The following is a 61,934-nucleotide window of genomic DNA, read 5'->3' as shown; positions in this document are numbered from 1 at the left end:
AATTTTCTAATAACACACATGAGTACATTAAAGCTAATCAGCGGAATTATGTATTATTTTTATATTTTAGATTTTTTTTTTTTACTTTTTCAAATAATATTTTTTTCATTTACATAGGTACAAGCATAATCTAGCAGAAGCATGCACTGCTACTTAAAAAAAGATAAGCAAAATTACTCTTTTTAGAGAGGGAGAAAAATATGAACCTTGTAACTGTTCATACAAGTTGATGTAGGTTAAACGGATGTTAACAATACACCCACTCATTTCTTTTACACAGACAAATCTTATTCTCTTTACTTCTACAAACACAAGGAAAATCCCCTTTCTCTCCCTTGCAAGTCATGTGTGATGTGAACTGATTACAACATGTGAATACTCGAGAAGTACAAGCCAAATTAAATAATTGAGCGCACATTAGTGCACTTCCGCGTAATGTTAACTTCCGTTTAGAGTTTCGTGTGCTGGTTTTTTTTGGTTGATTTCCTTGTTAGAACAATATTTTTTATATATCAGCATATTGTGTTGTGTGGTTTTCTATGTGAAGTTTAAGTTTAGTTTAATACATTTACACGTTGTTTGGTTTTAAGAGTAGTTCAAAGCAGAAAAGGCTGAAATTTATGGGGATATGGAATGCTTTGATATAACTAACTACTACTAACTAACTAACTAACTAACTAACTAACTAACTAACTAACTAACTACTAACTAACTAACTAACTAACTAACTACTACTAACTACTAACTAACTAACTAACTAACTACTAACTACTAACTAACTAACTAACTAACTAACTAACTAACTAACTAACTAACTAACGAACTAACTAACTAACTAACTAACTAACTAACTAACTACTAACTAACTAACTAACTAACTAACTAACTAACTAACTAACTAACTAACTACTAACTAACTAACTAACTAACTAACTAACTAACTAACTAACTAACTAACTAACTAACTAACTACTAACTAACTAACTAACTAACTAACTAACTAACTACTAACTAACTAACTAACTAACTAACTAACTAACTACTAACTAACTAACTAACTAACTACTAACTAACTAACTAACTAACTAACTAACTAACTAACAACTAACTAACTAACTACTAACTAACTAACTACTAACTAACTAACTAACTAACTAACTAACTAACTAACTAACTAACTAACTAACTAACTAACTAACTAACTACTACTACTAACTAACTAACTAACTAACTAACTAACTACTAACTAACTAACTAACTAACTAACTAACTAACTAACTAACTAACTACTAACTAACTAACTAACTAACTAACTAACTAACTACTAACTAACTAACTAACTAACTAACTAACTAACTAACTAACTAACTAACTAACTAACTAACTAACTAACTAACTAACTAACTAACTACTAACTAACCTAACTAACTAACTAACTAACTAACTAACTAACTAACTAACTAACTAACTAACTAACTAACTACTACTAACTAACTACTAACTAACTAACTAACTAACTAACTACTAACTAACTAACTAACTAACTAACACTAACTAACTAACTAACTAACTAACTACTAACTAACTAACTAACTACTAACTAACTAACTACTAACTAACTAACTAACTAACTAACTAACTAACTAACTAACTAACTAACTAACTAACTAACTAACTAACTAACTAACTAACTAACTAACTAACTAACTAACTAACTAACTAACTAACTAACTAACTAACTAACTAACCTAACTAACTAACTAACTAACTAACTACTACTAACTAACTAACTAACTAACTAACTAACTAACTAACTAACTAACTAACTAACTAACTAACTAACTAACTAACTAACTAACTAACTAACTAACTAACTAACTACTAACTAACTAACTAACTAACTACTAACTAACTAACTAACTAACTAACTAACTAACTAACTAACTAACTAACTAACTAACTAACTAACTAACTAACTAACTAACTAACTAACTAACTAACTAACTAACTAACTAACTAACTAACTAACTAACTACTAACTACTAACTAACTACTAACTAACTAACTAACTAACTAACTAACTAACTAACTAACTAACTAACTACTAACTAACTAACTAACTAACTAACTACTAACTAACTAACTAACTAACTAACTAACTACTAACTAACTACTAACTAACTAACTAACTAACTAACTAACTAACTAACTAACTAACTAACTAACTAACTAACTAACTAACTAACTAACTAACTAACTAACTAACTAACTACTAACTACTAACTAACTAACTAACTAACTAACTAACTAACTAACTAACTAACTAACTAACTAACTAACTAACTAACTAACTAACTACTAACTAACTAACTAACTAACTAACTAACTAACTAACTAACTAACTAACTAACTAACTAACTAACTAACTAACTAACTAACTACTAACTAACTAACTACTAACTAACTAACTAACTAACTAACTAACTAACTAACTAACTAACTAACTAACTAACTAACTAACTAACTAACTAACTAACTAACTAACTAACTAACTAACTAACTAACTAACTAACTAACTAACTAACTAACTAACTACTAACTAACTAACTAACTAACTAACTAACTAACTAACTAACTAACTAACTACTAACTAACTAACTAACTACTAACTAACTAACTAACTAACTAACTAACTAACTAACTAACTAACTAACTAACTAACTAACTAACTAACTAACTAACTAACTACTACTAACTAACTAACTACTAACTAACTAACTAACTAACTACTAACTAACTAACTAACTAACTAACTAACTAACTAACTAACTAACTAACTAACTACTAACTACTAACTAACTAACTAACTAACTACTAACTAACTAACTAACTAACTAATAACTAACTAACTAAAGCTACATACTAATAACTAAACTAACTAACTAACTAACTACTAACTAACTAACGAACAACTACTAACGACTAACTACTAAGCTAACTAACTAACTAACTAACTTACGAACTAACTAACTAACTTTTGTCCTACCTAGCTAGCTAGCTAGACAAAAGTGCACTTTTTTAGAGGACCGAGCTGTGTTGAATCTTAATCAGAATCACACTACGTTTTAAAGATATCGTGTCAATGAAGATTGAAAAAACCCCCGGATTCTGGCTATATTTAAGACATTACAATAGTATGAAGACATCTTTAATTGGACGGAAAGTCCAATCTGTTGACCTCCTTATGAGAAATTGTGACATATAAGGTTGTCAAAAAATAAATTCAAAATATTGTTAAGAATTCGGTTTTTCTTGATTAATGGTAATTTCATGCTTTAGGTTAAAATATTTCGAACATAAGGGAAACCTTTAGTTTAAAGTCGTCTCGTTCAACGTTCTAGTGACTTAATTATATATGTTTTCGTGCTGTTATAAAGTCTGAAATTTTTTCAAAAACGGAGTATTTTCAATCTTAAGAACACGATATCTCGAAGTAATTAATAATGATTTTGAGGCTTTATTCGGATTCAGTGCAGCTCAATCTTTGACAAAAGTATAAAGATCTGTGGGTTAAAAATTTTGTTGGCCTTTATTACCAATGCTTCAGAATTGCTTTAAATTATCTTTACTTGCTCAAAATCCTAACTTTTCTTTAAAATTTCCCTTTAAATAATTATATATCAATCGATAAAATTATCTTGTTAATTATCAAGTTCTATGTAACACAATTTCAATTCAGGATTTTAATCGGTTTAACATTATTTTATACGGAACAATACAAAACGTGTGTTTGTATATTTATAATGTATATACGTATGTATGTGCGTATATCATTAATATTATTGTTAATTATGATAAGATATACTCAATGAAATTTTGTACATACAATCGTGTAATTAAAACGAAATACTTAATCATTTACAAATGTTCAAAGTAAACAATTTAAGTTAATTAACTAAAGATTTACTTATTTATTTCATTAAAAGTATTCGTCAATCAATTAGAGACATTTAAAGAGGATTTTAATAAGGGACAATCATTTTAATTTGGTGTTATTGCAAAAAAGCCAAGAAAGTTTTGTTAATCTTTGTTATTAAGAATTTAGGAAAATATTTGCACGTTTTAAGATATTTAATAAATTGAATATTTGTAATGAATAGAAATGAAAAATATGTAATGAAAATTTAATTTATTTAACACTGAAAATGTTCTTTATAAATATCCCCTTCACCTTCATGACGTATACTTATGTATGAGTTTGTTATTCCGCTTTATAATATAAAGTATTTAAGGACTGGAACCTTATAGATATATCAGCTATCGCTGAGTCTATTATGATTTTGACATAAAGGTTAGTTTTGCCGAATTTCACCGAAATTCGAATTCGACGTTCAAGCATTTTCAGAGAGGGACTATGTAGGAGGCCTAGGGTCAAATAATGGCGGATCATTAGTATCATAAACTTATATAAAACTTGTGCCTATTTTGAAGAGGGATATTAATATATTTGGTATAACTATATAAATAAAATCCCACTTTACGATTTCTGAAGATTCTAGATCTAGTACACAGAGGGAAAATGAAATATAAACGCCTGGTACCAAATTGATACCAAAGAATTTATAATTTTTCAGTAACATCTGTTGTCAAAGTATATACATACGTACGATAACACTATGTAACGTTGACAACACAACGTTGTCAACATTGCAACAATTCGTTGTCGAAATCTAAATTTTATACACATCCGTTGTCTAAATGTTAACAAACGTTTTAAGCTCAGTATTGACAACGGATTGTTTGTCAATAGTGAACGTTTGTTAACGGATGTGTATAAAATTTAGATTTCGACAACGAATTGTTGCAATGTTGTCAATATTACATAGTGTTGTCGTACGTATGTATATACTTTTGACAACGGATGGTATTGAAAAATTATAAACAGTTTGGTGTCAATTTGGTACCAGGCGTGTATAATTCTTTTTCCCTCTGTGCAGTTTCCTAGATATACAAATTTTTGTATTTAATTTATATGGGAGGTGCTTAACACTTATTGAAATTCCGTCTATTTTTCTCATGTTCACATAAATGACAAAGTTTTTCGTGCAAAATTGTAAGATTCAAGCTCTAATAGTTTCCCAGATAAACGAATTTTTTATTTTAATTAAGATTGGAGGTGCCATGTCCCTACTTCTAGTCCAACAATTTATTACCGAAATATTCACATTTTTGTTTTTAATTCATATCGGAGGTGTCAAGACCCTCTAATGAAATTCCACTCATAGTTCTAATAGTTCCCCAGATAAAGGAATTTTAGTATCTAATCCATACGGGAAGGGCCACGCCCTCTTTTTATAATCCGCCTTTTTATACCCTCCACCACCATCAGTGGTGATAGAGGGTATAAATAACTTTGTCATTCCGTGTGTAACACCAAGAAATATTCATCTGAGACCCAACAAAGTATATTTATTCTGGGTCCTTATCAAATTCTGAGTCGATTTAGCTATGTCCGTCTGTCCGTCTGTCTGTGTAAAACACGCTCACGATAAAACGAAGCAATAGAGCTTAACCAAATTTACCCAAAATGTTCTTCATTTTCCTAAGTTCTTTGGTATTGCAAATGGGCAAAATCGGTTCACACCGGAAAAAGTTATGAATCAAAATTTAAAACAACCTCAGAAAAAAATAAGCATTTTTTACACATTCTGATATAATTTTCTCGAAAACTATGCAAGATAATTCCATGGAAATCACCATACATTAGTTTCTGCACAAGATCTTGATATCCGCTGAAAATTGCCAGAATCGGTCCACAATTTCATATACCTCCCATACAAAAGTACATATTCCCAGAAAATGGGTTTTTTGTTAATAACTTCCGCCACAATGTCGATATCTTCACAAAATTTTACAAGTCAAAATCTTATGTCATTAGAATTCTTTCAGAGGAAAAATTTTATGGATCGGTCCATAATTGGACATAGCTCCCATACAAGGTCCCCTCCCGAAAATCACTTAAACGCGCATAACTCATTACTAAATTAAGATATCCATATAAAATTTGGTATAAGTATTGCCCATATGCATAGAAATATTACTGTGAAAGTTTTTTCCGATCGGTCCATAATTGGTCATAGCTCCCATACAAGGTCCCCTCCCGAAAATCACTTAAACGCGCATAACTCAGTACTAAATTAAGATATCCATATACAATTTGGTATAAGTATTGCCCATATGCATAGAAATATTATTGTGAAATTTTTTTCCGATCGGTCCATAATTGGTCATAGCTCCCATACAAGGTCCCCTCCCGAAAATCACTTAAACGCGCATAACTCATTACTAAATTAAGATATCCATATAAAATTTGGTACAAGTATTGCCCATATGCATAAAAATATTACTGTGAAATTTTTTTCCGATCGGTCCATAATTGGTCATAGCTCCCATACAAGGTCCCCTCCCGAAAATCACTTAAACGCGCATAACTCATTACTAAATTAAGATATCCATATAAAATTTGGTACAAGTATTGCCCATATGCATAAAAATATTACTGTGAAATTTTTTTCCGATCGGTCCATAATTGGTCATAGCTCCCATACAAGGTCCCCTCCCGAAAATCACTTACACGCGCATAACTCATTACTAAATTAAGATATCCATATAAAATTTGGTATAAGTATTGCCCATATGCATAGAAATGTTACTGTGAAAATTTTTTTCGATCGGTCCATAATTGGTCATAGCTCCCATACAAGGTCCCCTCCCGAAAATCACTTAAACGCGCATAACTCATTACTTAATTAAGATACCCATATGGTACAAATATTACTCATATGCACAGAAATATTACAGATAATTTTTTTTCCGATCGGTCCATAATTGGTCATAGCTCCCATACAAGTTCCCCTCCCGAAAATCACTTAAACGCACATAACTCATTACTAAATTAAGATATCCATATAAAGTTTGGCAGAAATATTGCTCATATACAGAGAAATATTACTGTTAAATTGTTTTCCTATCGATCCATAATTGATCAAAGCTCCCATACAAGGTCCCTTTCAGAAAAACACTTAAAGGCACATAACTCATTACCAAATAATGATATAAATAAATACTATTTTTGTTCATAAATACTATTTTGTAATGCAAAAAGCACTTAATGTTATTTCAAAAATTTTTCACGATCGGTCTATATTTGGTCATATCTCTCATACTAGGTCCTGCCCCTAAAAGCGCTTTAACCGTATTTAACTATTTGCATTATCAATTTGTGTAGAACAAAATTATATATAGGTATGTATTTTTAAAATCCTTAAATCTTTCACACACATGCATACATGCAAATACGAGATATCGCTAAAGCATATCTTAGGGCGCTATACAAATTTAAATGAAAGTGGCGTTTCTAATGTTCAATAAATCTTGGAATTGTAGTAGATTTAAGCTGTTTAAATCTTGGGATTTTTCTATTTAAGACATGAGAAAACTTATTTCTACAAATATTTTATTAATTAGAAATGTATTAATACAAAAGTTGCTGGTGGAGGGTATTTAAGATTCGGCTCAGCCGAATATAGCACTCTAACTTGTTTTTACTAAATATTCAGGTTGTTAAAAAAGTGATGACTCTAGTTGACATGTTTTGCCAGATATACTAATTTAAGTTTTTTTATGTGATAGCTGCCACGCTTACTATAAATAGGATGCTCATTTTATGCTAACATATTTATATGGATGTCAAATATGTCCGTACATAATTTGATTGTTCTGGCTGTTGCAGTTTCTGAGATATGCCACTTTTAGTACTTATTGTGCATGAGAGCGTGGCACCTAGACCACTTGAAATTTTAACTATCATATATAGTTCCTACCAGACATATAAAGACACTATAAAATGTTCAGAAAAATATGTTCAACGTTTTAGCAGTCTATAAAGTCTGATCAAGCACACATTCGCCCAATTTATGGAGTCTGGTTGTATGGGGGCTAGGTGAAATAATGGACCGATATCAATCAAAATCAATACGGATCGTCCTTAGGGTCAAAAGTAGTACGTGTACGAAATTTCTACTTATACATATATCTACAAAGTTTTACATGGACAGACAAACATACAGACAAACAGACAGACAAACAGACAGACAGACAAACAGACAGACAAACAGACAGACAAACAGAGAGACTAACAAACAGACAAACAGACAGACAGAGAGACAAATAAACAGACAAACAAACAAAAGACAGACGGACATGGCTTAATCGACTCAAACATTTATTATGAACCAATTGGTGGTGTAGGGTATAAAAATGATAATTTTTGTTGTTATATAGTAAAGCATAGTGAAACCATTTCACCATTATCCACAAATTACAATACTAATTGAATATTTTCCCTAACTAACAAATAACGAAAAACAATTATGCCATAAAAAAAACATTAAACTAGAGCATAAACGTTATAACAATAACGTTTAAAGTTTATAGACATACTCATAAAGTAACATTTTTATGCTCATATAAACTAAAGGATGAAACTAAGAGAGAGAAAGAGAGAGAGAGCTTTTATATTGGCCAAGAGAAAGGGATATTTACACTTTTTTGGGGAAGCAAAGTATAACAGTTTATTAAGCTAATAATTTCCCTGTATTAAGGGGTAATTGAGGGAAATATTCAGAAATAACATAAAGAGAAGGCAGAAAGCTGCAAGTAGGCAAAAAGGACACGTTTTAAAGGGACTGTTTGAAAAGAAAAACAAACAATTGTTTTGTTTGTTAAGTGGTTTTTGGAAGAATTACTTTTGTTTAAAAAAATACTGACAGCAGTTTTATAAGATATTTTAAAAGATAACAAGTTTCTTTAAAGGATATGATTTTAAAGTTTAGGCTGAAGTTTTTTGCTTATAATTTATGTTTTAAGATTGTAATATATAAAAATTTTTATATAATTTATTAAAATGTTTATGACCTAACCATTGTATATATGGTTTAACCATAAAGTATGTTAAAATAACAAAAAATTTCGTTATTTTAAACAACACAAAGAAACACAACACATTTACGCAGAAAAAGAGCAAAAAGTCGAAAACAGCTTTTTGTCTCTTGAGACAAAAACTTGAATAAAAAACAAAAATTATATACAAAACAACTGCAAGTAATAAGGATATGACCTACGCAATAATACTAATGTAAAAACAAACAACAACAAAACCCAAGTCCTTTTTGAATGAAATTGTGTAAAGAGCAAGAGCATAAGGATATAAAGAAGAGAAATAAGTTTTTGTTAAATTGTAAACAAGAGTTCAAGTTAAAAAGCTTTTTAACGTTATTAACGTTATAAACTAAAGAAATCGTTAGATTTGTTCAATAACAACAATTCGTAAGGATTCGTTTTTTTGGCCAAATGTCAATGTGTGTGAGAGTTTTTGCAAGCAAAACCAGGTAAAATTGTAGGAGAGTAAAAAGCTTTTCAGTCGTTTAACGATATTCGGGCCGTACGGTTGTTAAGCTAAATACAAACGGGAACGTATATATTAAAAGAAACTTTAAGAATAGGGATAATAAATAAGCAACTGCAATAATTTAATTTAAAGCTATAATATAAACGGAAAATAAATCTAAACATAAATAAAATTATATAAATAATAAACCTTTGAAAAGGAAATGAAAAAATTATTGAAAAATTTTCTCTTCTAACCATTAAAAGGGCTTTAAAAACTAAATAATTGCCTGCGGTTTTTCAGAGTATAAATATTATTGTGGGCTACATGCTGGGTTCCTACATTTATGTGGGTGTATAAGTAAAAAAAAACCAAGTTAAATGAGTGCGTGTATATAGTATGTTCAGGTGTGTGTGTGTGTGTGCCTAAGGATGAGTGTGTGAACTGTGGCACAACTTGTATTTGATGTGTTTTTTGGCTTTTTAAAACATTTTGACAAATACAAATGCATAAATTATGAATGAAACTACCGTTAAGTGCGTGACAACTTATAATTTGTTATACAAAAACAAAATCCTACAACCACAATAATAACAATAACAAATCGAAATATAACAAAAACAGCAATCAAATTTAAATGTTTACAACATTAAACAAAATACCAATACAACAACAATAATATAATTATAAAAACCAAACTAAAATAACAAAATTAAATAAAATCCCTTCAATACAATAACAAATTCCCATAAATAAATCTATTTGGAAAATTTCCTTAAAATAATATATAAAAATAAATCATATTAAAAACAAAGTGTATTTATAAAAACAATAAATTTTGTTAAACAAAAGATTAAATGAAATATTTATAAAGAAAACAAAACAAACACGTGCTGTTTTTCTTAGCGATGGCACCCCTTTTTTTGTGTAACAAATTTGCCATTAATCATCATAATTCGTTCATTTATCTTAATAATTTTAACTTGAAAAACCATTGATTACATGAACGTTTAAAACAATATAGTGTGTGCGGTTTTATAAAACTTTAGTTAAACGTTGTTTATTATTTTGTTTTGTTTCAATTGCTCTCATTTTTTCGCTGGTTTTTGTGTTTAACAACTGAAACCAACTGTTTGGCATATTTATTGTTCTCGGTTTTAGGTGAACGTTTCTGTGTTTCCTATTTTAACCAACCTTAATGGCTAATGGCTTTTGAAGGATTGCAAAAATAAATGATTAATTATGGTAAATAGAAATTTATGTCATTATTATATTTAACAAATATTTTTTGTTTAAATTTAATGCAATAATTTTGTTCATGTTTTCTATTACAATTTTTCTTTCGAAATATCATTAGAACTATCATAAATTCCCTATCAGGACAAAATTTTGTTCAAATCAATTTTGAGTGCCCAAAAATCAAACCAAAATATTAACCTTTAACTACGAACGTTGGGGTAATTTTGACACCTGACTTACATTATTTTAATTTACTCACATCACGATGAAATTCAGCATAAATAATTTTTATATAAACATAAATCCTTCCACCAAATTTTGCAAAGATCGGACAAAATTTAGTTCAAATCAATTTAGAGTTCCCAAAAATCAAACCAAAAGATTAACCTTTAACTACGAATGTTGGGGTAATTTTGACACCTGACTTACATTATTTTAATTTACTCACATCACGATGAAATTCAGCAAAAAACCTTTTATATAAAAATAAATCCTTCCACAAAATTTTGCGAGGATCGGCTCATATTTAACCCTATCCCCCATATAAAGCATACTTCACTATATCAGTTTTTGAACTATTTTGTATTAAGATAAAGATCAATAACGTCGTCAAGTAATAACGACAAACAAAGTTGTATTTTACTCATGAATAGACATGGGTTTCTAATCGATTAATAAATAGTGCGGTTCCTATATAAAATACTTTGAAAAAACATATCTAAGCTTGTAAAACGATGCAAAACTAAAATCAAAATTTTAAAATATTTCTCATCATATATGTTATTTTAAAGGCCTCAGTTTCTACTTTCTAAATCTGTTGAGAAACTTTAAATCGATTTAGATTTAACTAAGTTAACTCTTTCACGTATACGGGACACCGGTGTCCCAAGATTTTTTTAAAATTTTCTCGATTTTGAGCGTAATTTTGAGTTTAAAGCTACAGTAAATGGTTATTTCCAAAGAAAAATAAGTTATTTTTTAGAATTTGATGTCACTTCATGCTAAAAAGGATAAAATCCTGTAATATCCTTTGAAAACACTTTTTCCATTTTTCATCTAAAATTATCAATATTCGTCAAAATAACATGTGTGGTGAAGTCATATCCATAACATGTCCAACGGTTTAGTTTTGTGCGTGAAAGGATTAAAGACTTATAAGTTCTGAAAGATACGAAAAACTGTGTTTCAACCCGAATCTCAAGATTTTGTAGGTGTTTAGCAAATTTCAAAAAAACAGATTCTTGTGATACTCGGATCCGCCTTTTAGAAAAATAATATCACTTCCCAGGTATTTATTTTTGTCGCATAGTGTAAGTTAAGGTTAAATGGTACGGTATTTTCTTGTCCGATTTCTCAAATATATAAAAATTACGTTGAAATATACTCAATTACGAATGTGCAAATCCTGTTCTAACATATTAAAAATTTTGACTTAAATTAATTTCGTATAAGAAACACAATGGTTAAGAAACTTTAATTTTTGTAAAGCTATTGGATATATCGCAATGAACTTTCACATATTTGGAACTGAGATGTTTTCGAGTTGATTGACAGTTATAGTTGATTGAGGGCGGAATCAATTTATGATCCGAATGAGCTGAAATTTAAAATATAACTACTTCTTCACAGTTCGATTTTTGTGTTTTATAAATTATATTAAAGATAATATTCCTTGGAATATGCTAATATTTTTATAACCAGAAATATTCATCTAATACCCAACAAGGTACATATGTATATTCTGGGTCCTTATCAAATTCTGAGTCGATCTAGCTATATTCGTCTGTCCGTATGTCTGTGTAAAACACTCTCACGGTAAAACAAAGCAATAGAATTTAACCAAATTCACCCAAAATGTTCTTAATTTTCCTAAGTTGTTTGGTATTGAAAGTGAGTAAAATCGGTTCACATCGGGAAAAGTTATGAATCAAAATTTAAAACAACCTCGAAAAAAATAAGCATTTTTTACACATTCTGATGTTATTATCTCGAAAACTATGCAAGATAATTCCACGAAAATCATCATACGTTCGTTTCTGCACAAAAGCTTGATTCCTCCTGAAAATTGCCGGAATCGCTCCACAATTTCATATACCTCCCATACATAAGTACATATTCATGGAAAATAGGTTTTTTGTTAATAACTTCCGTCACAATGTCGATATCTTCACAAAATTTTACAAATTAAAATCTTATGTCAATAGAATTCATTCAGAGAAAAAATTTCTGGATCGGTTCATAATTGGACATAGCTCCCATACAAGGTCCCCTCCCGAAAATCACTTAAACACACATAATTCATTACCAAATTAAGATATCTACATAAAATTTGGTACAAGTATTGCTATCATATACCGAAATATTACTATGAATTTTTTTTCCGATCGGTCCAAAATTGGTCATAGCTCCCATACAAGGTCCCCTTCCGAAAATCACTTAACCGCGATTAACTCATTACTCATAATTAAGATAACCATACAAGATTTGGCACAAATATTTCTTTTATATGCAGAAATGTTTCCGTAGATGTTTTATCCGGATCGGACCATATTTGGTCGTAGCTCACATACAAGGTCCCCTTCAGAAAAACACTTAAACGCACATAACTCATTACCAAATAATGATATCCATACAAAATTTTGTCAGAAATATAACTTTTTTCTAATTTAAAATTAGTATTATAAAATTTATTCAGATCGATCCATATTTTACTTTTATATACAGAAATGTAGCTAGAACATTTTTTTACGATCGGTCTACAATTGGTCAGATGTTCCATACTAGGTCACTTCTCGAAAATCACTTTAACCGTATTTAACTAGTTGTGATATCTTTTATAAAATTATTATAAACATTTTGTGTACAACTATATGTATATGTATTTGTATGTCCTTACACCTTTAACACATATACAAATTATTAATTATCGCTAAAGCATATTTTAGGGCGCCATAAAAGTATTAAAGAAAATGGTGTTTGTAATGTTCAATATATCTTGAATTTATAGTATGATTTAAGCTATTTAAACTTATTTCTATAAATATTTGATCAATTAAAAAAGTATTTATATATAAGTAGCTGGTGGAGGGTATTTAAGATTCGGCTCAGCCGAATATAGCACTCTAATTTGTTCCTTACTAATTATGCTAAGGGGAAGCTATGTGCCAATTTTTAGTATTTATCTCAAATTCCCCAAATTGCTAATTTTTTGCCTATATATAAGCCCAAACGGCTGTACCTAGAATCATGAAATTTTGACAGTAGATGTGTTTTTGGTTATATAGATCCACTAAGGAGGGATTTGTTTAAATTTGTACATTTAGGGGTAAAAAAGGGAAAAAGCGGGTAAAACCGGTTTTCTTAATTATCTTTCCTAATATTAGTGATACAAAAAAATAATTTAAATGCACATGTATCTACTCTTAAAATAAGCATATGGGTGTCTGGTACTTATTTGAAATTCGTACATTTAAGGGGTGAAAATGTGTAACAAAGGTGATTTTGGTACCATTTTTGGCCGTTTAGAACTTTTTAACTAATAAACAAAATAACATTTTTGTAAATATTTTGAATATATCTCCCAAAATTAAGAGACAACTGTTTCGTACTTTTTTTAAATTCAGCCCTTTTTGGGTGTAAAAGGGAGAAAACTGTATTTTTGGTACTTTTTTAGCACATTAAGAAAACTTTTTCGATTTATTGAAGTATTCCTATTAAATTACGGACTAACTCTGTAATATTTATTGAAATAAAATGTTTGCTATTTCACTGGGGAAAAAAGTACCAAAAGGGGGAAAAACGGGAAATTTAATTTTATTCAAACTTTTTGAGCCAATTTTTATAAAGTTTGAAAAAGTAGTTTATTTACTCACACAATATAAGATATTGGTATATTATTTTGGAATTCGAGTACTGGAACCAAATTCGAATAATTGTTTGGTACTTTTTGAAAGCACAATTTTTCTGGAACAAATGAATGCAAATTTGAATCGTTTGAATTTTATCTGTGATATATAAGATTTAAATACGGAAAATTTTGTAAACTTAATTCTCAAAAAGTATATTTCTAAGCGAAAAGGGGAAAAATTGTACTATTTTTATTAATACTTGCCACTAAGGTAGAGAACTTTTTAGTACTTTTTATCTCATAAATGGTACTTTTTGAATTTTCTAAAATATTCAACCTAGGAACATAAATTTAAACATACATGGTCTTGACTGAATAATATTCTGTAAGTGGGTACTCTTTGGTAATTTTCCATTCTTCAAATGGTACCTTTTGGTTTCTCTATAATGGTTAACCGGAACACATCCTTATTAAATGAGAATTTATTGATAGAGATTATTGTACTTTTTCGCTTTTCCGATTGAACATAGAAATATAAAATTTTAAATATAGGGAACTTAGTGAATGAGAATCTACAGAAAGGGACTTTTGGTACTTTTTCATTCATCAAATAATATTTTTTGAATTGTTTATAATATTGAACACAGAAACATAAATTGATTAAATAGGAGGTATTTTATAGTACTTTTTTCAAATAGTAATTTCGAAAATTTCTATAATGTGGAAGCTAAACGAATGAAACTAAAAATAAAAAATTCTTCCTGAATGCGAATTTATTCACGTGATATTGAACGTAAAAAACTGAAACAGTAAGATTTTTTCTAAATCAGTTTTAATTTTTTATAAAAGAAGTGGTTAGTGTTCTAGTCTGGTAGACCGGAGGTGGTGGGTTCGATTCCCACCTGAGGCTCGGGTTAAGGAGCGCACAACAGGCCCGATAGAGGCCTAGGTGTATTTCTTCGGATTTGATGTATATACATCCTCTTTTCAAACTAACTAACTAACTAACAAACTAACTAACTAACTAACTAACTAACTAACTAACTAACCTAACTAACTAACTACTAACTAACTAACTAACTAACTAACTAACTAACTAACTAACTAACTAACTAACTAACTACTAACTAACTAACTAACTAACTAACTAACTAACTAACTAACTAACTACTAACTAACTAACTAACTAACTAACTAACTAACTAACTAACTAACTAACTACTAACTAACTAACTAACTAACTAACTAACTACTAACTAACTAACTAACTAACTAACTAACTAACTAACTAACTAACTAACTAACTAACTACTAACTAACTAACTAACTAACTAACTAACTACTAACTAACTAACTAACTAACTAACTAACTAACTACTAACTAACTAACTAACTAACTAACTAACTAACTAACTAACTAACTAACTAACTAACTAACTAACTAACTACTAACTAACTAACTAACTACTAACTACTAACTAACTAACTAACTAACTAACTAACTAACTAACTAACTAACTAACTAACTAACTAACTAACTAACTAACTAACTAACTAACTAACTAACTAACTAACTAACTAACTAACTAACTAACTAACTAACTAACTAACTAACTAACTAACTAACTAACTAACTAACTAACTACTAACTAACTAACTAACTAACTAACTAACTAACTAACTAACTACTAACTAACTAACTAACTAACTAACTAACTAACTACTAACTAACTAACTAACTAACTAACTAACTAACTAACTAACTAACTAACTAACTAACTAACTAACTAACTAACTAACTAACTAACTAACTAACTAACTAACTAACTAACTAACTAACTAACTAACTAACTAACTACTAACTAACTAACTAACTAACTAACTAACTAACTAACTAACTAACTAACTAACTAAATAACTAACTACTAACTAACTAACTAACTAACAAACAAACTAACAAAATTTTGTATGTATTTAATTTTGTTAGGGTAGCGAAGCACCCAGGGTATGCTAGTAAATCGTTAAAATATCAAGGTATTAGATGAATTCAATAAAAATTAATAAGCTATTTCATAAGAAATGCTTTCTCTATGATATAACATATTTGCCTTTATGGAGCATATTAGGGTTAATGTCAATGTTACTTCAATTAGACAAATATTTGGGGTAGAAAAGCTATTGGGTGATTTGTGTTAATTCTGATATTTCGTCCTCTGCGAAGAACTATACATTAGAACAAGAGTACTTTATCACAAAGCTTTCTTTAGAAGTTCAAATATTACTAAAATATTTACAAATATAACAGTACAAAATCTTAAAATAAACACCCGTCTTAAAACTGTGTATATCAAGTAATTTAATCATTAGAATTTTTAAATTAACAACACCCACCCATTTTTAACTAAAGTTTCCTGTACATAATTTCCTCTAAAGTTTCCATTTCTTTCGTTTTTTACTGATTAAATTTTTGTATAAATATTAAATAACATTATTAACAGTTTCGTAGAAAATAAATATTTATTTATAAATTGAACTTTATTGCAACATTTTAACAAGAACCCTACAAAAAAAAAGTCATATAAAAGATATTAATAAAAAAAGAAACAACTTCCCTAAGGACACTAAGCTAAACACACCATAATAAAGTCCCTTTTGTATAATTTGTTGTATAAGGGAGAGCAAAAAAAAATGCAAAACAAAAATAGAAACTAGGAAGAGGCGTAATGAATTTAAAAACTTATAAAAAGAAAGAAAACTTTAGTTTAAAGTAAAATCAACAAATGGTAATATTTTTATGTATTTTTTTGTTTTTTTTTCAGGAACTTGTACTTGAAATTAATACATATTGTTTAATGAAAAAATAGCTGTATTGATGTTGCTTTATTTTAGGAAATTATAGCCTAGTAGAACATTTTTTTCATTATTTCTACACTTTTTCCTTCATAATTTTTCTATACAAATTAAAGGTTCTGCTTGTAAATACATGGAACAAATTTATGGGACGTTCTATGAACATGCAGTAAAAAACTAAATAATACAAATTTCCAGTTTTTTTCTACATAAGTCTGCTTTTGTATGTATAAATTTGTAATATGGAAATAGAAAAGTACATAATTACAGTTATTACTAAAAATGAAAATGAATTTATTATAACGTAAATTTAGTTTTTGTTTTCTTTCTTTTCGTTTCTGGCTATTTTGGGTAATTTTGTTTGTCAGACTAGAAAATAAAACGGTGTAACTATGTACCCATAAAAATATTAGTAAAACATAAAAAAAAACAAGAACAATTTAGTAAATACTTACTAAATTGAAGACTAATATTTGTACTAAGTGTAAGTGAAAGTATTTTTAGTATTACACACACAAGAGTGTTATATTAGGCTGTACCAAACTTTGTATACTCTTCACCATTGCACAGTGGTTTAGAAACACCTCACTCCAAACACATGTTTTGAGCTGAGGTGTTTATGAGTTTTTGGCAGTTGTTGGTGATCGAAAGCGGAATGGGGTCAAGTGGGTAGCCCCTTCAATTTGATCACAAAATTCTAAATAAATTATCTTGTCCCTATAAAAAGTTAGATGCATCCAAAATTGCAACATGTAAAAAGGACCGCATTTCCTAGATTTTTTTTCCAAATATACATTCTTTTATAGAATAAATTTTTCTGCAGGAAAGAGAACTTAATGTACAAATATGTAAAATAAAATTTTGCTTAGTTTAGCGAACACTTGGTCAATTTTGAAACAAATATTTTGATTTGAATAAAAAATTGTAAAAACGAAATTATTTTATAAAGACTTGAATCTATATATTCCAAAATTTTGTTTCTATATCTTTATCCATTCGAATTTTACATTAATGCAAATTTAAATATTTTTAATTTTAAAAAAATCTCTATATTATGATTTTTTTTAGTTTTTCGTAAATGGTGCTCAGTGGTATACAAAAAAAAAAAACAAGTAAGAGTGTTATATTCGGCTGTGCCGAATCTCATATACCCACCATCGAACCGTATGCCATAAAAGGAATGCTCCCCTAACATCACGATCACTCATCAAATTAACTGATCGTTTTTCATAAAATTTTGTAGACCGATTTTGGTTCATATAAACATGTTTACATCGAATAGCATCACTGTACTCGCATTTTTATGTCAGTAATTAGCGCTAAAGTAATTCTTTCGAGGCAGGCTTATATGGGCGGGTAGGGTAAGTTACCGAAACTTTTCGCATGAAATTCTATAAAACTTTCTTATATCAAATTTCATAACTGTAGAGTGTACATGTATTTTTAAGCCAGAAAACGTTAAAGTAACATTCTGAAGGGGACCTAATATGGGGGATAGGGTCAATTATGGATCGATCCACATAAAATTGGGTAGAGAGGTTTCGGCTTGAAAGTTACTTACTTGTCAAATTTCATCGCTATTTCGACGCGTTAAAGTCATTTTCTGATGGGGATCTTATATGGGGGTAGGGTTAATTATGGACCGATCCATATAAAATGTGGTAGAGAGATTTTTGATAGCAAGACACTTACTTATGTAAAATTTCATCGCTATACTTCCACATAAAATTCGGTGGAGAGATTTTGGTTCATAAGAGATTTGCTGATGTCAAATTTCATTGCTGTAATCGTATTTTGAAGCCAGTAATGAGCGTTAAAGTAATTTTCTGAAGGAGACCTTATATGGGGGATAGGGTCAATTATGGACCGATCCACATAAAACTTGTTACAGAAGTTTTGGCTTCAAAGTAACTTACTTGTATCAAATTTCATCGCTATACTCGTATTTGTATGAGCGTTATAGTAATTTTATGGAGGGGACCGATTGGTGGTAGGGTCAATTATGGACCGATCCACACAAAATTTGTTGAAAAGGTTTTGGCTCCTAAGATCCTTACTTATGTCAAATTTCATCGCTATGGTCGAATTTGTAAGCGAGTAATGAGCGTTAAAGTCATTTTCTGAAGGGGATCTTATATGGGGGGTAGGGTTAATTATGGACCGATCCTCATAAAATTTGGCAGGGAGTTTTTGGCTCATATAACACTTATTTATATTGAATTTTATTGCTATAGTTAAACTTTTAAATCATATATGTCCGTTAAGTCTGTTTTCGGGGGTCCACTTGTATGGGGGCTATCCGAAAACGTGGACCAATACCAAACAAACCTTACCTATGGAAAATATTTCTGGAAAATTTCAACCTTCTAGCACATACCGTTCGGACTCTATCGTGTTTTCAAAAGACAGACAGTCGGATGGACGGACGGACATGGCTAGATCGTCTAAGAATTTAATAAGGACCCAGAATATATATACTTTTGTGGGTCTATGACGAATATTTCGATGTGTTACAAACGGAATGACAAAATCATTATACCCCCCATCTTTTTTGATGGTGGGTTTAAAAATTCAAAATTTTTTATATCGAGGGAACAAGGTCCATTCAAACAAATGCCTATTTTTTATATAAAATTAAACTTTAGGTCAAAAATTCACAAATCGCAAAGTCGACATCAAAATTTAGGAGCCATCCACCTTGATATGTTAAATATTTCCTCCTTAGTTTTACATGTGAAAAGGACAAGGTAGACATTTTATATATCAATGGATTGGAAATTAAGTCTAGTTTTCAGAAATTTTTTAGCAATTCAGAAATTCACTCAAATCAGACTAATCAATACAGAATTATTCCAGAGTAAATATCAATTAATATTTATACATTAATAATTAGTAATTGGAGTCCTTTTAACGGACACCCCATTGGGTGGGTGGTTTCAAAAAACGATTCCCCTTTAACTAGAAATGCATTAAGGATTAAAAAAAAAAAAATAAAATTGTTTACATTTACATATATTTTTCTAACCTAATTTTTCATGTTTTTCAAAAATAAAGGATATAAAATTACAAATTGAAAGTGGCTATTAAAGGTATTTCGTTGCTTTAGATTTTCTTATCCTTTTAATACATCTTAACCACTCAAGTGGAAATTTTCTTACACACCAAATTCAATGTTGACGCATTCTTTTACATACAAAAAAATCAAATACATTCTCACATTACCACTACAAGTATTTGTAAGCAAGTGTATATGAAAAAAAAAAATTTAAGAATTTCTATATGTTTATTTCGGGTTTATTTTTTTCAGTAAATATTTAGTATAAAAAGTATTTTCTTGAGGCTGTCTGTGTATTGAAGTAAAAAAAATAAATAAATATATAAAGGAAATAAAACCATAAAAAATAAACGTTATGTATGTTGTGCGCCATTAAAGGTCTGGCTAAAAAAACTGAAAAAAAAAACACAAACGACAAAAACAACAATAACGAAATAAGTCAACGTTCTGTTAAAGTGTTGAACAAGAAAGTTAAATGTAAGCATTTGACATTTTAAGAGCGATGGGTTCGTTCAGATACGCTAATAGAAACATTTGCTTTATGACTATATACTATACTTACCTAAAAAATATATAGTTGTATGTAAGCAGTGGTTTTCCCAGGATATCATGTACCCCTATAAGACAGATTTTTTTAAATTGTTAACTATTTCGTTATCTAATTTGTTTGCGATCTTTGTCATAATGAGAGTCTTTCTTCAACCATGACTTCTACTCACACATATATATACATATGTATGTTTTTCTCTTTTTAATTTCGGCATAAGCAACTGATTTTTTTCACAAGTGAGATATAGCCTCTGTGTACCGCAGGGTATGTACATATCCTTGAATCTGGTTTTGTTTGTAAATATTTATTCTATATATCTACTTGTTTGTATATTTGTCAAACTAGGTTTTGCGTTTATAATTCTCATACTATTTGTACTCGCACTTATTATATTTATTTCCACTTTCATTGCTGCCTAAAAATAAATATATATAAAAAATAAGTCGGGGAAAAAACAGATTCTTAACAAAAGAACAACAAATAAATTGAAAGAAATGAACAATTTCTTAAAACCCCTTTTATTATGACGACAACAACAACAACAGAAATATAAACTGAAAAACAACAACAGCAAAAGCCACAATTGTAGGGTGTAATAATATATTTATTGGACTGCCATCTAAAATGTTTAAGTTAAAATTATACTATAGAATAGACCTTAGACTAGACAATAGACTAGACTATAGACTAGACTATAGATTAGACTATAGACTAGATTATTAGATTAGACTAGACTATAGACTATAGACTAGACTATAGACTAGACTATAGACTAGATTATAGACTAGACTATAGACTAGACTAGACTATAGACTAGACTATAGACTAGACTATAGACTAGACTATAGACTAGACTATAGACTAGACTATAGACTACTATATAGACTATAGACTAGACTATAGACTAGACTATAGACTAGACTATAGACTAGACTATAGACTAGACTATAGACTAGACTATAGACTAGACTATAGACTAGACTATAGACTAGACTATAGACTAGACTATAGACTAGACTATAGACTAGACTATAGACTAGACTATAGACTAGACTATAGACTAGACTATAGACTAGACTATAGACTAGACTATAGACTAGACTATAGACTAGACTATAGACTAGACTATAGACTAGACTATAGACTAGACTATAGACTAGACTATAGACTAGACTATAGACTAGACTATAGACTAGACTATAGACTAGACTATAGACTAGACTATAGACTAGACTATAGACTAGACTATAGACTAGACTATAGACTGGACTATAGACTAGACTATAGACTAGACTATAGACTAGACTATAGACTAGACTTGGAGACTAATGGACTAGACATGAGGCTAGGAAAACTTAATGTAACTATTAGACGAATCTATAGACTAGACTTATGACAGACTAGACTGACTATAGACTAGACTATAGACTAGACCTATAGACTAGACTATAGACTAGACTATAGACTAGACGATAGACTAGACTATAGACCTAGACTTACTAGACTATAGACTATACGAAGACTAGACTATGAGACTAGACTATAGACTAACTATAGACTAAACTATAGACTAGACTATATACTAGAACTATTGAACTAGACTAGACTAGGACTATCGACTAGACTATTAGACTAGACTATAGACTAGACTATAGACGAAGTCTATAGACTAGACTATTAGACTAGACTATAGACTAGACCTATAGACTAGACTAGTAGACTAGACTTATAGACTAGACATAAGACTAGACTATAGAATAGACTATAGACAGACTATAGACTAGACTATAGACTAGACACTATAGACTAGACTATAGACAGACTATAGACTAGGACTATAGACTAGACTATAGACTAGACTATAGACTAGACTATAGACTAGACTATAGACTACACTAGACTAGACTAGACTATAGACTAGACTATAGACTACACTATAGACTAGACTATAGACTAGACTATAGACTAGACTAGACTATAGACTATACTATAGGCTAGACTATAGGCTAGACTATAGGTTAGACTATAGACTATACTATCTAGACTATAGACTAGACTATAGACTAGACTATAGACTAGACTATAGACTAGACTATAGACTAGACTATAGACTAGACTATAGACTAGACTATAGACTAGACTATAGACTAGACTATAGACTACTATAGACTAGACTATAGACTAGACTATAGACTAGACTATAGACTAGACTATAGACTAAACTATAGACTAGACTATAGACTAGACTATTGACTAGACTATAGACTAGACTATAGACTAGACTATTGACTAGACTATAGACTAGACTATAGACTAAACTATAGACTAGACTATAGACTAGACTATAGACTAGACTATAGACTAGACTGTAGACTAGACTATAGACTAGACTATAGACTAGACTATAGACTAGACTATAGACTAGACTATAGAATAGACTATAGACTAGACTATAGACTAGACTATAGACTAGACTATAGACTAGACTATAGACCTAGACTATAGACTAGCTATAGACTAGACTATAGACTAGACTATAGACTAGACTATAGACTAGACTATAGACTAGACTATAGACTAGACTATAGACTAGACTATAGACTAGACTATAGACTAGACTATAGACTAGACTATAGACTAGACTATAGACTAGACTATAGACTAGACTATAGACTAGACTATAGACTAGACTAGACTAGACTATAGACTAGACTATAGACTAGACTATAGACTAGACTATAGACTAGACTATAGACTAGACTATAGACTAGACTATAGACTAGACTATAGACTAGACTATAGACTAGACTATAGAGCTAGACTATAGACAGACTATAGACTAGACTATAACTAGACTATAGACTAGACTATAAGACTAGACTATAGACTAGACTATAGACTGACTATAGACTATAGACTAGACTATAGACTAGACTATAGACTAGACTATAGACTAAACTTTAGACTAGACTATAGACTATACTATAGACTAGACTATAGACTTGACTATAGACTTGACTATAGACTTGACTATAGACTAGACTATAAGGTATACAATAACCTAGATTACATACGTCCTTTAAAAGATATACCTAGTTCTTATGAAGAGTCTAAACATTTCTTTCTACCCCTAATACAGAGACGATAAGACCATAATAAATATATAAAATAATAAAACAAGAAATTGTGGGTTTTGTTTTGAAAATGAGAAATTAGGCTAAGCATTTCTTTGGTTTATATCTCTAACTCATTTTTTTCTCCTCTTCTTATACAAATAAAGGCTGGAATCTTTTCTTTATTTAAACAAGAATTTATTTTAGTTTTACGGTTAACAAATGTTGCCGGCATTAATCTTGTTATGGACAACGGAAAAAAAATGTAACAAAATTGCCCGCACTTTAAGTATAAAAGAAAATTCTCTACTTAAATTATAGATTTAAGAAATTCTTAATAAATTTAAATAGTTTTATGTTTATTTTGCAGGTGAAAACTTCTCATAAGTCGTTAATATTTAATAGTTTTACCATAAGTATAGGTTAAAATTTTCATGTGTAAATAAAACCGTTTCTTATGGCTATAATAAAAATACTTTCTGTGTTAATTACACGCTGTTTTTTTTTTTTTTGGTGGTAAAGGAGAAGGTGACATTAAAGAAAGAAATTTATTTATATTCATGTTTAGGGTTATAATTTTATGGTCTTAATAATGTGTAGAATTATTAGAATTTTGTTTCTATGTTGGAATTTATTATAGTGTTATATTAGATTTTCAGGTGTGTGTTATAAATATAGAGTTGGAGCCTTAAAATGTGTTTGTCTTATTTGGGTTTTGTATTTAGAAGCTTTAAAAGTATAAATATTATGAAATATAAGAAATAATAATTTATTGTAAGCTTACAAAACACATTCTAATTAGAGTATTTCATAAATTTAAAATTGTTTGGAAATTTCAATTTTACTGAAGTATTTTTAAATGACAAAGATAAGGGTCTTTTTAGTATAAAATTTTTGAAATACATATTTTTTTTATCATTACATATTTTTTTTGAAACAATTTAATTTTCTCAATTTTTCTCATAAAATTTATGATAATCACTTTCTGGTTTCTTTCCACCAGTTATAATTATTCTTACCAACCAAACAACCAACAATTTTATGTAGTTAGTAACAGAAACTTAATATTTGCATTAAATGACAATGAGGTGTCTGGTATTTATTTCAGTAATTTTATTTTCAAATTTATGACCAGTATAATGCTCATAAACTGAAGCCAACTTGTTTACTTTTGTTGGTGTTTTCTTAAATTTTAAATTATTATTATGTCTCATATTTCCCATTATGACACAAAACAACAATTATAATTAAAATATGTAAGTCTTCTACACAAGTTAATTTATTAACGAATAAAAGAAGCAGAAAAACTTTAATAAACATAAACAACGAGATGCTAACCGAAAAGTTTACAGAGTTTAAGTTATAACCCTGTAGATTGGGGAGTATGTAAGAAACACGAATTTTACACAAATTTACGATACACGAAATATTGGAATATAAAATTATTTTAACATTTGAAAACTTTTGGAATTTAAAATAAATCTATATTCGCAATTCTCCGATGGTTGGAAATTGTTCTTCAATCAAATTAACTTACCAACGTACCAACTTACTAACTTACTAACTTACTAACTTACTAACTTACTAACTTACTAACTTACTAACTTACTAACTTACTAACTTACTAACTTACTAACTTACTAACATATTAACTTACTAACTTACTAACTTACTAACTTACTAACTTACTAACTTACTAACTTACTAACTTACTAACTTACTAACTTATTAACTTACTAACTTACTAACTTACTAACTTACTAACTTACTAACTTACTAGCTTACTAACTTACTAACTTACTAACTTACTAACTTACTAACTTACTAACTTACTAACTACTAACTTACTAACTTTCTAACTTACTACCTTACTAACTTTCTAACTTTATAACTTTCTAACTTTCTAACTTACTAACTTACTAACTTACTAACTTACTAACTTACTAACTTACTAACTTACTAACTTACTAACTTACTAACTTACTAACATATTAACTTACTAACTTACTAACTTACTAACTTACTAACTTACTAACTTATTAACTTACTAACTTACTAACTTACTAACTTACTAACTTACTAACTTACTAACTTACTAACTTACTAACTTACTAACTTACTAACTTACTAACTTACTAACTTCTAACTTTCTAACTTACTACCTTACTAACTTACTAACTTTCTAACTTTCTAACTTTCTAACTTTCTAACTTTCTAACTTACTAACTTACTAACTTACTAACTTACTAACTTACTAACTTACTAACTTACTAACTTACTAACTTACTAACTTACTAACTTAACTTACTAACTTACTAACTTACTAACTTACTAACTTACTAACTTACTAACTTACTAACTTACTAACTTACTAACTTACTAACTTACTAACTTACTAACTTACCAACTTACTAACTTACTAAATTACTAACTTGCTAACTTACTAACTTACCAACTTATTAACTTTTCCACCTATTTAATTTCTTTAATTTTTTAATAAACTAATTTATTTTGCAAATAACTGTCAAATGGAAAAAATAGGTCTAGAAGATGAACATATATTTTGAATTCCCCTGGTACAATTTGTCATTTCTATTTTACATCGCTGCTTGCTACTTAATTATAAAATAAACTTCCATTTTATTTTTTATTTTTCTTCCTCAGTCTCTTTCCACTACTTAAACATGAATTATAACTTTGTATTCATAATTATTTTGTTTCCACTTTGATTGCCACAACCAACTACTAATCAGACATGCACGTACATGTTACATACATATTTTTATAGTATATAGGAATGATTTTACGTGTTTAGCAAAATGTCTCTGGGGTGTGTGTATTAAAAAATTACCCTGCAGTTTAAAAGCTGGAAATTTTAAGGAAAGCCCTCAATAGGCCACCATTAGCTAATAGCTTCACCAGTGTAAAGTATTTATTTGTTGCTTATTTTAAAGACCAGAATCTTTAGTAGTTCATCAAGAGCTTTGGATTCACGAACACTTTTGACTATCTTTATAAAGTTAATTAGTTTTAAGAATTGCTGGATTTTTTACTCATTTTGTTTGTATACATTGTAAATAACCTTGAATAAAATTGTTATTAAAATAAATTTGTCATAAACATTGTATTTTGTTTTAAATTAATTTTAAATTGAAACTATTTTTAATAGACATTAAATAGAAATTTAAATCTGTCAAGACATTTTCAAGTATACAGCCTTGAAAGTCTAAGTACTTGTTATATGCCTTGTTTATAGTTTATTGCTGGAAATTTCACATTTAAATAATTTATTTTGTTTAATTGATTTTGACCTAAATATTGTGTTTGTTTGATAAATAAATATTGTAGGGATGTATAAGTGTAGATTTTCAAAATTTCTAAAGAATTTTAAACACAAATATTTATTTTAATTACTAAGTAAATATTTATATTAGAGGGGTTTTGGGGAAATAAATTTTGAGAATTTTATACAATCGAAATGCTTGTAAAAACCAGCAATTTTGTTAAGCCGCCTCATATTCCTGGAAACTTCAAGGAAACCCTATATAAACACATATTTGTATGTATGTGTTTTTTAATAATTTACATATCTAGTTTAATATTTAGCTTTTTAAATGTTTTTAACTAATGGCAGCAACTTATATATTACATTCTTTCATATTTATTAATAATAGTGGTATTTTTCGCTTTAGAAATTTTCCATTTGGTTTAAATATCTAAAATGTACAAATTAATTACCTCAATATTTCAACTATTAATTCTAAATTTGTATAGTTAATTACTGAGTAATAAGTTGACTTGAAAAACATAGAAATAATTGTTTAAAATTATTAGGAAGTAAAAATGTGTTATATAAATATCTTCAATTAGAAACAACTAAGAATGTTGGACATGGCTGACGATATGATACCCTACACCAGTGAGTGTGTTAAAAATGTGAAGTATTTTTGTAATAATAAAGCATTTTATCTTAATTTCGAAATATTTTAAAAATTTGTTTTCAAAAAAAGCGATTTTCTGAAAGGGGGTTAGGTGAAATAATGGACCGATTTAAACCATGAATAGACTACGTCCTTAGATCAAAAGAAGAGCATGTGATAAATTTCACCAAATTATCTTAAAAATTACGATCTGTAGCGTCTGCACAAAGTTTACATGGACAGATGGACAGACAGAGAGACAGACAGACAGACAGACAGTTAGACAAACAGAGAGAGAGTGAGACAGACAGACAGACACACAGACAGATAAACAGAGAGAGACAGACAGACAGACAGACAGACGAACGAACGGACAGATTTATAATAATCATTTTTATAGAAAAGTTCGAAATTTAAGTGATTGAAGTTAAGAGCATGTGATTCCACCAAATTATCTTGAAAATTACGACCAATGTTTACATGGACACTCAGACGGACAGACAGACAGTCGTACAGACAGACGGACAAATTTATAAGAATAATTTTTAAAGAAAAGTTCCAAATTGAAGTGATTGAAGTGAAGTGCATGTGATAAATTTCACCAACACACCAACAGCACAAGGTTTACATGGACACACAGACAGACAGTCGGACAGACGGACAGATTTATAAGAAAGATTTTTAGAGAAAAATTTCAAATTTAAGTGATTTAATTGAAGTGTTTTTATTGTCAAATCCAACTTTTTATTTAAAAATCTCTGGGTCTTTATGTTTTTCGGATAAAAATCGATTTTGTAGTAAATAGTCCTATAGTTGATAGAAAAAGCCTTTTTAAGCGATTTTTTGTTAAAAACTTATTTGGCATATTGAATTAATTTAAAAGCAAAAATTTGTTAATTCAACTTAATATCTTTCATAACGTAATAATATTAAAATTGATAATACATTATAAACAAAATATTTTTTAACGTTATTTTCGTTGCAGATAAGCAAAGTGTTTTTCTCGAAAAAATAAATATTAAAGGAATTTTGAAATTTAAACCAGAAAAAGGACAGCAGTAACTTAATAAAAAAATAACGAAAATTGAGTTAAAAGCACATTCAGCAAACTTCTAAATAAAAGGAAAAAAATAAAACACAGAAAAAATCAAACAAAGCGAATTGTTGTAAAAAAAAGATGGTTATTTTAAATTAATAAAAAATATATGAAAATAATAACTGTAAAACAATTACTGTGGCTCACAGGAAAACCTTTGACAATCAATGTGAAAAAATAAATTTAATAATAACAAAAAAAAAAAAAGTAAAACAAAATGAAGGCGGAAAAACTGGATGAATAAAACAAGTTAGAGTGCTATATTCGGCTGAGCCGAATCTTAAATACCCTCCACCAGTAACTTTTGTATTAATACATTTCTAATTAATAAAATATTTGTAGAAATAAGTTTTCTCATGTCTTAAATAGAAAAATCCCAAGATTTAAATAGCTTAAATCTACTACAATTCCAAGATTTATTGAACATTAGAAACGCCACTTTCATTTAAATTTTTGTAGCGCCCTAAGATATGCTTTAGCGATATCTCGTATTTGCATGTATGCATGTGTGTGAAAGATTTAAGGATTTTAAAAATACATACATATCATTATTTGGTAATGAGTTATGTGCCTTTAAGTGTTTTTCTGAAAGGGACCTTGTATGGGAGCTATGATCAATTATGGATCGATAGGAAAACAATTTCACAGTAATATTTCTCTGTATATGAGCAATATTTCTGCCAAACTTTATATGGATATCTTAATTTAGTAATGAGTTATGTGCGTTTAAGTCATTTTCGGGAGGGGACCTTGTATGGGAGCTATGACCAATTATGGACCGATCGAAAACAAATTTCACAGTAATATTTCTGCGCATATGAGTAATACTTGTACCAAACCTTATATGGATATCTTAAGTTAGTAATGTGTTATGCGCGTTTAAGTGATTTTCGAGAGGGGACCTTGTATGGGAGCTATGACCAATTATGGACCGATCGGAAAAAAATTTCACAACAATATTTCTATGCATATGAGTAATATTGGTACCAAATTTTATAAGGATATCTGAATTTAGTTATGAGTTAAGCGCGTTTAAGTGATTTTCGGGAGGGGTCCTTGTATGGGAGCTATGACCAATTATGGACCGATCGGAAAAAAATTTCACAGTAATATTTCTATGCATATGGGCAATACTTATACCAAATTTTATTTGGATATCTTAATTTAGTAATGAGTTATGCGCGTTTAAGTGATTTTCGGGAGGGGACCTTGTATGGGAGCTATGATCAATTATGGACCGATAGGAAAAAAATTTCACAACAATATTTCTGTACATATGAGTAATATTGGTACCAAATTTTATATGGATATCTGAATTTAGTTATGAGTTAAGCGCGTTTAAGTGATTTTCGGGAGGGGTCCTTGTATTGGAGCTATGACCAATTATGGACCGATCGGAAAAAATTTCAGAGTAATATTTCTATGCATATGGGCAATACTTATACCAAATTTTATTTGGATATCTTAATTTAGTAATGAGTTATGCGCGTTTAAGTGATTTTCGGGAGGGGACCTTGTATGGGAGCTATGATCAATTATGGACCGATCAGAAAAAAATTTCACAGTAATATTTCTATGCATATGGGCAATACTCGTACCAAATTTTATATGGATATCTTAATTAAGTAATGAGTTATGCGCGTTTAAGTGATTTTCGGGAGGGGACCTTGTATAGGACCTATGACCAATTATGGACCGATCGGAAAAAAATTTCACAGTAATATTTCTGTGCATATGGGCAATACTTATACCAAATGTTATTTGGATATCTTAATTTAGTAATTAGTTATGCGCGTTTAAGTGATTTTCGGGAGGGGACCTTGTATGGGAGTTATGTCCAATTATGGACCTATCGGAAAAAAATTTCACAGTAATATTTCTATGCATATGGGCAATACTTGTACCAAATTTTATATGGATATCTTAATTTAGTAGTGAGTTATGCGCGTTTAAGTGATTTTCGGGAGGGGACCTTGTATGGGAGCTATGACCAATTATGGACCGATCCGAAAAAAATTTCACAGTAATATTTCTATGCATATGGGCAATACTTGTACCAAGTTTTATTTGGATATCTTAATTTAGTAATGAGTTATGCGCGTTTAAGTGATTTTCGGGAGGGGACCTTGTATGGGAGCTATGACCAATTATGGACCGATCGGAAAAAAATTTCACAGTAATATTTCTATGCATATGGGCAATACTTATACCAAATTGTATTTGGATATCTTAATTTAGTTATGAGTTATGCGCGTTTAAGTGATTTTCGGGAGGGGACCTTGTATGGGAGCTATGTCCAATTATGGACCGATCAGAAAAAAATTTCACAGTAATATTTCTATGCATATGGGCAATACTCGTACCAAATTTTATATGGATATCTTAATTAAGTAATGAGTTATGCGCGTTTAAGTGATTTTCGGGAGGGGACCTTGTATGGGACCTATGACCAATTATGGACCGATCGGAAAAAAATTTCACAGTAATATTTCTGTGCATATGGGCAATACTTATACCAAATTTTATTTGGATATCTTAATTTAGTAATTAGTTATGCGCGTTTAAGTGATTTTCGGGAGGGGACCTTGTATGGGAGTTATGTCCAATTATGGACCTATCGGAAAAAAATTTCACAGTAATATTTCTATGCATATGGGCAATACTTGTACCAAATTTTATATGGATATCTTAATTTAGTAGTGAGTTATGCGCGTTTAAGTGATTTTCGGGAGGGGACCTTGTATGGGAGCTATGACCAATTATGGACCGATCCGAAAAAAATTTCACAGTAATATTTCTATGCATATGGGCAATACTTGTACCAAGTTTTATTTGGATATCTTAATTTAGTAATGAGTTATGCGCGTTTAAGTGATTTTCGGGAGGGGACCTTGTATGGGAGCTATGACCAATTATGGACCGATCGGAAAAAAATTTCACAGTAATATTTCTATGCATATGGGCAATACTTATACCAAATTGTATTTGGATATCTTAATTTAGTTATGAGTTATGCGCGTTTAAGTGATTTTCGGGAGGGGACCTTGTATGGGAGCTATGTCCAATTATGGACCGATCCAGAAAATTTTTTCTCTGAATGAATTCTATTTACATAAGATTTTAATTTGTAAAATTTTGTGAAGATATCGACATTGTGGCGGAAGTTATTAACAAAAGACCCATTTTCCGGGAATATGTACTTTTGTATGGGAGGTATATGAAATTGTGGACCGATTCTGGCCATTTTCAGCAGGGATCAAGATCTTGTGCAGAAACGAATGTATGGTGATTTCCATGGAATTATCTTGCATAGTTTTCGAGAAAACTACATCAGAATGTGTAAAAAATGCTTATTTTTTTCCGAGGTTGTTTTAAATTTTGATTCATAACTTTTTCCGGTGTGAACCGATTTTGCCCATTTGCAATACCAAACAACTTAGGAAAATGGAGAACATTTTGGGTGAATTTGGTTAAGCTCTATTGCTTCGTTTTATCGTGAGCGTGTTTTACACAGACAGACGGACAGACGGACAGACGGACAGACGGACATAGCTAAATCGACTCAGAATTTGATAAGGACCCAGAATATATATACTTTGTTGGGTCTCAGATGAATATTTCTTGGTGTTACACACGGAATGACAAAGTTATATATACCCTCTATCACCACTGATGGTGGTGGAGGGTATAAAAAAAACGAAACAAATAAAATAAACCGGAAACCAGAAAATAAGTAACGTCAACTACAAGAAGGACAACTGTTTCAATGTATTAGTAAGTTTTTTACACTCTATACATATTTTTTTGTTTTAACAGTTAAATTTTTATATATTTTGTTTTATGGTTTTGACTTGACTGCTTTTTGCAAGGACACTGTAATGTACAATATAAAAACATTTTACTGTTGTTTGTTTTTGTTTTTTTTTTTTAATATTAATTGTACAAAGACGTAAACTTCAATCAAATAACAGGGCGGGCGGTTAAAAAATAAAACAACAAAATACTTGGCCATGAACAAACTGTAAGCAAACAAATAAACACAACCCAGCAACAAACGGAAACGCCTGTTACAAATCATTTTACCGTATTGTGTTTAGATTTAAACAGCTGACAGTCAAGTAAACAATAACGAAACTATAAAAAAATGCTAATGTTTCTCTTGCAAAGAATCTATTTTTAGTATATTTTAAGAAGGTTTTATTTCTGCAAAATGTTTAAATAGTCTATAGATTTGAGAAAAACCGAAGTAAAAGTGACTTGGCAATTTGTGGTAAAACATATCTGTCTATAACTGAAAAAAATCAAAGACATAGACAGCAAACTCTTAAACTACCCATAAACTGTCAGTGGTTATAAAAAAAAAATAACAAAAACTCTAGCCAGTGCTGTGAAAAAAGCAACAGCAGGAAAAAAAATTACAAAATCCTGTAATAAGAACAAATTGAAAGACAAATCCCTACAAAACTAAACTAAAGCGTTAAATTGTTAAAAAAAAGAAAAATCTACAACAACAGACAGTTTTAAAAAATAAAAAATCTCCTCTAACAGCATAAAAGTTGCAGACCCTACAATATAAAAAATGTCTGGTATGTGTACACTGTACATACTAGTGTTTACTCGTAACATAAACAAGTAAAAAACTTACAAGAAAAAAAAAAAAAAAAAACGGAATAAACAGATAGATCTATAGTATCTACTAAAGATTTATCTATACTCTGGACTATAGATCTATCTATATTCTGGCCTATAGAACTATCTATACTCTGGACTATATACTAATATATAGTCTGAACTACACACTGATCTATATATGTACTGTAGACTGATCTATAGTGTAGAATATAGACTAATCTATAGTCTGGACTATAGACTGATCTATAATCAGGACTATAGACTGATCTATAGTCAGGACTATAGACAGATCTATAGTATGTACTATAAACTGATCTATAGTCTGGAATATAGACTAATCAATAGTCTGGAATAGACTAATTAATAGACTGATCCATAGTTTGGACTATGGACTGATCTATAGTCTGGACTATAGACTGATGTATAGACTGGACTATAAACTGATCTATAGTCTGCACTATGAACTGATTTATAATCTGCACTATAAACTGATCTAAAGTCTGGACTATAGACTGATCTATAGTCTGGACTATAGACTGATCTATAGTCTGGACTATAGACTGATCTATAGTCTGGACTATAGACTGATCTATAGTCTGGACTATAGTCTGATCTATAGTCTGGACTATAGACTGATCTATAGACTGGACTATAGACTGATCTATAGTCTGGACTATAGACTGATCTATAGTCTGGACTATAGATTGGTCAATAGTCTGGACTATAAACTGATCTATAGTCTGGACTACAGACTGATCTAAAGTCTGGACTATAGACTGATCTATAGTCTGGACTATAGACCGGTCTATTGTCTGGACTATACACTGATCTATAGTCTGGACTACAGATTGATCTATAGTCTGGACTATAGACTGATCTATAGTCTGGACTATAGACTGATCTATAGTCTGGACTATAGACTGATCTATAGTCTAGACTGTAGACTGTTCTATAGTTGGAATGTTGACTAATTTACATTCTACACTATATACTGATTTTTAGTCTACAGTCTAGACTAAGGGCTGGTCTATAATCTGGACTATAGACTGATCTATAGTCTGGTCTAAAGACTTATCTAAAGTCTGGACTATAGACTGATCTATAGTCTGGACTGTAGACTGATCTATAGTCTGGACTGTAGACTGATCTATAGTCTGGACTATGGACTGATATATATTCTGGACTACAGACTAATCTATAATCTGGATAATAGACTCATCTTTAGTCTATATTCTAGAATATCTCGAATATAGCATTAACTTATCTCGAATATAGCATTAACTGTAGACTGATAAATAGTCTAGATTGTGAACTGGAATATATGTAGTCTGAAATCTAGAGTGCTCTATATTCCAGACTATATACTTATATTAAATTGATCTATTGTTTAGACTTTAGACTGATCTATAGGTGAGACTTATCCTTAGTCCAGAGTATTTAGCTTGCACTGATGAATGCAGTCTTAAATTAATAGAATTAAATGAAATAAATAATGACGATTTTTTTTTAAAAAATAAGCTTAAATGGACTTAATTATAATTAATTTTAATTATAAAATTTTATACAAATTTAGGTTTACATAGAAAATATTTATACCGATATTACCGTATATGACATGCTGCTTTCAGCTTAGAAGTACTTATGTACTTAATTTAATAACATTCAATAGGACATTTTATGCTTTTATTTGATTAAACAATTTATTTTTATTATAAAGTAAGAAAAAAGAGGGTTAAAGAAATTAATAATGTTTTCTTTTTTTTTAATTTTTCTTCAACAGCACAAATTACTTTGGTGAAAAGTATTAAAGAAAGGAAAGAGTAACAAAAAAACATAAAAAACTACATTTCGAAAAATATTGTTTTCTTTTCTGCTATTTCATTTTAAATGCGGTTGAGCGATATTAATAACAAAACTAACAACTATTTCAACAAAATTTTATGAAAACAAAAAAACAACAATACACAATTGAAAAAGAAATAAGCCAGAAGAAAATCATAAGAAATGGCCAACAATAAGAAAGTTAAAAGAGGCTTTTACCAACTACCAGCAAAAGTACCAGCAAGTGCAATAGCAGCAACAACAACAATAATAAATGAAAATAACACTAGACAACGCCAAAAAGCAGCAAAACTCAAAACAAGAAGCCATTGTAACTTTACTAATACTATTTGCAACATGAATAACAACAGCAATAGAAAAACCAACAGCAATAAATGTTTGCAAAAAAGCAAAAAAGATACTGACACAGATAGTAGAAGTAGCAACTGCAACAATAGTTGTAGTAGTAGTTTTAGTGTTAGCCCTAGTTGTAGCCAAAGTTTAAGTTTATTTTATTTTAGTTGTAACAGTCCAAACAGTATTATTACTTTCATTACAACAACTATATGTTGTTGCATACGCTACGTATACAAACGCTGTTATTGGTGGTGGTCTTTGCAACAGCATCAACAACAAAAACAGTACAAAATTAAAACCAAAACTTTATCCAATTTCTACGCTGCTCCTGCAACATCTATAACTCCTACAGCAACTACAATAACAACGTCACCATTCTCATCATCTTCGTTTAACAACAGGAACTTTTGTTCATCTTTAAAATGGCATTTCTTCTTATGGCTTTTCCTTTCTATATTGGGTAAGTTTTCTTGCATTCTTTTCATTATTATTATTTTTTTTTTTTCTCTCATTTTTGTTGCTATTATTAAAACAATTTACTTGGTTTTTTTTCTCATATTTTTTATTATTATGTTTATATTATATATGTATGTAAAATGTACATAAATTATATTGTTTCATTTTTACTGTTGTTGTAAAATAAAACAAAAACAACATAAATTGCATAAATTAAAATGGTGCTGTAACAAAAATTAAAAGAGAAAACTTTTTAAACAACATCTTTACTACGCAAAATATGAAGAATTTTTATGAAAATATAAGAAAGTTTTTTTTTTTATTTTTGTATGAAAATTACCAATTAATAACAATAATTAAATTTTTTTTATTACATTACTTGTAATTAGTTACGAAAAGCGAAAAACTTGATTAAAAACTTTTATTGTGTACTGTGGCGTATAAGGAATTTCTGTAACTATGACCTTAAATATTCATCATACGCTCCATGGGAAAAAATTCTTAAATGGAATTTTTGGCGTCAGGGGAATTGAGCTGTTAAAGTTGTAGTAATTAATACATATTATAAAATATGAAATATTTGTTAAATTGAGATAAAGAATTAAAAAAATAATAAATATATTTACCATAAAAAGGAATGATTTTAAGAAATCGATTTACGCCCTATACTGTAACAATTGAAAAAGTATCATTGCAATTAGAAGAGCAGGAGTGATTTTCTATATAACTTCCTGGGCATTGTTACCATATACCTCTTTTGCAGGGAGTTAAAATTTTGATACCTTTAAGGTATCAAAATCGTTTAATAGCCCAATTTAATAAAATGTTTCAGTATGTTTACCACAAGGATTTTATTCCTATTCTTCGGACTATTGGCTGACAGTCCAGGATATCGAGTTTTCAATGATCCACACTTTTACTGTCTGAGGTCAACTGACTTACTTAAAATCTTTATAATACAGAATAGTCCTATCAATAGACTGATCTACCATCTAAACTACAGACTGGATTGTACTGTAGGCTATGTTGAGTATATAACCTACAGACTGATTTATACTGCAACGTATAGACTGATCAGTTGGACCGATATACATAAATCATAATAGTCTTACTTAAGTACGTCATTTTCCAGTCGAGAGACTGATCTATACTCGATAAGCTGATATATAGTCTAAATTATAGACTGATCTATAGTCTAAAGAATAGACTGATATACTATACACTCTATAGTCTAGACTATAGATTGATTTATAGTTAAGAATACAGATTGATCTATAGTCTAGACTGATCTGTAATTTAGGTTATAGACTGATCTGTGGTGTATACTATTGACTTATCTATTGTATAGTCTACAGACTGATCTGTAGTCTAGACTAAAGTCTGATCGACATACAGTTTAGACTATAGACTGATCTATAGCTTAGAGTATAGACTGATCTATAGTTTAGACTATCTATATGAACTGTAGCCCATATCTATAGCTTAGAATTTAGAATGATCCTTAATCCAGACTATAGACATAACTATGGTCTAGGCTATATACTGATATCTGACCTATACTATAGACTTATCTAAAGTCTAAGCCATAGTCTAGACTATAGAATGATCTAGATTATATAATGATCCATAGTCTAAACTATAGACTTATCTATAGTCTAAACTATAGACTTATCCATAGTCTAGACTATAGACTTATCCATAGTCTAGACTATAGACTTATCCATAGTCTAAACTATAGACTTATCTATAGTCTAGACTATAGACTTATCTATAGTCAAGACTTTAGACTTATCTGTAGTCTAGACTATAGACTTATCTATAGTCTAGACCACAGACTGATCTATAGTCTAAACTAAAGACTGATATACAGTCTGACTATAGACTGTTCTATAGTTTAGACTATAGACTCTGATCTATAGTTAAGATTATAAACTGTTGCATAGTCTAGACTATAGACTGATTTATAATAAGATTAATCTGCAGAGTAAACTATTCAGTGATCTTCAGTCAAGACTACAGTATGATCTATAATCTAGACTGTACTCTGATTTATAGTCTAGGCTATACTGTGATCTAGGCTATAGCCTAAACTGTGGACTGATCCATAGCATATTCTTCAATCAACACTGCTCTGTATTTCGAAACTTCAGACTAATCTATAGCCCAGACTGTTCAAACAATAGTCTAAACTATTGACTATATTATAGACTGATCTGTAGAGCGCACTACCTATAAAATGTAGACTATAGAGTGATCTATTGATTTATATAGTATTGAGACTATAGGCAGTTCTGTAAACCAGACTATAGTCTAATCGAGAATGTTGAAAGTATCCTAAAGGTTGAAGCTAGTCTATGGTATAAATTATAGACTGATCAATGGCCCAGTTTGTTAAGTCTAGACTGTTCTATATTCTAGAGTATGCTAATAGCTAATCTATAACCTAGACTATACATTAGTGTATTCTCTAGATAATGGTCTAAACTGTACTCTATAATAGGAATATCTTATATATTGGTCTATTTTTATTTGCCCCCATCTACCCGAGTCGATAGTTTACAAATTATTCTCAATTATCTAAATCTTCAGATAAATATGTATGTAATATTTATTTATTTTTATGACCAGACACATAAAATAAAGAAAAAGGTTCTTTATTTCCAAAATTTATTATGTTTATTTTTATAACTGACGAATGTTTACTTCTGGACAATAGTCGGTCGTTAAATAAGTAATTGGTAGAAATACAATTGTAGCTAAAGACAAGAACTATTAAAGAGGCTGGTTGCCAAGAGGTAAAGAAATAAAAAGATAAATTACTATAGACGCATTTGTTAACATTTCAAGGGCACATAGATATAAACAATTTCATGACATACATACATACAACAAATATTAATATGTTTAAAGTAATTGTCTAAAACTGTTCACTAAAACTTTAAACTTCTTTAAGTTTTTGCTTCTTGCAACTTAAACTTACTTTCAAAGTTTAACATTTTGTTTGTGTTGTGCTTCTAGTTTGCTAACATCCGTTGAAATGTTCTTTCTTTTTCTGCTAACCAGAAGTTCATTTAAGTTTAAATCAGTTAATTTCCTACAAAATTTAGACTCTTTGTGGTGTTCATTTTATTTTGACCTAATTTTTTTAGTTTTTAATGTAAATTTTCCAAATATTTAAAGTTTCAAGAGATAATGTCTCAAGATTTTTATTTGCAAAATAGTTGAGTTTAGCAAAGTGAAATTAAATTAAATTGTATTAAATGAATATTTTTGGTTTATATTGAGGGTGAGTAGGAAAACGTAAGTGCTAAATAATCAAGGGTTTTAATTGAAAGCGAATTTAATTTGAAAATAAAAATTGATTTTAAAATTAGTAATTTTTAGAACAAAAAAGTAAGAAACTAGAGTCGGGCGTGGCCGACCATTTGATACCCTACACCAAATGCGAATATTAAATGTAATTTATTTTCAATAATAAAGCATTTATGTTGAATCTTACATAGGTTCCAAATATGGTTCCATGTATGGTTGTATGCTGACAAGGAGAAATAAAAGACAGATTTCAATAATTTTCAACAGCCTTCGTCATTGGATCCAGAGAAGAGTATGTGGCAAGATTTTAACAAATTATATTGAAAATTGCGAGTTGTAGCATGCATACAAGGTTTACTCGGTCACAAAGACGGACATAGCTTAATAAAATCAGTAAATGATTCTGAACCGACTTGCATATTTAAGGACAAATATTTTTGAGTGTTACTAACATTAGCACATTGTGCCTATTTTTGGATAGATAGTTAAGAGATAAAAGGACCAAATCGGAAGGTCCGATTGATAGGGTCAAGGCCCGATCTTTAAGAAAATCGTTAGAATTATTAACTTATATAAAACTGAGTTTTATAAATTTTTGTAGAGATAGTAGATCATTTAACATAATTGTGAGGTCAAAAGCCCTATTCGGGAGGTCCGGTTGTCAAGGTGAAATAATGGACCGATTTCAACCATTTTCAATATCGTTCGTCCTTGGACCAAATTTCATCAAATTATCTCAAAAATTGCAACCTGAAGAGTGCGCAAAAGGTTTACATGGACTCACAGACAGACGGACAGACAGACAGACAGACAGACAGATAGACGGACAGACGGACAGACGGACAGACAGACAGACAGACAGACAGACAGACAGACAGACGGACATAGCTTAATCGAAACAGGAAGTGATGCTTAGCCGATTGGTATACTTTTAGGCGGGTGCAGGACCAATATTTTTGGTTGTTACAAACATCAGCATAATGAAACGCATAATACCCTCCCCGTTATAGTGGTGTAGGGTCTAATTATTTAGAATTTCAACAAATATCTGCTCAATCAGCACAATGCCAAATATTATCGATAAACCCTTTTTCTGCCATTCCTAAATACATTTTAAATTAATTTTAATTTTAGCAGCATTTTTTAAACAATTGGATTTATTAAATCCAAAATTTAGTTCTCCCTCTGTACGCCAGGTGGATAAAGCAAAAGGTTTTAATCGAGGCTAAACAAATTTCAAATCACAATGTCAGCAGCGGCCGACAGATGGAGTTATTTCAAAATTTAATATTAAATTTTTAAATTTTCCATAAAATTTGTAACAATTTGTTGCAAAAATTGGTATTTGCACTGAAATATCATGTTTGAAATATTTAAGTTACATGAATTTTGTTTATTTTCCTATTTTCATACATTTTAAAAAATATTTGCCATCTATTGGTGAATAGCAAAATAAAACAAATTAAATCATTTTTAAATTATTTTGGTTTTATTCTATGAATACAAAGCATTGCCATATTGAAATTAGCTAAATCCAACTATTTTTTTGGATTTAATAAATCCAATTTGGATTTACTTCTTTTAGCTGCAGAACCGCCATTGTTGCACTAAAATTAATTTTTCTTTGACCTTCTATTAGCATATACAGTGTATTTTCAGATTATGATGACCAAACTAAATTTCAGCCTCCAAAGATAGTTTTTTTCTTGAAATAAAATAAATCCAAAATAAATCCAGTGATTAAAAAAAGCCCCTTTTATATATATCTTACAGATTACAAACTTTAAAACTGTCCAAAATAGCTTTATATTTTTCTCTAAGATCTCTTTACAAATATCTTTATATATAATAGAAAATTTATAAGCATTAAAATGTTATAACAAGTAAAAATTATAAGGTTTTAGCAACATATTCTCCAGGGTAAAAATTATTAATTATTAGTTTCCTAATGATTACTAAAAGAAAAACGATATAAAACAAAACTAAAAATATATAAAAAACAAGTTTAAGCATGACAAATATTTGTTGATATAACACTAGGCTACCAAATAGCTAAAAAAACATATTGTTAGAAAAAAGCTTATTTCATTTTGCATTTACAACTTTTCTTAAAACTAAAAAACAAGAACATAAAATTTCTCAGTAGCACTGTGTTGCTTGCCAAATTAACAAATATACTTGTAGGTGTGTGTAATATATATATATATCATGACTTTATAAAACAAATATCGTCTACTCTCTTGAGAGAATTATGAAATTTATTTGTCTTTACATTCGTTTTACTTCCTTTGACTTTAATGCTGACAAATTATTGTCTTAACCAACAACCAACAATAACAGCAACAACAAGTAAGTAATTAATTTGACTTATAATTTGTAAATATTTTCAACATTTCACACACACACACTCAGACATAAGTAGTTTCATATAAAAACTTGCTCAAACATAGAAATATTAACAATCATAAAAACAAAGACTGATTTATTAGAGGTAAGGTCGAATATTATGCTCCCTTCTATGAAATAAATTATAAATGTGAAATTCTATGGAATCATTGATCTAAATAGGTATCAGTCAAACTTTCCAACTGTGTTTACTGTAAGCTCAAGATTTATATAAACGACCAAACTGATGGACCGCTTTAATTCGATTCAGAAAGCATATCTGATATTTTTGCTTCAAGGTTCATAGATGTTACAAACATCATAATAAACACACTACAGTGATGTAGGGTACCCGAATTATTAGCATGTTTTTGTGGTCTTTCATTGTAACCGCTTACAAAAAGAACAAATCCATCATAAATGTTTATTTGTCTGAGTACTTATACCTACATACATACACATGTCTGAATCTATGTTTGAATATAAATAATACTTGAAGTATAATACAAATTTATGACTCATTATTAATTATGTAAAGAAATTTGGTAGGAAGCAACTTAACCACAAGTCACCCTTGATTTATTATACTCCTCGCTTTTTCTATGAATTTGTACAAAAGAAAAATAATAATCATATAAACATACTGATAAAAACGCTGCTTGTAATAATATCAATAAAAAATCTATTATTTATACTAATAATTTATAAATGTACATAACTAAATAATAATTAAGTGAAACAAACATAATGTTGTATATTTTGTTCTATTTAGGAAAATATGTAGTATACATTATAATAATGACTAGTACACTAGGACTCTCTACATTAGGCTCTTCTACGTCATATTCCTTCTCTCATTACTAAATAAAGTATTTTTACCATAAGACTGAATGGTAAAAATAATATAGAATGAGTAACAAGCAAAGTTAGAAAAAAAGTCTATAGTCAGGTCTATAGTCAAGTCTATAGTCTAGTCTATAGTCTAGTCTATACTCAAGTCTATAGTCAAGTCTATAGTCTAGTCTATAGTCTAGTCTATACTCAAGTCTATAGTCTAGTCTAGTCTCTAGTCTAGTCTATACTCAAGTCTATAGTCAAGTCTATAGTCTAGTCTATAGTCTAGTCTATAGTCTAGTCTATAATCTAGTCGATAGTCTAGTCTATAGTCTAGTCTATAGTCTAGTCTATAGTCTAGTCGATAGTCTAGTCGATAGTCTAGTCGATAGTCTAGTCGATAGTCTAGTCTATAGTCAGGTCTATAGTCAAGTCTATAGTCTAGTCTATAGTCTAGTCTATAGTCTAGTCTAGTCTAGTCTAGTCTATAGTCTAGTCTATAGTCTAGTCGATAGTCTAGTCTATAGTCTAGTCTATAGTCTAGTCGATAGTCTAGTCTATAGTCTAGTCTATAGTCTAGTCGATAGTCTAGTCTATAGTCTAGTCTATAGTCTAGTCTATAGTCTAGTCTATATTCTAGTCTATAGTCTAGTCTATAGTCTAGTCTATAGTCTATCTATAGACTATCTATAGTCTATAGCATAGTCTATAGTCTAGTCTATAGTCTAGTCTATAGTCTAGTCTATAGTCTAGTCTATAGTCTAGTCTATAGTCTAGTCTATAGTCTAGTCTATAGTCTAGTCTATAGTCTAGTCTATAGTCTAGTCTATAGTCTAGTCTATAGTCTAGTCTATAGTCTAGTCTATAGTCTAGTCTATAGTCTAGTCTATAGTCTAGTCTATAGTCTAGTCTAGTCTATAGTCTAGTCTATAGTCTAGTCTATAGTCTAGTCTAGTCTAGTCTATAGTCTAGTCTATAGTCTAGTCTATAGTCTAGTCTATAGTCTAGTCTATAGTCTAGTCTATAGTCTAGTCTATAGTCTAGTCTGTAGTCTAGTCTATAGTCTAATCTATAGTCTAGTCTATAGTCTAGTCTAGTCTATAGTCTAGTCTACAGTCTAGTCTACAGTCTAGTCTATAGTCTAGTCTATAGTCTAGTCTATAGTCTAGTCTATAGTCTAGTCTATAGTCTAGTCTATAGTCTAGTCTATAGTCTAGTCTATAGTCTAGTCTATAGTCTAGTCTATAGTCTAGTCTATAGTCTAGTCTATAGTCTAGTCTATAGTCTAGTCTATAGTCTAGTCTATAGTCTAGTCTATAGTCTAGTCTATAGTCTAGTCCATAGTCTAGTCTATAGTCTAGTCTATAGTCTAGTCTATAGTCTAGTCTATAGTCTAGTCTATAGTCTAGTCTATAGTCTAGTCTATAGTCTAGTCTAGTCTATAGTCTAGTCTATAGTCTAGTCTATAGTCTAGTCTATAGTCTAGTCTATAGTCTAGTCGATAGTCTAGTCTATAGTCTAGTCTATAGTCTAGTCGATAGTCTAGTCTATAGTCTAGTCTATAGTCTAGTCGTCTATAGTCTAGTCTATAGTCTAGTCTATAGTCTCTAGGTCTATAGTCTAGTCTATAGTCTAGTCTATAGTCTAGTCTATAGTCTAGTCTATAGTCTAGTCTATAGTCTAGTCTATAGTCTAGTCTATAGTCTAGTCTATAGTCTAGTCTATAGTTAGTCTATAGTCTAGTCTATAGTCTAGTCTATAGTCTAGTCTATAGTCTAGTCTATAGTCTAGTCTATAGTCTAGTCTATAGTCTAGTCTATAGTCTAGTCATAGGTTTTCTGTCTATAGTCTAGTCTATAGTTAGTCTATAGTCTAAGTCTATAGTCTAGTCTTATAGTCTATCTAGTCTAATAGTCTAGTCTTGTAGTCTAGTCTATAGTCTAATCTATCGTCTAGTCTATAGTTCTAGTCTTATAGTCTATTCATCTAGTCTACAGTCCTAGTAGATCTAGTTCTATAGTCTAGTCTATAGTCTAGTCTATAGTCTAGTCTATAGTCTAGTCTATAGTCTAGTCTATAGTCTAGTCTCTAGTTAGTCTCTAGTCTAGTCTTTAGTCTAGTCTATCGTCTAGTTCTTTATAGTCTAGTCTATAGTCTAGTCTATAGGGTTAGGGTCTATAGTCTAGTTCTATAGTCTAGTATAGTCTATAGTCTAGTCTATAGTCTAGTCCATAGTCTAGTCTATAGTCTAGTCTATAGTCTAGTCTATAGTCTAGTCTATAGTCTAGTCTATAGTCTAGTCTATAGTCTAGTCTATAGTCTAGTCTATAGTCTAGTCTATAGTCTAGTCTATAGTCTAGTCTATAGTCTAGTCTATAGTCTAGTCTATAGTCTAGTCTATAGTCTAGTCTATAGTCTAGTCTATAGTCTAGTCTATAGTCTAGTCTATAGTCTAGTCTATAGTCTAGTCTATAGTCTAGTCTATAGTCTAGTCTATAGTCTAGTCTATAGTCTAGTCTATAGTCTAGTCTATAGTCTAGTCATAGTCTAGTCTATAGTCTAGTCTATAGTCTAGTCTATAGTCTAGTCTATAGTCTAGTCTATAGTCTAGTCTATAGTCTAGTCTATAGTCTAGTCTATAGTCTAGTCTATAGTCTAGTCTATAGTCTAGTCTATAGTCTAGTCTATAGTCTAGTCTATAGTCTAGTCTATAGTCTAGTCTATAGTCTAGTCTATAGTCTAGTCTATAGTCTAGTCTATAGTCTAGTCTATAGTCTAGTCTATAGTCTAGTCTATAGTCTAGTCATAGTCTAGTCTATAGTCTAGTCTATAGTCTAGTCTATAGTCTAGTCTATAGTCTAGTCTATAGTCTAGTCTATAGTCTAGTCTATAGTCTAGTCTATAGTCTAGTCTATAGTCTAGTCTATAGTCTAGTCTATAGTCTAGTCTATAGTCTAGTCTATAGTCTAGTCTATAGTCTAGTCTATAGTCTAGTCTATAGTCTAGTCTATAGTCTAGTCTATAGTCTAGTCTATAGTCTAGTCTATAGTCTAGTCTATAGTCTAGTCTATAGTCTAGTCTATAGTCTAGTCTATAGTCTAGTCTATAGTCTAGTCTATAGTCTAGTCTATAGTCTAGTCTATAGTCTAGTCTATAGTCTAGTCTATAGTCTAGTCTATAGTCTAGTCTATAGTCTAGTCTATAGTCTAGTCTATAGTCTAGTCTATAGTCTAGTCTATAGTCTAGTCTATAGTCTAGTCTATAGTCTAGTCTATAGTCTAGTCTATAGTCTATAGTCTAGTCTATAGTCTAGTCTATAGTCTAGTCTATAGTCTAGTCTATAGTCTAGTCTATAGTCTAGTCTATAGTCTAGTCTATAGTCTAGTCTATAGTCTAGTCTATAGTCTAGTCTATAGTCTAGTCTATAGTCTAGTCTATAGTCTAGTCTATAGTCTAGTCTATAGTCTATAGTCTAGTCTATAGTCTAGTCTATAGTCTAGTCTATAGTCTAGTCTACAGTCTAGTCTATAGTCTAGTCTATAGTCTAGTCTATAGTCTAGTCTATGGTCTAGTCTATGGTCTAGTCTATGGTCTAGTCTATGGTCTAGTCTATGGTCTAGTCTATGGTCTAGTCTATGGTCTAGTCTTTGGTCTAGTCTATGGTCTAGTCTATGGTCTAGTCTATGGTCTAGTCTATGGTCTAGTCTATGGTCTAGTCTATGGTTTAGTCTATGGTCTAGTCTATGGTCTAGTCTATGGTCTTGTCTATGGTCTAGTCTTTGGTCTAGTCTACGGTCTAGTCTATGGTCTAGTCTATGTTCTAGTTTATGTTCTAGTCTATGTTCTAGTCTATGGTCTAGTCTATGGTCTAGTCTAAAATCTAGTCTGAAATCTAGTCTATGGTCTGGTTAATAGACTAGCCGTTAGACTATAGTCCACGGAATAGACCTAATCTATAGTTTAGTCTATTTTCTGGTCTATAGTCTAGTATATGTTCTAGTCTTTGGTCTAATATATTGACTAGACGTTAGACTATAGACTACGGAATAAGTCTAATCTATAGTCTAGTCTGAAATTATGAATTTAAAAAAAAAAATATTATTAAATAATATTCTAAAATTTCAATGCAATTTTTTTAAAGATATTTATTTATTGCACAACTCCTGTTTAGCTTTAATTATAAGTTAAAGCTTTTAAAGATAAGGCGTGTATAGAAACGCATATTTGGTTTTGTTATATGGTTAATTCATGTATACAGTTGAAAAGGAAACATTTAATCTCAGATGATTATGTTTCACTATATGCATACATAAATAAATATGTAAGTATATACAACTATATGTACATATGAATATAAGAATTGTATATGTATTTATTTATGCTCCTTAGCTAATAATTACATTACATTGTACACCTTTAGTAATTACATTTAATTAATGATATCTTAATGATTTAACGCTTCACTTGTCAAATCAAATTTTATCATTAAATTGCAACAGAAACAGAAAGAAACATATTTTGTTGGTCAAATGTTTCAATGTTTTCGAAGTTTACAAAAAATGGCTGAAATTTTATTTTTTCATCCAATTTGTAACATTAGATCGTTATTGAAGGTACTACAGCCAAGGACTAAGTACTTCTTCTGAGATGAAATCTTGAAGAATATTCTCTACGTTAGTTTAGCTTTTGGTCCTTCTGTCAGTCCAAAAGAATATTTCTTTTTAGTTTGCAAAATATTTATTGAAAAAATTATTGACTGTTAACAATACATGGCATTTTTGGTTTTGTCTTATATACAGAGTTTCACCTCAAATTCTCATAATAAGTATTATGTCTGAAAATGTATACCACCTGAAGTATTCACAATGCTCGAGGCATACAAAAGACGTCAGTACATTATTAGTATTTATGGTTTTCCTCTGTCTATATATTTAAAAAACCATATTATCAATTAAATTAAGTGCTAATGTTTTTTTTCTTTTTTTCATTCATTTTTGTTTTTTTTTTTTTTTTTTTTGAATAAAACCAAAGTTTCCTAATGAAATAAATTTTAACTTTTATTATGTTTTTTTCTTCATTCTTTTTTTGGCATATTGCCACTCCCCCATTCAATTATTTACCAGGAAATTATGTTTTATGTGAAGATAATGAAAGAAAGTTAAAATTTTTGTTGATATTGGGGGATAAAATCAAATGTGAAACAGTAGCAATAAACTGGGTACCGTGGTAAAAAAATATTTTGATTATTTTGTGCAACATTAATAGAAAAATCGAAAAGGTACTGGGGAAAAAACAATTGTTTCCTTTTAAATCTCATTCACTGTTATTTAAACACATTTGCAATTATACTAAAATTCAAATTTTATACTAATTTTAAAATTTTGTACTAAAATTCAAATTTTATAAAAAAAAATTATACTAAAATTTTAATTTTATATTAAACTTCTAATTTTATACTAAAATTGAAATTTTATACTAAAATTGAAATTTTATACTAAAATTGAAATTTTATACTAAAATTGAAATTTTATACTGAAATTGAAATATTATACTAAAATTGAAATTGTATACTAAAATTGAAATTTTATACTAAAATTGAAATTTTATACTAAAATTGAAATTTTATACTAAAATTGAAATTTTATACTAAAATTTAAATTTTAAACTAAAATTTAAATTTTATACTAAAATTTAAATTTTATACTAAAATTCCAATTTTATACTAAAATTCCAATTTTATACTGAAATTTAAATTTTTATACTGAAATTTAAATCTTATCCTAAAATTTAAATTTTGTACTGAATTTTAATTTTATACTAAAATTGAAATTTTATACAAAAATTTAAACTTTGTACTAATATTGAAATTTTGTTCTAAAATTGAAATTTTATACTAAATTCAAATTTTTTACTTAAATTGAAATTTTATACTTACATTGAAATTTTCTACTAAAATTGAAATTTCTACTAAAATTCAAATTTTATACTAAAATTGAAATTTTATACTGAAATTGAAATTTTATACTGAAATTGAAATTTTATACTGAAATTCCAATCAGTTAGTTAGTTAGTTAGTTAGTTAGTTAGTTAGTTAGTTAGTTGGTAGTTAGTTAGTTAGTTAGTTAGTTAGTTCGTTAGTTAGTTAGTTAGTTAGTTAGTTAGTTAGTTAGTTAGTTAGTTAGTTCGGTTAGTTAGTTAGTTAGTTAGTTAGTTAGTTAGTTAGTTAGTTAGTTAGTTAGGTTAGTTAGTTCGTTAGTGGTAGTTAGTTAGTTAGTTAGTAGTTAGTTAGTTAGTAGTTAGAGTTAGTTAGTAGTTAGTTAGTAGTAGTTCGTTAGTTAGTAGTTAGTTAGTTAGTTAGTTAGTTAGTTAGTAGTTAGTTGTTAGTTAGTTAGTTAGTTAGTTAGTTAGTTAGTTAGTGTAGTTAGTTAGTTAGTTAGTAGTTAGTTAGTTAGTTAGTTAGTTAGTTAGTTAGTTAGTAGTCTAGTTAGTTAGTTAGTTAGTAGTTAGTAGTTAGTTAGTTAGTTTAGTTAGAGTTAGTTAGTAGTAGTTAGTTAGTTAGTTAGTTAGTTAGTTAGTTATTTAGTTAGTTAGTTAGTTTAGTTTAGTTAGTTAGTTAGTTAGTTAGTTAGTAGTTAGTTAGTTAGTTAGTTAGTAGTTAGTTAGTTAGTTAGTTAGTAGTTCGTTAGTAGTTATTAGTTAGTTAGTTCGTTAGTTAGTAGTTAGTTAGTTAGTTAGTTAGTTAGTTAGTTAGTTAGTTAGTTAGTTAGTAGTTAGTTAGTTAGTTAGTTAGTTAGTTCGTAGTCGTAGTAGTTAGGTTAGTTAGTTAGTTAGTAGTTAGTTAGTGTAGTTAGTTAGTTAGTTAGTTAGTTAGTTAAGTTAGTTAGTTAGTTAGTTAGTTAGTTAGTTAGTTAGTTAGTTAGTTAGTTAGTTAGTAGTTAGTTAGTTAGTTAGTAGTAGTTAGTTAGTTAGTTATATTTTATACTATCATTATACTATAATATACTCCAAATAATTTTAACTAAATTTAAATTTATACAAAAATTTAAATTTTGTACTAATATTGAAATTTTGTTCTAAAATTGAAATTTTATACTAAAATTCAAATTTTATACTTAAATTGAAATTTTATACTTACATTGAAATTTTCTACTAAATTGAAATTTTCTACTAAAATGAAATTTTCTACTAAAATTGAAAATTTTCTACTAAAATTCAAATTTTATACTAAAATTGAAATTTTATACTGAAATTGAAATTTATACTGAAATTGAAATTTTGATACTGATATTCCAATCAGTTAGTTAGTTAGTTAGTTAGTTAGTTAGTTAGTTAGTTAGTTAGTTAGTTAGTTAGTGAGTAGTAGTTAGTTAGTTAGTTAGTTAGTTAGTTAGTAGTTAGTTAGTTAGTTAGTTAGTTAGTTAGTAGTTAGTTAGTTAGTTAGTTAGTTAGTTAGTTAGTTAGTTAGTTAGTTAGTTAGTTAGTAGTTAGTTAGTTAGTAGTTAGTTAGTTAGTTAGTTAGTTAGTTAGTTAGTTAGTTAGTTAGTTAGTTAGTTAGTTAGTTAGTTAGTAGTTAGTTAGTTAGTTAGTTAGTTAGTAGTTAGTTAGTTAGTTAGTTAGTTAGTTAGTTAGTTAGTTAGTTAGTTAGTTAGTTAGTTAGTTAGTAGTTAGTTAGTTAGTTAGTTAGTTAGTTAGTTAGTTAGTAGTTAGTTAGTTAGTTAGTTAGTTAGTTAGTTAGTTAGTTAGTTAGTAGTTAGTTAGTAGTTAGTTAGTTAGTTAGTTAGTTAGTTAGTTAGTTAGTTAGTTAGTTAGTTAGTTAGTTAGTTAGTTAGTTAGTTAGTAGTTAGTTAGTTAGTTAGTTAGTTAGTTAGTTAGTTAGTTAGTTAGTTAGTTAGTTAGTTAGTTAGTTAGTTAGTTAGTTAGTTAGTTAGTTAGTTAGTTAGTTAGTTAGTTAGTTAGTTAGTTAGTAGTTAGTTAGTTAGTTAGTTAGTTAGTTAGTTAGTTAGTTAGTAGTTAGTTAGTAGTTAGTTAGTTAGTTAGTTAGTTAGTTAGTTAGTAGTTAGTTAGTAGTTAGTTAGTTAGTTAGTTAGTAGTAGTTAGTTAGTTAGTTAGTTAGTTAGTTAGTAGTTAGTTAGTTAGTTAGTTAGTTAGTTAGTTAGTTAGTTAGTTAGTTAGTTAGTTAGTTAGTTAGTTAGTAGTTAGTTAGTTAGTTAGTTAGTTAGTTAGTTAGTTAGTTAGTTAGTTAGTTAGTAGTTAGTTAGTTAGTTAGTTAGTTAGTTAGTTAGTAGTTAGTTAGTAGTTAGTTAGTTAGTTAGTTAGTTAGTAGTTAGTTAGTAGTTAGTTAGTTAGTTAGTTAGTTTAGTAGTTAGTTAGTTAGTTAGTTAGTTAGTTAGTTAGTAGTTAGTTAGTTAGTTAGTTAGTTAGTTAGTTAGTTAGTTAGTTAGTTAGTTAGTTAGTTAGTTAGTTAGTTAGTTAGGTTAGTTAGTAGTTAGTATAGTTAGTTAGTTAGTTAGTTAGTTAGTTAGTTAGTAGTAGTAGTTAGTTAGTTAGTTAGTTAGTTAGTTAGTTAGTAGTTAGTTAGTTAGTTAGTTAGTTAGTTAGTAGTTAGTTAGTAGTTAGTTAGTTAGTTAGTTAGTTAGTAGTTAGTTAGTTAGTTAGTTAGTTAGTTTAGTTAGTTAGTTAGTTAGTGTTAGTTAGTTAGTTAGTTAGTAGTTAGGTAGTTAGTTAGTTAGTTAGTTAGTTAGTTAGTTAGTAGTTAGTTAGTAGTTATATTTTATACTATAATTTATACTATAATATACTCAAATTTAAATTTTATACTAAAATTTAAATTTTATACAAAAATTTAAAATTTTGTACTAATATTGAAATTTGTTCTAAAATGAAATTTTATACTAAAATTCAAATTTTATACTAAATTGAAATTTTATACTTACATTGAAATTTTCTACTAAAATTGAAATTTTCTACTAAAATTGAAATTTTCTACTAAAATTGAAATTTTCTACTAAATTCAAATTTTATACTAAATTGAAATTTATACTGAAATTGAAATTTTATACTGAAATTGAAATTTATACTGATATTCCAATCAGTTAGTTAGTTAGTTAGTTAGTTAGTTAGTTAGTTAGTTAGTTAGTTAGTTAGTTAGTTAGTTAGTGAGTTAGTGTAGTTAGTTAGTTAGTTAGTTAGTTAGTTAGTTAGTAGTTAGTTAGTTAGTTAGTTAGTTAGTTAGTTAGTTAGTAGTTAGTTAGTTAGTTAGTTAGTTAGTTAGTTAGTTAGTTAGTTAGTTAGTTAGTTAGTTAGTTAGTTAGTTAGTTAGTTAGTTAGTTAGTTAGTAGTTAGTTAGTTAGTTAGTTAGTTAGTTAGTTAGTTAGTTAGTTAGTTAGTAGTTAGTAGTTAGTTAGTTAGTTAGTTAGTTAGTTAGTTAGTTAGTTAGTTAGTTAGTTAGTTAGTTAGTTAGTTAGTAGTTAGTTAGTTAGTTAGTTAGTTAGTTAGTTAGTTAGTTAGTTAGTTAGTTAGTTAGTTAGTTAGTTAGTTAGTTAGTTAGTTAGTTAGTTAGTTAGTTAGTTAGTAGTTAGTTAGTTAGTTAGTTAGTTAGTTAGTTAGTTAGTTAGTTAGTTAGTTAGTTAGTTAGTTAGTTAGTTAGTTAGTTAGTTAGTTAGTTAGTTAGTTAGTTAGTTAGTTAGTTAGTTAGTTAGTTAGTTAGTTAGTTAGTTAGTTAGTTAGTTAGTTAGTTAGTTAGTTAGTAGTTAGTTAGTTAGTTAGTTAGTTTAGTTAGTTAGTTAGTTAGTTAGTTAGTTAGTTAGTTAGTTAGTAGTTAGTTAGTTAGTTAGTTAGTTAGTAGTTAGTTAGTTAGTTAGTTAGTTAGTTAGTTAGTTAGTTAGTTAGTTAGTTAGTTTAGTTAGTTAGTTAGTTAGTTAGTTAGTTAGTTAGTTAGTTAGTTAGTTAGTTAGTTAGTTAGTTAGTTAGTTAGTAGTTATGTTAGTTAGTTAGTTAGTTAGTTAGTTAGTTAGTTAGTTAGTTAGTTAGTTAGTTAGTTAGTTAGTTAGTAGTTAGTTAGTTAGTAGTTAGTTAGTTAGTTAGTAGTTAGTTAGTTAGTTAGTTAGTTAGTAGTTAGTTAGTTAGTTAGTTAGTTAGTTAGTTAGTTAGTTAGTTAGTTAGTTAGTTAGTTAGTTAGTTAGTTAGTTAGTTAGTTAGTTAGTAGTTAGTTAGGTAGTTAGTTTGTTGGATGGATGGATGGATGGGTGACCATTATCATCACATTTTAAGTTAGCCCCACTGTGCACTTCCTTTCCCAAACTTAGATATTTTTTCTTCAGAAATAATATGAAGAATAATAAGAAAAAATTGCTGTTGTGAACTTTATTTTGTAGCCAGAAACCAATTATTGGTAAAATAAACCAATTATTATATGTATGTATGTGTGTATGTATGTTAAAGTAATAACGATGAAAAATAAACAAAAGTATAATTTTAATAACTTTTTTGTCGTTTTGGATAAAGGCGTTGAAAAAAGTTCATGACCACAAAATAATTTTATTTACTTTTTCCATTTTTCTCTTGTTACTTGTTTTTTTGTTATAAATATACATACATACTGTTTACTTAGAAGAGGTTATTACTTATAATAACGACAATTATGTTTAGGAGAAAAATAACGGCATACGACAGGGCCATGGGTTCAAAGACGGAAATGATAACAAGCATATTATTTACTTTTAAAATAAAATTAAAGACGATAATATTTCATTGTAAAACGCAAACAGTGAGGGGGTGTTTTGTGGAAATTGAAAAAAATATGTGCGTGTATAAGTTTTATTATAAACAAATATATGGATAAAGGACAAAGACAATAATTGGTTAATATGAAAACAGATATATAGTTAATTATGTTGTATTTAAGATATAATTCGCTTTGTAATAAACACGAAAGAATATCAAACAGATCTATACTACATACATATGTATGTAAATATATGGATATATGAGGCCGTCAAAACTATGACATATGAGCAATAAAACTCTATTCGTTGGACCACAGGTTTGGGATTTAATAAATTTTCTAATCTAATAGTTATAACAATTCCATTGCATTAAATTATTTTCAAGGAAAGTATTTATCGCTTGAATAAAAAACATTTTTGTAACATTATTTTCCACAAACATATTTTAAAATGAATTTATGCACAATTTCTCTTATATTATCTATCCGCTTGACTATTTATTTTGTTCTTCTATCAATTTACAAAAAACTACGCCCTTTTCATTATCGTACAATGAAATTAATAAGTAATTTAATTTAATAGATAAAAGACAAAAACAAACCACATACACGTAATAATACAACGTTTGCTGCAATTAAATTAAAATAATTGCCATCTTTTACATTTTCAATTACAAAAAATGTATTCTCTTTTACTTTTATTTGCACATTTTCTTAGAAAAATGAAATTGAAATTTTCATTCTTACTGCTGCAAATTATAAGAAATTGAAATTAAAATGGGGAAAAAATCATGAAAAAGGGTACGAAGAAGGAAAAGACACAAAAGTTGTTAGTAAGAAAAAATGTTTTTTTCTAAGTAAACGCCTTTATTGAGTGAGTGTATGGGAATCATGTCGGCAATAATTAAGCACTTAAGAAATATATACTCATTCTCTGGGAAATATATACCCACTCACGTTAAGCCCATTGTAAATAGAACATGGATGTACTTGTCTTGTACAGAATACATGTGTATTTAACACTGTGCATTTGCAATTGTGTGCAATAATTAGTTTTATTAAAGACTTGTCTTCTTAAGGTGTTTCATTATATGAACATGATCTTGCATTAAATGCGAAGAAAATAGAAAGTTTAAAATTCGTACACAGAATTATTTTCATTTATTGGATAATTTGCAAGCAAAGTCGGTTTCGCATTTCCGAAGTGTTCCATGGTTTGTAAACTCATATTGGCAACAGGATAAAGGCCCCTAAGGAAAACTGTGATGAATTTTAATCGGATTGACCAGGAATTCTGAATATCTTCAAAAATTAATATTAAATCAGACTATAGCCGAGACTATAGTCAAGAGCAGACTATAAAGCAAACTATAGACCTTACTGAAGGCAGCATTCTAGATAAGAATTCTGATCAGACCAAGCTATGGTCCAGTATATAAAGTAGTATGTAAAGAAGAGATCGTATTATATTGGACCAGACAATAGAACAAACAATAGGTCGGGGATGAAAGTGATGAAAATAGACTTAGGTATTATCCCTGACTATAGTCGAGTCTAATGACCATATAACCGATTATTAATCAGGTTATAGACCAAACTATAGACTAACTAAATACTAACTAACTAACTAACTAACTAACTAACTAACTAACTAACTAACTAACTAACTAACTAACTAACTAACTAACTAACTAACTAACTAACTAACTAACTAACTAACTACTAACTAACTACTAACTAACTAACTAACTACTAACTAACTAACTAACTAACTAACTAACTAACTAACTAACTAACTAACTAACTAACTAACTAACTAACTAACTAACTACTAACTAACTAACTAATTAACAAACTAACTAACTACCTAACTAACTAACTAACTAACTAACTAACTACTAACTAACTAACTAACTAACTAATTACTTACCTACCTAACTAACTACTAACTATCTAACTATCTAACTATCTAACTAACTAATTACTTACCTAACTAACTAACTAACTAACTAACTAACTAACTAATTACTTACCTACCTAACTAACTAACTAACTAACTAACTAACTAACTAACTACTAACTAACTACTAACTAACTAACTACTAACTAACTAACTAACTAACTAACTAACTAACTAACTAACTAACTAACTAACTAACTAACTAACTAACTACTAACTAACTAACTAACTAACTAACTAACTAACTAACTACTAACTAACTAACTAACTAACTAACTAACTAACTAACTAACTAACTAACTAACTAACTAACTAACTAACTAACTAACTAACTAACTAACTAACTAACTAACTAACTAACTAACTAACTAACTAACTAACTAACTAACTAACTAACTAACTAACTAACTACTACTTACTATCTAGCTAACTAACTAACTAAATAGTTAATGTCCTAAGACTACCTGGTCTTACGACACGACTCTAATATACCCTCTAGTCTGGTCTGTAGTCTGATTATATAGTCTGGATTATATTCTAGTTTGTACCGTGGTCTAAATTTCATTAGTTTTTCTGGATATAACTTCTGTTATTGTCTCGACTAAAGTCTGATGAGTAGTCTCGACTGTAGTAATTTTTGCGACATAGAATATAATAAATAGAATATATAGTTTGATTTATTGGGATGGGATATAGTCTGGCCTATAGTCGGGTTCATGGTCGTGACTATAAATCATACAATAGGTCAGGTAGTAGACGAGACTATATACGAGACTATAAACGAAATACATTTTAAAGTTAAATATGTTTATGAAAATTTTGTTTCAACAAAATGTCCGTCCGTCTTCTTAAAGCAAGCGATCTGCTATTTTCTAACAAGAGTACTGTGTATGTACCTTAAATCTTTAAATCTTCAACTTAATATCTACTTACAAAATTTACCTTCAAATGTTGACATATTTTTATTGTGTAATATCAAGAGCTTTGATTTTTCAAACAAACAAACCCTAGGGAAAATACCCAGCAACTTATATATGTATATAAAAAAATTAAATAAAATGAAACAATGAAATCTACAAATTTCAACAATTTCTGCAAATTGTCGTAGTCTTTACTATTTTGTCAAGTATTCTTATGTTGATATATAATTTTTCTTTGTCATTTTCTGTAAGTTTTCGGATGTCATATAAACCATATTTTTTTCCATTTTTTGAGAGACAAATATCCGCATTATAGTTTTTTTCTTACTTTTTGGAATAGTTTCAGCTGCAGCATTCATTGTATTAACAATTCTGCAGTAAAAATGAAAATAGAAAATTTTAGTAAGTTGATGAGTGTTTCTTTTTTTTCTACTTCTTTTAGTTATTACAAGTATTATGTTAAACGATTTGACTTGATGTAAAATTACAAGTTTTATAAAGAAAATGTGATAAAATTAAAAAAATTCAGCACAGACAGATTAAACATTAAAATAAATTGTTTTTAAATGGGATTTGAAGCGTATGGCAAAAATTATTATGGAATAATTAAAAAAACACCTTCTTAATGTTGAATTTTATATAGACAGGTATTTTCTGGTATAAAATTTAATATGGAATTTTTTAACATTTTCTACATGCTGCCAATAAATTTCAAATATTTCATATTTGGCCACAAATGTTTTAATACATAAATTATAAAGTGAAAAAAATAAATAAATACAATATAATTTTTTCTAACGCTGCTTGAATAAGTAAATACAAAAAATGTTAAAATATAAATAAATATATAAAACAAAACATTAACACAAATATGAAAATTTATATGCATTAAAAATCATATGAAATCAGTTCATTCATATACATAAATAAACACAGTCTGTCCTAGACACATGTGCTGCCAAACAACATGCAACAGAATTTCAAAATAACAACAATAATAATGATCCATATATCTCCTGTCCGGGAGTTTTTGAAAGCAAACAATGTTTTCCCTCACGCAAAATAATTCATAATTTTAAAAATTGTAAAATCTCATGATCACCGCTCGCACTCACGAACTACAGGGTATCCATAACAAAATAGCACCATAACCAAAATAACAATCGTATTTTATTTTATGATTTTTCACTTGAAAATGCCGTCACATTTACACCATAAAATGAGCAAAAACAAAGTTGAGTAGAAGTAGAAAATTGTTCCAAGCATGAGAGAAAAAAAAACGAAACAAATGAAATGAGCAGCAACAGCACTTATACATATAAATGTAAAAATTTTCCAAGCCATGGTACATTATGCGATAAAAAATAACAAAGAAATATATATATATATATATTGTAGCATACATTATGGCTGGTATAAACAACATCGTGCATAGAAAACAAATTGTATGCTAAATAAGTAAATTATTATAAACAAATATTATACAATACATGCACAAAGACGTAAATACATACGGACATACATATTATATATTAGGGTATTATATTTTTGCATGAAATTTTGAACGAAAGTTAGAAGAATATATGATTTTTATTGATCTAGTCAAATTTTCTATAGATGCAATTGGTTTAGAAGTCAAAATGGGAAATATCGGTGCACATTTGACTCTTAACCCCACATTAGAACACCTTCAGAATAGGATTTTAACGAGCATGAAGTGATTTGAGTGGAATGAGTTTTTTCAGTTATCACGTTTGTTCGCATATAAGTGGCACCATAACCAAAATACTGTTGAAAAGATCATAAATTAGGTAGTTGCACAGAAACGTCACAAGATGTTTCCAAATTTAGTTTTATGCAAAAAAAAAAATATATATTTCAATATATGGTCGACATTGGATCATCATAACTGACCCTAGCTCCCATTTAAGGCCACCTTCAGAATGTTACGATATTCAACATGCATAAGTTTTACAGGTCCACAAAACACTATTCTAAGTTTAATGAGGATCGATTTATGACTGATATTATTCTCCGTGTAAGATCCCATTCCGAAGATGACTAGACTAAAACAAGTTTAATAGAGAACAAATTTCGGTCCGTAATTACCTCCAATGAAGGTCCGTAGTAAGTTAGTAAGTTAGTTAGTTAGTTTGTTAGTTAGTTAGTTAGTTAGTTAGTTAGTTAGTTAGCTAGTTAGTTAGTTAGTTAGTTAGTTAGTTAGTTAGTTAGTTCGTTAGTTAGTTAGTTAGTTAGTTAGTTAGTTAGTTAGTTAGTTAGTTAGTTAGTAGTTAGTTAGTTAGTTAGTTAGTAGTTAGTTAGTTAGTTAGTTAGTTAGTTAGTTAGTTAGTTAGTTAGTTAGTTAGTTAGTTAGTTAGTTAGTTAGTTAGTTAGTTAGTTAGTAGTTAGTTAGTTAGTTAGTTAGTTAGTTAGTTAGTTAGTTAGTTAGTTAGTTAGTTAGTTAGTTAGTTAGTTAGTTAGTTAGTTAGTTAGTTAGTTAGTTAGTAGTTAGTTAGTTAGTTAGTTAGTTAGTTAGTTAGTTAGTAGTTAGTTAGTTAGTTAGTTAGTTAGTTAGTTAGTTAGTTAGTTAGTTAGTTAGTTAGTAGTTAGTTAGTTAGTAGTTAGTTAGTTAGTTAGTTAGTTAGTTAGTTAGTTAGTTAGTTAGTAGTTAGTTAGTTAGTTAGTTAGTTAGTTAGTTAGTTAGTTAGTTAGTTAGTTAGTTAGTTAGTTAGTAGTTAGTTAGTTAGTTAGTTAGTTAGTTAGTTAGTTAGTTAGTTAGTTAGTTTGTTTGTTTGTTTGTTATTAAGTACTACCTTAATGATCAAACATATGTACTTATATGTATGGTCACATATTTTATAACATACATATAAGTATTATAGGTGGTACATTAGGGTGGCCCCGAAAATGTTTGTTTTGTCAATATATGGTAAACTGGAAAATTTTCGAACAAATTTTTCTTTTATAGAAAATTTTCGAAAAAAAAAATATCTCGTTTTATTTAACATTTTTCAACAACTTTTTCTTTTTATTGAAAAAATTTCTCTCTATATAAATATTTTTTAACAAATTTCTTTTTTATAGAACAATTTCGAACAAATGACTCTTTTATAAACAATTTTCGAACACATTTCTTTTTATATAAAAATGTTTGAACAAATTTCTTTTTTATAGAAGATTTTCGGAAAAATGTCTTTTTTCATAGAAAATTTTCGAACAAATTTCTCTTTTTTTTACAGACATTTTTTTAAAAATTTCTTTTTTTCATTGAAAAATTTCGAACAAATTTATCTTTTTATAAAACATTTTCAAATAAATTTCAGTCGTAAAAATCTTAAAAAAAACTTTTTTTCTTTGACCACGGGACAAATATTTTGAGAAAAAGTATTTTAGGAAGCTTCCACTTTTAGTGGCAACTTCATCACCTTTTTCTCCGTACTACTCTAATTTTTTGTTTATATCTACTATCTATTCTTTATTCTGTTGTATACATATTTAAAATGAAGTAAAGAAATTTTTTTGTAATTTATATGCATAATATATATTTATAGAAAAATACGTACATACATATGAACATTTTAGCTATGTGCATATGTATATAACATAATTGTATGTATTTACTTTATGTACATACATTGCATATTATATGTATTTTAAAATATAAAAAACAGATGTCAATAAGAAAGTATTTGTATATAATATAAAAAGTATATGAGCATTTCCCAAATTTTCTTCTTAAGCAAAACATGAAATTCTAGAGTATCCCTAAACAGGATAAAGTGGCTCTCTAAAACTAATTAAATTTTAAACGAAAAAATGGTTTATTGAAATGAAACCTACTATTTACTTATATATTTTTTTGTTAGCAATTTTTTAGATTTTTTATTAAAACCTCATATATATTTGAACTGCCATAACACGAGTTCGCTTGCAAATTTCTATACATTTTATATACAATATTTATATTACAAAGTTAGAATAAATACTTTGTGGGTGTAGTAGAAACACTTTAAGGTTGTCTCTAATAGACAACATGAAAAGTGGAACATACGTATTATAAATTCAATAAAATGTCTTAACTTTTTCTGTATGTATAGAAATATGCTTTGTTTAATATTCCAATGATGATGACTGTCGTCTGCATTTTAAATGTGTTTCAATTTTAAATTTATGTTTAGAATAATGAAAAGTAATAAATGCTTTAAAGTCGGTTTAAAAAAATATATATAAATTTTATAAAAATTTTCACTGCAGCTTTTCATATTTAATAACTTGATGATTTTCTTTTTATATTTTTAGGTAAGCAAACATTTATATGGCAAGTATACAAAATTTTTAAAAAATCTATATGTTTAAAAAATCAATATACATTTCAACAACTTATTGCTAAAAGTAAAATTTGATAATTTAATTTAATGAAAATAAGTAGATCTGTTATTTTCTAAAATAAGATGTTAAGTTAATCTAACATAAAATATTTAAAAGGCTTTAAAGTATAGATAGGTTCTACCATAACTCCTAATAACTGTCATTTTCTAATTCCTTGAAAAGGTGGACAAGTTATTTTCTTAGCTATGTCCGTCTGTTTGTCTGTGTGTCCCTCCGTCTGTCTGTCCGTCCGTCTGTCCGTCCATTTAAACCTTGTAATCAAACTACAGGTCGCAGATAATTCAATAAAATTTGGTACATGATCGTCTATTGTCTCAGTGACGAAGCCTATTGAAAATGGTTATGATCGGTGCATTATTTCACCTAGCCCCCATACAACTGAACGCCCGAAAAGGGCTTGTAAGTCTTGTAATCAAAGTATAGGTCGCAATTTTGAAGATAATTCAATGAAATTTTGCACATGATCTTCTATTGTACTAGAAACGAATACTATTTAAAATGGGTAACATCGATCCAATATTAGATCTAGCCCCCAAACAACTGAACCCCCCCGGGAAGGGTTTTTAAGTTCATAATTATGTTCAATATACTCGTATCTCGACAAAAAGCTGCAATACCAAGTTCTATACTAGTTTTCATGACCCTGCTTAATTTTTTGATGATAGAGCCTTATTTGACCCTACTGTTGTAGGGTATTATATGGTCGGCCTCGCCCTCTCATACTACCCCATAAATCTTTCGAAAAAACACAAAATAATTATCGCCAGGTTTATGAAATCAGAAAAACAATTCAATAAAAACTCATCCTTCAAATCAAGCTTAACACAATAACAATTAAATAAAACGATTAACAATCAATTTTAATCTTATTACAAACTAATTTGTTTGTTACAAAACAAATCGTTGTGTAATTTGTCTAACGTTTTTAATAAAACGGTTTGAATTTTTCACATTTTTCTTGTTTTCGTTTTTCCTTTTAAGCGCTCACATGTTTAATTTGCCAAAGTTTTCGTATTATCTTAATAAA

General features: G+C 28.7%; 1 protein-coding gene across 1 annotated transcript; it reads left to right on the top strand.

The window, feature by feature from the left end:
* Positions 1 to 9,495: 9,495 nt before the first annotated feature.
* LOC119612705 (dual specificity protein kinase splB-like) lies at positions 9,496 to 36,388 on the top strand (the record flags this gene model as incomplete). The annotated part of the gene is made up of 2 exons (XM_037968550.1): positions 9,496 to 10,693; positions 35,531 to 36,388. A coding segment is annotated over exon 2 (634 nt), but the record flags the coding sequence as incomplete, so codon positions are not given.
* Positions 36,389 to 61,934: the final 25,546 nt, after the last annotated feature.

This window comes from Lucilia sericata, unplaced genomic scaffold (assembly GCF_015586225.1).
Source record: "Lucilia sericata isolate MDLA Ls3-8-SP2 unplaced genomic scaffold, ASM1558622v1 Contig001807F_arrow, whole genome shotgun sequence".
In the NCBI taxonomy this organism is placed as follows: Eukaryota; Metazoa; Arthropoda; class Insecta; order Diptera; family Calliphoridae; genus Lucilia; species Lucilia sericata.
Note: the sequence above shows the minus strand (reverse complement) of the source record. Positions and strands in the feature narration are given on the sequence as shown.